We start from the raw sequence: 72,089 nt of genomic DNA, 5'->3' as shown, positions 1-72,089 counted from the left end.
GAGTGAACATTCCGTTTTTTAAATGCTACCAAGGCCTGATTACCGCACAGGACAACTAGACCTGGACCTGGGGTACCTTCCTAAGGGGTCCCAAATTACTTAAAGAATTACATAACATTACAACTATACGAAAAATACATGCATTAATAATGAAAAAAAAATAACCTTTTTGTTGAAAAAGAACTTCCTTAAAGGATAATCTTCATGAGTTCTGCCAGTAGCGAATTTACCATGTCACTATTATGAGGGGGGATTCATGAATGCACTTGAGGAATGATTTACATAGTTCTGTGACGGACAAAGTGGCCTCCAAAATGCATTCCGACCGGGCTATATTTACCATGTTACCATGTTACCGAATTTACCATGTCACTATTATGAGCGGGATTCATGAATGCACATGAGGAATGATTCACATAGTTCTGTGATGGACAAAGTGGCCTCCAAAAATGCATTCCGACCAGGCTATATTTACCATGTTACCATGTTACCGAATTTACCATGTCACTATTATGAGCGGGATTCATGAATGCACATGAGGAATGATTTACATAGTTCTGTGATGGACAAAGTTGCCTCCAAAAATGCATTCCGACCACGCTATATCGAGTCTTTAGAGGGCCTCGAAATTTTTGTGGCTCTAGGGTCTCACTTTTAGTTAGTCGGGCCCTGATTGCTACATATGTTCTAAATAGAGTTACTGGCTATTCGCCAAGAAAGTGCATACTGGGAGAAGGAGTTTAGTTGTATGAAATATTAAAATGTTTAGAACATCTAACCAATTTTTCCTTTATTAAGAAATAACAACAATATTATGATTTTAGTCATGTACTCAGTACTTTAAAAAACGAATCAAAATCTGATTTACGTTATTTTTGGCTTGACTTGATTTTTTGAAAGAAGATAACCGTTCTGAATGAGAATGGTTGTATTCTGAAACATGTGCACATAATATTAACAAAGTTACGGTTTGTTCCGTAAGATTTTGTTCTTTGTATTAATCATTTATTTGCTTATTTTTCATCTATTGTTTGTTTTATGTTTTATGAGGGTTCTAAAATAGTGCCGTACAAAAGTAATATTCTAAATGCAGAAAATTACGACATAAGTATCTAAATGATTTTTCTCACTATTAATTAATAAAAACAATTTTCTCTTAAAATTACTTTGAAACGAAATCATTTGCTTAAATGAACTAACTTGGGTTGCCGAGAAAAGTTCCTTATTATTTAGTACATCACTATCGATAAAAGATGATTTCTTAATATTTTGTTAGAGTCTGTTACAAAGAGCATTTTAATACAAAAAAAGGGGAGCGACACGAAAAAAGAGTTTTTATAAACAAGACTTCTATCCCTCAATTTTCAATTTAAACCTCCCACCTGATTGGAATACAATTTGTTGAGGAGTTACTGCCGCGCATACAATTCGAAGATTATATTTGTTTCTTTTGAAAAATGATATTAAAATATATAGCTTGTGGTTCTTTTCAGTTCCCTACCTCTACTCTGGCGAGTTAGAAATGATTCTAAAGTCAGTCCATTTTAAAGCGATTCGTAGGGTTTCGAAACCACCTGCCGAGGACACTCTTTTCAGGATTTGTGCGGTGTCATTGCCAGATCTTCGATGGTGCATCAGATGGCATGGCTGACGTTGTTGACATGGTCATGACAACGCTGAGGGTAGGAGGGAAAAAAGAAATCCCCCGTCTGCTTACTGTGAGAAACGAATGTCTGAATTCTATTTTTATTTGACGATTGATAAAACGTACAGACTGATGTCCACAAACTTTATAATATACGACTTTAATTTTTAATTTGACACAATATGTATAAGAAGCACTTGTTACTTCGGTCGCTGTCAACTAAACAATTTCCTCAGTTTTGACCATTAACTGATATTAGACTACGGAAAAAAGAAGCACGCCCGTCAAGATATGATGGACGAAAATTGCTTCTACATTTGAACGAGGCAATTGCTATCAATATTTTGATAGTTGAAATTTTAATCCCAACTCCAGTGAATTAACCCTAAACTCCAGTAGATAACGCTCATTGTTGACCACTTTTTTGTTTCTTCATTCCCTTGAAATGACACAGTCTTACCAGTAAAACAGTTAAGTTACCGGATCCAGTTCAGCCTTGTGTCAATAAAGCCTTTCCCTGCATTTTAAACATTACCAAAACACAGTATCAAATTATAATGCCGTGGCACGAGTTTCAATGTTGATGGTGTCAGGAGCGTTACTCGATTATGTATATGAGGATATCCCCTAATTAGCATAATTCACTTAATTGAGTCACATTACTTTCAATTGCTTCTGCACAAGATTTCAGTCATACATAGTATGCTTTGACCAATCAAAATGTTAGTGAAAATATTAAGAGGATACTATTTAAGCAGCATTTTGAAACTTAAAGTATTCCACTACATCTATGGCGATTGTTGAGTGAAACATTACAGAATTGAAAGGAGCTTAATTATTTTTCTCTCTTTCTCTCTTTTTTTATCTCTCTATATTTCGTCTTCATGAACTCTGATGCAAACAGTTTTTCAATTGGCAAGCAGTCTAAACATGTCAATGAAAATTATATTCAATTTTTCTTCCGATTTGACAGAAAGAACTAAAATGAAATTGAGGGTTAAAAATTTTCATAAAAGCACCAAAAATGAGAACATTAATCTAGTAAATGATGCATAAATTATAAAATATTTAATCTTTGACTAAGACAGGAAGACTGAAGAACAAACTATTAAAGAAGTGCCTGTAATGGTTTTAAAAATCTGGACTAAAACGAATTATTTCAATTCATCATCTATTTTTCACACATTTTTTTTTTTAACTTTAGTTTTCTAATAGTCGTTTTTTTTTACATAGAACAGTAAAAAAAACTATCAGAAACAAAGCCTTTTATATGTTTGCTGTTAGTTAAATTATAATTACTTCTTGCAAGGAAACATGATTCTGTTCTTATCTTGCATTTGGAATTGCACTGCCTTTAAAGAACAATATTATATTACTTCCAGAAAACTACTAAAATTGTTCCAAAATATTCAAAAAGAATTAACAAAACTTTTTCATTTCATCCCACTCATTCATATTTTCCAGTTTAAGTACGCTTTCCATGTAATGTTACTATTAAATATATACTGCTCGGTTTAAGATTCCAAATTTTCATTTAATGCATAAAATGACTCCGAGAACACTTTTCGCCACATTTGACCGGCTGTGTACATTTCAAACATTTATGTTACTGACATGTTCCCAGGTGGTCGCTGGAACTTCAAACGCATGCATACATGCTGGTAAAATGCATGAGTACATATTTTCCTTTATCGTGTCCTCTGTTGTTTCCACCTACATTCATCGCTGAATGAAAAGACATCTGTCAGAAAGAGATAAAGGACTTCAGGTGGAGTTGAAGTAAATGAAGGCTGAAATGGAGAAAATATGATGGAAAATGGGAACTGCTTAAATTGTTGCATTTTAGAAATTGACTGCTATAAGGAAATGAATATCGGTTTCAAATGAGATTAAATTTATTAATTTTCTTCACTTTAATGTTTCTTAAAAACTATTTTGAAAATTGTTAATTTTTGCTTTTGTTTTCGTTGGTTTTATTTTATTTATTTATTTATTTATTTATTTTTATTTATTTATTTATTTTTTTTTTTGTGTGTGTGTGTGTGTGTGTGTGTTTTGATAGTATACTTCCCTATTTTTTAAAGAAAAAAGGAAATAATTATAATGATAATAATATTCATAGTAAAAATATTAATAACCTACTCGAAAACTGACGCTGAGAAATTTTTATTGCAGAACTTGAATTCATGAAATCTATTTATCTTAGCTGTACAACTCATGAGCTTAAACGTATTCTTCAGACGTTGGATCATTTCGATCCTAAATTTTAATTATTTTCTGCTATTTTTTTACTTAATTCTTATTAACATACACATGTAGTAGTTGCATTTCAGCCCCCGTACGTCAGCAGCAGGCAACCTAAAATAACTGCCCTCGCTGTACCGCTAGTAAGATCCGGTTCAAAACGATGTTTTCTTACTTTTAAAATGTGTAAAATATCCACACCAAGTTTTATTTGCAAATCCATGGTTACTTTGTGTGGACATTTTTTTCAAGAATAAAAGGTAAAAAGAATCCTTGCTTTTTTTTTTCAAGTAACTTTTGATTAAGAAGTTGAACTGGCAAAAAAAAAAAAAAAAAACATCCACAATATTTATCGAGATTGACTGAAAATGGGCTTGAGATTGACCGATCGACAGGTTGCCTACCACTGCCGCACATCCTTTATTACTTAAAAATTGATTCTCATTCGATTCGAATGAAAAGTTGTGGCTGATTTTCTTCAAGATTTTTTTTTTTTAACACTTTCTGTCTAATCTGATATTCTATTAGACCGTAACGGAACATTATGCGCGGACCAAACCTCTGTTTCAAATAATCATTGTGGCGTGGAAATTTTCTGTGCCCCCGAGTCTAACTATCATCCACGTGACGGCCATAACGAGAAACAAAAGACTTTTGGGGAAAAGAATTGGCCTCGAAACTTCACAATAATCGAGAACTTAGTGGAAGCCCGCTCGTGGCCAACGGATTTGCGTTCTTTCGCGGTAATTGTAAGTTCTGGCAGTGATTTTTTTCCCCTCTTTGTTTTTTCGTTTTAATCCGAGAAGAAATTGCCCAAGAGAAAGATAAGCATGAAGAAAATATGCGATTCTTCCTCCGGCGTTGTTTATTTATTTCTGGCGATTATTGGCGATTGTTGAAAAGCGGTTTCGGCTGTTTCTTGATGGATAATAAACGTTAGGCCTCGAAGCAATTCATTCTGCAGGTATGATACCATGCTTATTCTCTTGCATCTTACGTAACGACTCAACATTGCAAATACGTGTATTGAGGAACTGTGAAACTCCAAACCGAAAGAAAAGTCACTGTACTTTGCCATGACTTAGGACGATGTTTCTTAAATTGTGCTCCGCGAAACTTTGGGGTTCCGTGGAGATCCTTCAAGAGTTCCGCGAAACCTTGAAATTGAAATTACTCTCATTAAAAATCTATGAAAATGAGGTTTGAGAGAAGCTTTAAATGTTGTACTTTTCGAATGAAAATGTCAAAAGGAATTGAGGATTAAATACTCAGTTATTGTCATTATACGACATTCCAATTTCGTCAAAACATGAACGAAACTTTTATTGAAACGATATTTAATGGCAATTTCACCATTTTCATCTATTAATGGAACTCGGTTCTGAACTTTGTGTCAACAAAAATAAATATCACAACAGACGTAAGTCTAAACCTGACATGAGAGTTCAAGTTTCAAGCCTAGTGTTAACTTTTGAAGATAATGAGTGTTATTTTGAAAAAAATTTCATATTTATTGAAAGCAAATAATTTTTAGAATGTTGCACTTAAGCTATACTACCGAAGAAAAGCAAGGGATCCCATGAAAAAAGTAGACACTAAAATGATTCCACTTATAAAAGAAATTAAGAAACGTGAGGCAATAAATTATTTAAGTGGAAAGATACTTGAATCCAAAACGACATGAAGATGAAGTTTTATTAAAAAAAAAAAAAACTGTATACAATGGAATGAATTTTGAATGAAGTATATCGATTGATTATAAACAGTTCATGAATTTAAAAAAAAAGTAAATGCTCATTAAAAATAATAACAAAATCAAGACAACGTAAAACGAGCATTGAAGGAAATTGTGAAGATCATTTTCGAAAACCTTCAAATTGGGAGTCATTTTGATAGCAGGCGCAACTGATTCGTTTAATACTTTTTAACCCCGACACAAAAAGGAAGATGGGTATAAATGTATCTGTGTATCTGTCTGTGGCACCCTAGCGAGGCAAAATGGTATCCTTAAAGGGGGTGCCTCTGGCGCTACAGCGTTTTACCTTTATACGGGTGCCCTCAGTTTTAACAAAGAAATCTACTAAACTTAAATATCAGAACTCCTTTTTTTTTTCAACATCTTCTATTGGAAAACAAATAATAATAGCAAACCCAGCTAAATTCCTGTTTCTAGCAAAATCACTTTATCAAATATAGAACTACGAACAACCTATATTTATGTATTTATGCTTCTATTTTCTTTACAAGTACGTTTTCAAGACAGCTTGCCCAAGGCAACAGCGCTCTTTTGCCTGGCCGTGCAACATATTCTTAACGCAGATGCATTTTTATTGTCCCCTGCTTTGGGTTATTTAAATATAAACCTATATGTTTTTTCATCCTGCGTCCGTTCCTGATATTTAGTTTTTTTTTCCCCCTTCTTTCGCAGTGGAAAAGATGGTGAAACTTTTTATGTGTGAAAGGAGGGAAATATATTTTCCTTGCCTGAGGCTGTGGTTTAAAAAGCCGCACGGAGGTCCGCACATGCAAATGGACATTTTCAACTTATGGCAGGCAACCGAAGGGGTTGAAGGAGGAAATATTGCACTGCAGGGGCAAGTCAAAAGGACATCATGACTGAAAAAGGTGCTCGAAATAGCCACAACATTTCTTTCCGCCATAAAAGACCGTTTTGTAAATTATCGTTGTTCTTTTTTTAAGTGCTTTCGCTATTTTTTTCAGTTTAGCCATATGTCAACTTGTTAGTATCTCTTTTGAGGAAACTATCTTCCGGTTAAGACGTGTGTTCCAAAAAACTTCTTTCTGCTATTGCATTTTTTAAAAGGGTTTTTATTTATTCACTTATTTACTCACACGTATCGTATTTTTTCTTTGTTTAATTGGTCTTTGTAAAATAATTTTTTTTAGCTTGTGGCTCAAAAATTTCAGTCATGCATTTGTAATTGTTTTTGTAGGAGAAAATTATTATTTATTTTTTATTTTCAAAAATAGCAGTTATATAAGGACAAACCCGTAATGTATATAATTTACTAAACAAGAGAAGAATATCAATTATGCTTTTTTTTCATCATATCTTACAACTGCAAGTTTTTTAGAAGCCTTCCCTGCGTATCTGAGTCATTCAAGTGTAAATGTGAAACATAATCAAATATTTAAAAAAAAGGAATCTTTGTCCTTACTTTCTTCAACAAAACTTATGATTTCAACGTTCTCTAATTTTAACAAATATTGATTGCATGTACACCAATGTAACCACTCTATGACCCTAAGAAATGATTCCTTAAAATTAAGGAAGAATTATTTCCTGGTATTTTGAAAAACAACAGCATTTATTTTAAGCATAGCACCACATATTTCGAATTTTCGAGAAGTCACTAGCGTTGCCAGACTTGAACTTCTCTAAGGCGATGATTAAAATAGTCCTTACATGTACTATATACATCACCATATTAGGATTGGCAATGTATATATACAATATGCTTGTGATAAAACCAGAGTTACTTTAGGTGTTGACGTCACTCCCTCCCCACGCCCCTAAAAGAAATCAATGATCTCCGACAAGTATCTAGTGCTAGTAATTGAAAAACAGTGTCTTTGGGAATGTTATATTAGCTGTAAATGAAATTGTAATTGTTTCCCCAGAGGAGTGGAATGCTTGAATGCACGTCAACCGAAAAGATAAATGTTTTAACGATATTATACACCTGACACATAATAGATCCTCGATAAACCCTTGTAAATATATAATTTAAACGAATGAAAACTAGAAATGATTTTTGCTTGTCTATAAGGAGTAAAAGCTGTCAAAGTCAACCATTTTGGAAAAGCCAATTGCGTCTTGATTTTCCTTATCTTATCAAGTTACTCAATCTTACCTCCTTTGACAAACTTTGTTCGTGGTAAATATGAATATGAAGAGAGTTGAGTGTAGTGGGATGGCTGTATTTATACCGAAATAAAATAGTAACAAGGTATTTCAAACTTGTCCATTGTCTAGTAATTAGAATCAAGTAAGACCCTAAAGTTGCTACATCTACTAGACGTGCTTAAAAAAAATCACATTTGACATGAACAGAAACGCGACTGTCCAATTCCTCCTGATTATCCCCTAAGCATAATAAAACCAGAGAAAAGGTGTCTTGAATTTATTCAAATTTCATTGGAGTTTCTATTGTAATTTTTTTCTCATCTTTAGATTGTTTCAAACTATTAAATAAAAGTATTCAAATCAATTTATTTTCTTTTATGGCCAAGGTTTCTTCTTTTTTTTCCATCATTCCATGCATTCTCTACCTTCTAAAAATGCGTGGCATTTTTCGGTAGTAGAAACTCAAAATTCCTCTCACACGTTTGCCTTTTCCAAGCCTTCTCCAACCTCCGGTAAAGAAAAAAAAATGGATTCATTTAACCAATTACAATAACGATGTATCCATTTTCCATGCTGCACATTATCTTCTTCTGAGAAAACAATCACCAGAACATGGCTCGGAGAAACAAACGATCGGAACGTCTTCAGAATCGTTTGCAGCTCTTCCTCCTCCATTGCCGCGGATAAACGTCAAGAACAGGGAAGGCCCGGGGCTAAGAGTTCTTCATTCATCAGGCCGTCATCATGAGCGGCTACCAGTACCTCCTCAAAGCATGACGCCTTCTCTTCCGAAGAGGCCTTCGCCCATCCTGTGTCGTGCCGCGGCACACCCCCGCCGCGCGTGCCGGCGTGAGGCCAGAAACCGGTTGGGCCCGGTTCCTTCCTCAGCCTGTGACGTTGCGAGATCGTGTCACTTTGGGATGCGGGATGATTTTTCTCCTCTTTGAGGAAAATGGGACCGAATTACCTTCCTTGCTGTTAATGAAACTGTAATTCGCAGAACAAAGGTGGCTTCTGATGGTCAAAGTCGAGTGCATAATAATGCCAGTTTTACAAGCAGTGTAACTGGCAGTTAAAAGGTAGTATTTTGAGCAATCACGATTGCTAATTGTTTTCATTTGACTGTCCTTGATGTTTGGCTCCTATTTCAATCCCACCGTCCTCTGCAGGCGCGGCTCCTCTGGTCCTGAGCACGGTCCCCCTGAATCCGCTTCTCCTGGTCGATGGCGTCCATGTCCTACACACACGCATACTCACACACATACACACGTGCGACTTTACACAAACACACACATGTCAATGCACACACACATGCCTACACATAGGGACGAGACGAGGGACAGGCTTGGAGGGACAGGAGCCGCTTCTAGAAACAATAACTCCAATGATTCGGGTTCTGTCGCAACTCGTGATTGCGAAAAACATAATTTGAATTCAAAATTTCCGAATTCAAATTTAATTTACTGATTTTGTGTGCTACCATAGTTTTTTTCCCCTCTCTCTTCAACGCTTGGACTGATAAATTATAAACTAGCATAATAAAGAAAAGAAAATAACCAGCATTTAATCGCACATATTTACAGATTACTTCAGATTCATGTTCCAGGGTTTCAAGGAACCCCTTTTTCAATGTACAGTAGTGAACTTTTGGGTGTCAGGACATCCGAATATCTTTGCATGGAGAAGAGGGAAACCTCGAAACACATGTCTGCAGTTATCTGTAACTTCGTGCGATAAACCGATGGATATTTCCTTTTACTTTTCTGCACAAAAGTTTTTTTATTATTATTATTTCTAACATCCTAAATGTTGGAACATTAATGAAATACTAAACTACTGATGAAAGGAGTCACTAAAATTCATTTAATAACTTTAAATTGAAGTTAGCCCAAAAACTTTACACGCAAGGCATACGTCATCATTCAACTTAAATGATAAGAAGGTTCAGATAAGCTTACCCTTGTCGTCAGCCATTGGGTTCGTACCCCCCCCCCCCCTCTCTCTCAAGCCTCCATTTCTCAGTCTTCTGCCCTTCTCTCCTACCCGGGAAGCACACATGAACTTTAAACATTTCAAAATGGTTGTCACAACGTTAGCTGCAGTTTTACAACGTTTATGAAACGATGAGAGCTACCTGAGGAACTCCCCACTTGGTGTCCAAGGTTATTCTCTGAGTACCTGGGGAAGTTACAATACGTATAAACTTATAGTACAAATCATTACGAAAAATGTATCAAGTAATATAAAAACTACACACTTACCTCAAAATGAAAAAGAATTACCATTTATTGTTTTTCCTTGAACGCATGAAAGGGGGGGGAGAGGCGGGTCATTCGTTGATGATTTTGGGTCTCTTGAAAACATTCATTGGCATTAATGAACTAAAGTCTTTTAAGTTTATGGTGGGAGGGGGAGGAAATTTACGCTAAATTTATATATATATATATATATATATATATATATATATATATATATATATATGTGTGTGTGTGTGTGTGTGTGTGTGTATAAATATGTGAAGAATTCATCATAAGTAGAAAAATAGAACAGAAATATTTATCGGTACAAACATGCGAAGATATTATCATAAAAAGGAAAATAAAAACGAAATGTAACTTCAGTGTAAGTTTTATCATAAGAATCATGGCAATTCAGTATTTCTAAATAATCCGACATTAAACACATATTAAGTTAAGGTCGCTATTTGTTAAGATATGTCAGGATATGTGAAAAGTATCTAGGCATCATATTAAAGCAAATAATGTTTTTTCCCGTTTCAATCATTCATAACTGTACATTTTTAAAACATTATGAGACATTGTTTGCATTAATTCATTTAGGTTTTAAAAAAATTATTAAAGTTCTAGGACTGAAAATACAGAATAAGGATGCGTTGCATTTTGCATAAAACTACCAAGGATGTTGCACAATAGTTTTAGAAGAATTTATAAAAATTGTTCATACTATTAAACAATACATGATACTTCAAAAATCCAAAAATAATACATTTAGTTATTTTATCCGTTACCAAATTTAATAATTATTATTTGTTTTTATCGTAACCATTTGTTTTTACAGTATTTCTTTAAGTTTTGTTTTTAAACAATGATAAAAAATTCAGTACATTCGTGTTTGTCATTGGGTATTTAATTTGCAACATCCTGTGAGCTCATAATATTATGACTCGTAGAATCAAGTAGAGTTAAAAATCATGAGCGATCCTATTTCGTAAGACTTAGTTAAAGTCACAGTTGGGCGATGATAAAGCATGCATTCATTAAAAAAAAAAAAAAAAAAAAAATCTGCCTTGGGCAGGTAAACGGCAGTACTTGCAAAAGGGAGTATTCGATGAATTTGAAAAAAAAAAAAAAAACGCGCTTTGGATTCAATACTAATATTAGGGAAATGTTGGAGTTGGACGTTTTTCGCTCCTTTTTTTTCAGCGGAAACCAAATAAGCAAACTTGTACAATAAATCTAACGTAGAATAGATGAAAAAAATGCAAAAAAAAAAGAAAAAAGAAAAATTTGCGGTTTTAAAAAAGGTAGAATTATAATATGAATTGTATTGTAAAGTGTAAAAATAAAATTACTGAAAAAGATGAAGTTTTCAAAAATGAGTGCACTCGTGCTATCAAATTTTCTTGAAACCTTTTGTTTCAAATATGAGTACCTATCTTTTCAAATAGTGTGCTGAATTATTTCATACTCAAAAATGAGTACACAACTCGGTTAATACTCAATTTTGAAATTATTACATATTCAAAAATGAGCATAAATACCGCAAAAATGAGCACATGTATTTGAGTATTTGGTGAGTATTTGAATGTTTCAAATTTGAATACCACATAGTCGGAGCCATTTTGACTCGTTCAAATATGTTCAAATCGTTTGACATGTTCAAATTTGAGCACTTTTACGTCATTTTTGAAATTGTTGTTTTTAGAGTGAAGCCAGCAGTACTATTAGAAAATTACAAGGAAACTGGGATTCCATACAATTTTCTGGTAAATACATTTTATTCTTAATTAAGGAAGTAAGATTACTTAAGAAGAAGCTCTATCAGTCACTAGAAAATACTATGGAACCCCAGTTTCCCGGAGATTTTCTTACAGTACTGCATTCTTTTTCTTTAGAGTGTGGCTCTTATGTCGTACGTTACTCTATTAAATCATGGTTTTTATTTTCAGTCACGTTAAAGCCACTTTTTTAAATTTGAGGAACTATTAGCTGGTAGTGCGTTTCAAAATTCCCAGGCCTTGTAATTCAGAATGCCCTTCAGCATATCTAAAGCCTCGACGACGGCGTGTTCTTTGTCGTTTCTTTCTTCTTCCGGAGGTGACAGCCACTTAACAGAGAAATCATCTGCAGCTCTTATTTCAAGGAGAGGAGACTCGTGAAAAACGCGGTTAGCCCAGCAAAGCGAAACCTCCTTAATCTCTCCCAGTCCCTGTAATAATCGCAACCGTAACTGGGAGAGCCGATCGGCTCAAAAGAAGACAAACAAAATGAAGTGAAATGGAAGAATTCAACCCGTTCGGTCGTAGGCCCCTAAAAGAGACACTGGACTGGAACAGGACACGTTCCGGGTGCCGCATTCTCGGGGTTGGAAAATTGGAAAACTTGTTGAGCGCTTTGTTCGGGATGAGACGCCTTTTAATTGGCTTTTGCCTCGACGCTAGTACGGCCGCGAGGAAAAGAACTTTACAGACTTCCCCGTCTTCTTTTTTTTTTTTTTCGATTCAGTATTTCTTAGCGGATGGCTCTTCCGTTTTAGCAATGAGGGGTCGATTTCGGGAAGAAGAAAAAGAACTCAAAGACATATATTATTCCTTCACACTACATTCAGTTCCATGCTAGAAAATGTTATTTTTTTTATTTTTTTTAACTTATATTTATATTTATTTATTTGTGTATTTATTTGTATATTTATTTATTTATGTATTTATTTATATATTTATTTATTTACTTCTTTATTTGTATTTATTTAGTCATTTATTTATTTTACTTATTTATTCATTTATTTATTTATTTGCACGTGCGTCCATCATATAAATTTATAAATTGGACCTGAAATAAGCGACTGGTCTCTATGCAAGCTATAATTCACATAACAAAGGAGCATTTCTTTAAGAGAGCGTTTTCATTATATGAATGAAATTAAAAATGAAAATAAATAAATGTTTTTCAAATTGATTTTTTTTTTAAATGTTGTTCAATCAACAACGATATAGAAGAATAATGTGAGAGACATCGCTGCTTCTAAATTATTTATATTACGTCAGAGTTATGTTTCCTCATATCGTATAATTTCTCCATTTTCATTAAAAAATAGACCTCTGTGGAGACGTAAACAATTTTAATGTTCGCAAACTCAGCCGAATATGCTGCCCCAATACCAAAATATGAATTTCCCTAATAAATCAAGGCAATGAATTAATGGAGAAATGCAATTGTTTAGTGAACCCAATAGTCTTTTTTGAAATAAACTAACTTTTTGTTCAGTAAATTCACTATTCTATTTTAATATTAACTAGCTCTGTGCTCAGAGAATCCACTTTTCTATTTTATCCAAGTTTGACCTTACGCTTTGCAATAAAAAATTTTAATAGCGTACACTTAATCCTATCAGAAAACCACAAAGAAACTTTTGTACGTTAAACATTCATAAATTTAAGACAAAAACAGAACTCTATGCAGGACCTCACATCTTCCTTCATCTGCTTTCCCTTCATGTTACTTCACAACTCATGCCAAAAAGCAATATGAACACCGTGGCATCTAGAAATTGTCTGTGTCATCTATAATGCTCTAAATTTGTACATTTTTATGTGAAATGCTCTCCTATTTTTGAAATAAACTTACGTAAATTTGCACTATTGTATTATTGTATCATTTGGCTTAGTATAGATAAGAATATCTCCTCTGGTTTTCCAAGAAAGCGTGCAGTGCTTAGTATAAATAGTCCTAATTGCCGTATCTCTGGCTATGCTTTAATATAGAAGTAAATAAAAATGAAAATAAAGAGCATCCCACGATTACGCTAAAGATAATTGCCAACTTAAAGATTTTATTCCTATCATTCTAAGTTTCTTTTTTCTTCTTTTTGAACAGACTGAGTAGTCGGACATCCTATTGCTGTTTAACATAATATTAATAATCAAAAACTATTTTTAGTTTTTAGTTCATAATGCTACAAAAGCGTGATTATTTTTCGAAACAACAATTTTATTTTTGAATGAGCTTGCATAAAATTGGAGCAGTTGTAACTTTATTTGTTTGGATTAGAAAAACATAAAAATAACGATTTGAAACGAAATGTAAATTAACGATAAATGCAGCTAAACATGCAATTTTTGGCTTGAAAAATATTTTACCTCGCTCTTATAAAGATTAAAAATAAAATTTATCCCTTTACTCTCAGTCATCCAATCACTCTCCTCTATTTCACTTCTTCCAAGATAACAAGCATACCACCCACGCCCTTACATATATCATACCACTGATGTTAATGACGGAATCCTTTTTTTAAAAAAATCTTGCGAAGATTAAAAATAAAGCAATCAAACATATAAATCCAAGAATGAAAAAAAAAAAAAAAAAAAACCTGAAAGCGTCTCATCTAAAGGCGTATGACCCAACACGCGTGTGATTTCTAATAGTTTTTTTTCTTCATACAGTATATCTATATATTATCTATATATGTATAGAAAAAGAGGGAGAAATATCACGTACTGTAGACCAAAAAAAAAATTAACAATCATTCGTCCAATCACGCTTTTCTGTTTCGCTTCTTGTTCCAAGAAAACGATTCACCACCTACGTGCCTACAAATATCAGACCACTAACGTTAACGATCGAAGCATCTAAAAAATTATTCCTGCACGAATAAAAATAAACAAACAAACACATTATGCAAAGAAAAGAATAAGAAGAAGAAAAAAAAAAAGCTGGAAGCGTCTCATCTAAAGGCGTGTGATTTCTAATAGTGTTTTTTCTTCATATAGTATATCTATATATTATCTATATATATAAAAAGAGAGAGAAATACCACCTATTGTAAACTAAAATAAAATTTAACACTCAGTCATCCAATCACACTCCTCTGCTTCGTTTCTTGTTCCAAGAAAACGATTCACCACCCACGCACCTACAAATATCATACCACTAACGTTAACGGTCGAATCCGCTAAAAAATTATTCCTGTAGGAATAAAAATAAGCAAACAAACACATAATGCAAGAATAATAATAAGAAGAAAAAAAATTTTTGAATTCTGATATTTTTAATTCAAATTATGTTTTTCGCAATCACGAGTTGAGACAGAACCCTACTCATTGGAATTATTGTTTCTAGAAACAGCTCCTGTCCCCCCAAACCTGCCCCTTCTCCTGGGCGGTACCGGGTGTATAATTGCTTGTGTGTGCGTAGACCTGTGCATGCACGTAGGCGTGTGTGTCTGTGTGTGTGTAGGCGCGCGTGCATGTATAGGCTTGTGTGTGCATAGACTTGTGTATGCACGTAGGCGCGCGTGTATGTATGTGTGTGTGTGTGTGTGTGTGTGTGTGTGTGTGTGTGTGTGTGTGTGTGTGTGTGCGTAGGACATGGACGCCACCGACCAGGAGAAGAGGATTTCGGGGGACATTGCTTAGGACCGGAGAACCGCGTCTGCAAAGGCGGTGGGCTGGAGTGCTGCAGAGGGAGGAGGGGGGGGAGGAGGGGAAATAAAATCAGCGTAACGCCAAGGACAGTCGCATAAGATCTATAAGCACTCGTGATTGCTCAAAAAAAGCGTCTCATCTAAAGGTGCGTGTTTTCTAATAGTTTTTTTTCCCATACAGTATATCTATATATTATCTATATATTTAAAAAGAGAGAGAAATACCACCTGTAGACCAAAATAAAATTTAACAATCAGTCACCCAATCACGCTCCTCTGTTTCGAATCTTATTCCCAAAAAACCAAACATACTACCCACGTCCTTACAAAGATCATACCACTAACGTTGACGGTCGACTCCTCTAAAAAAATATTCCTGTAGGAATAAAAATAAGCAAACAAACACACAATGCAAGAAAAAGAATAAGAAGAAGGAAAAAAAAGCTAGAAGCGTCTCATCCAAAGGCGTGTGACCCAACACGCGTGTGATTTTCCGAACAGGTTTCTTTTTTATCCAACTGTTCATCCGCCACCGCGCGAGCGAGCTACTTGTAGATCGCACAGCAGAAAGTACGGAGGTTTTTTGCTTCGTCGGATCTTCTGAGCAGTGGCCGGTTCTTTCTCTTAGATCGACCGGCAGATCGCTCACTGCCCGGCTCTTGGTTCGATTAGCGGCGTTATTGGGATGAGACTATTGTAGTGTGAATTATTTCAAGCCAGAATCATGATTGGTAGCAAAAAATTTAACTTATGATCGTTTTGGAAAGTTGTCCATGGACTACCAATATGAAAGGTAAGATGATAATTTGATTACTTTAATGGGTGGGCCAGTTTTCTTTTGTTTTATTTCGCTGAACGCTAATTAAAATAGGCATTTGGGTGTATTCATCTGCATAACATTGCTAGTTCTCCAAAGGGTTTTTTTTTTTTTTAGAAATTGGTTTTCAGAAATTAATACTTATCCATAGTTTTGCCGGTAAAGTTGTGACGTTTTGCGTTACTTTTTAACCATTATTGGAAATATATGTCCACCAAGTTCAAGCTCTTGGCATTTGAGACTCCATTATAATGTGAATTATTTCAAGCCAGAATCATGATTGATAAAATAAAACTATTGACTTATGATCACTTTGGAAAGTTTCTGTAAACTACCTACAATAGAGGTAAGATGAACGTCAAAATTTATGTTATTTGTACCATTAGGTTTTAAACATCGAAACTTTTTTTTTCCTGTTTGTTAGTGGATCAAAGTTATCCCACAATATGGGATAAGTAAACAACACATACTACTTCTTGAACTTTATTAGTTAGAATTTAATATAAATGAGGGAAGTTCTGGAGACGTTGATAGACATTTTTGAGAGCTTCAATATGTAATAAGTAACAGCAAATCTAACTTCTTTAACTTGATTAGATAGAATTCAACTTAAATGAGGGATGTTTTAAAGAAGTTGAGAGAAAATTTAGAGCGCTTCAACTTGTGATGGGTAACAGCATATCTTACTTCTTGATCTTGACTAGTTAGAATTCGGTGCAAATAAGGAAAGCTTTGAAGACGTAGACAGAAGTTTTAAGAGTGGTTCGGGTTTCAATTTTTTTTAATTTTTCAATACTTTGTAACAGTTGCGGAATCAATAAATAATTTATTATGTAGTAGCTTAATCAATATAATAGATGTGTGAGCAAACAGATACCATTCTCTATTTTATATTTATGTGCATGACTATCGCGCACAACGATTTTTTTCTTTTTTTTTTTTTTTTTACTTTTGCAAACCCTAATTTTTTGACCAGTGTGGTTATTTGATTGCCGTCGTTTTATGTTTTTTATGTGCGTGTATGATCTTTTATTATGGTATGTTAGATTCCCACCATAATAAAAGATCTGCAAACAACGTGTAAATAATAGTAAAATTTTTATATTTCAACGCTGTTTAGTGAAATTTCGTTACGAATAATTTGAGTTTTAAAGATTCCGATAAAAGTTTAAAAACACTTCGCATTTCGGATAGTTTAATTTCCCATACTTAATAAATCTGCGTTAGAACTAGTTGTTGATACACTGTTTTTCTATCATTATTGCTATATTTTTACTTTCGAGAAATAAGTTAGTCAAAATTTGTTTCTTAAATGCTTTAAAACACAGGTATATTCTCTAAACACTTAAATTTTTTGCTATGTAACTGAAATATAAAAAGAGAAAATGGTGTAATTCGGGAGATTCAACATTATTTTAATTTACTCTGGTACAAGTTAATAATATAGTTTAATACATGAAGAGGCTTGCACAGGGGGTGGGAGAAGGGACACCTGTTGGCCAGGGCGCAAGCCTAAAGGGGGCCCGAGATTTTAAAATGAGCGATAAGATATATATATAGGGACGTAGGGGTAAACAATATAGAGGGGCTCGTAAAAGTCATTTGTGACTGGCCACAAAATTTCTGTGCGCGCCCCTGGATACATGGTAATAATGGTGAAAATAAGGCGAGAGTTAAACGAAATAACTAATAATAACTCAGAAAATTTACTTTTAACCTCTAGTTGTCCAATAAATCACCAAATCACTATGCTATACTGTCTTTCAGTACCTCTTGAGAAATCACTTCCTATTATGAATTCAATTCGAGTGAAAAATTAACATATTTGAAACTACTTAGACATTTGCTTAAAATTCATTTGCATTAAGGGCAATTAGTAATTGAGTGTTTTAATTGGAGGTTTTTTCCAAAGCCTCTTAATAAATATAAATTGTTAATTAACAATATGTTTTTAATTATTATAAAAAAAATAGTATTTTCAAATTCTGTGCCTTAACATAAAAATTGAGCACCGTAGAGGACAAAAATCAATTTGATTTTCAAAAATAACATTTTTGAGAGATTTTATTATTATTTTTTTTAATATCAACATTCAGTTAAACATTCTAAAAAAAAGTTCAAAATTTAAAAAATTATACACCTGTCCTAATTACATCTTCCATTTCCTCCTTGGAAAGTTATTCTTATTTTAATGGAATTAATCATTATTATGGTCTTTACTGCTTCATTACTCCGAAATGAATTTATCTCTTCAAAAAAAAAAAAAAAAAATGTCAGAGTATTTTCAGATCTTGAAAAAAAAAAAGAAAACCTCGAACAATACCCCTATTTACTAAGCAAGTTATTTGTAGGTTAGACACAGCAGAAACTAGTTTTCATAGAAGTTGTTAAAATTTAATATATATTTCTGCTACGATCTCTAAACTTTTCAAGCATAATCTTTTGTCTGAAATGCAGCTGTCTGAAATACAGCTGATTTTTTCTTCCGTTTCTTAAGACAGGTGTATACCTGCTCATACATCAGACCGAAGCATTTATAATTCTTCAAAAATCAATATCTAAATACGACGCGCGTTATGACACATGATTAACTGTAAGATTGACAGGAAAGGCATGACACTCCACCCTCCACCGACAACGTATTTGTAAATGAAATAAATACATAATTATATTGCAAAACAGCTTTATATAGCCATTTAGTTCCGTTACAGCGTATCCTCAATTATCGGAGCTCTTTTAACCGGAACCACGTTTAAACGACGTCGATTGTCTTGAAATTCATTCATTCATTTATTTATTTGGTTAGTAGATAGTATCACTTAATGGTCACCGGAGGCAACCACCCCCTCCTCAAACACTGAATCATCCGTGCATTTCTATTGGTCCTGATTTTTTTCTTCATTAACTCACCCATAAATTTTTGGAACAATAATAATTCTAGTTCTAAAATACTATTAAAGCGATCGAATCTAACAGCAAAGTTGACAAACAATTGATTCAATGTTTAATGGACTGTTTTTTTGGTTTAATGGTTATTGAATTTTAGAACATTGAATTGCAAATTTGGGAATAAATTACTTTTCAGCAAAATCATTTATGGTTCAGTTCTTTCTTACAAGTGCATTTCTAAATACTGAATTGCAAATTTTTGAATAAATTACTTTTTAGTAAAAAGTTAAGTCTGAAATAATCAAAATGCAATTGATTTTCTTAATTATGAGAACAGTGGAGATAATTATTGCTCATAACCAGTTATTTTTATACGTTGCACGCTATTAAGATCCGCGTAGACGAAAAAAAAAAAAGATAGTTTCGCCAGAAACCTTTATTCGTGCTTTAGAATGTCTTAGAGGAAGTCATAACTATCTATGTCAAAACAATTAGCAGAATAATTTAGCACTAGTGTCTTGTGATAGCTTCAATTTGTTTAGGGCCATAACATCTCAACTATAAATAAGGTCGAATATAATGTTTACTTAACTTTATAAAAATATAAATATACTAGTAGTACTCGCACGGCTTTGCCCGTAATAGAAAAATTAAAAGGTCTTTTGGTTCGCCTGTATATTTACAAATAATGTATGGTGAATTTGCTCGCCATTTGGCTTGTGCCCATGTTACGGTTCCACGTAATTTACTCGTCCATCTTATGATATTTTTGTTCTTAAAATTGGAATAGAAAAATAACCACATCGAATTTTCAAAAAATCGCTTCGAGGTGTACACCCCCCTGCGGCAAACTAACTTTTTGCCAAATTTCATGAAAATCGGCAGAAAGGTCTAGGCGCTATGCGCGTCACAGACATCCAGACATCCTCCGGACAGAGAGACTTTCAGCTTTATTATTAGTAAAGATTAATAATATACGAGTATATAAAATCACGAACGTATTAATAATATATGAGTATATAAAAACATGAATATGTATATGAATTATATGTTTTTGTAAAAAAATATGAATATATATTTTTTTTAATACATATCATAATTCAAACAAAATATTTTCAATAGTATATGAAATAATTCGCTATGTTTGCTATAGAAACTCATAAGTGATTCATATCAATGCTTTTTCAAACATAATTACTGACAACTTTCATAAAGTTAGAAAAAAAATTAAGAAAGAAAAAAAAAACAATTTAGCAAGAAACATCAGACTTAGAATTTTAAAAAACTTTCCTCTTGTAAGGGAATCGTATGAATTTAATATTACCGATTTTGTTGACAGCATTTTCTTTTTTAATGTTTTGCATGCTTCACGAAAAGGTAATTTTCTTCAGAATTGAAAATATTTACCGTGAGTGACAATTATATTCCCAAAAAATTCGAAGCGTACTTTCACATACCCTTTGCAATAACAGCCTCTCAATTCCAAACTCTTTCCTTGCAAAAATATCAACAAAGAAAACACCTCATTGAAAATATTTTTTCATCTTTTTCCACCTAACGCAGAATCCCCTTAAGTACTGTAAATGTCACTCCTAAAAACAGAAAATAATTTCCTCCTTTTCCATCCGCCTTATTTTGAACACTCGATTACAAGGTATATCATAGACTGGCGTAATTTTTTATCTCTTGTTATGGCAAATAAACACAGTTAAAGGGGGAGGAAAGCAGAAAAGGAATATTAAACATAACGCTGAGGGGGGAAAGCGCCGGCGGGTATCCCCCAATGCACAAGGCCGTATGCTAATGAGGTGTGTGTTAAAGCAAGCTGTACGAAACGCAACGCTAATGGATGTTAAGGCCGAGTAGGACTTTATCACCTTACTTTTTAAGGGGGTTAACGCAAAGTTAACTTTAATCAACAAAGATCATTTTAAAATAGGAAATATTTTCAGGAGGGAAGTTTTAAAATGTATTTTTGCATCATAATAATAATTAATTAATCTTGAAAATGCACAAGATGATTGAAAAAATTTTTAATTTTGAAAAAAAATGAATTATTAAATCAAGTTGTGACACTTTGAAACATGAGCATTATTTTTTTTAAATAAAGATATCCTCCAATCACAATCGAATTTTATGCATGAAAGTGATCATAATATCTTTGAAATTAGGGGGTAAAATTGTTCGAAATTACTATGTATTTGTTTCAAAAATAATCCTACAAAACGGTCCGAATGAGTTCAATAAAAGGAAATTTCAATCCTCTAAATATAAAAGTGTTTTACAATTTACCTGTGTGTTAATTTTGCTAAAGGAGAAAAATATTTTTCTGTTACGTTATTATTGACCACAAATCGCTAAATGCGACAAAGAAAAAAAGTAAATTGACCAGTAAATTGCGTGAAAGTTCTGTTTTAAGAACTTTTGAATCATTGAAAAGGCAAAGTAGCATAACAAAGAAAGTGACCAGTATATTTTTATATCTTTTCATATTTAAAAAAACAACAGTTTGCGATCATAAGCAGAGACTGACAAAAATGTTAAGTCTTTGAAGCCAGGAAAAAATTTTAAGCTAGAGACAAGTAATTTGTTTTAGTTTAAAAGAAAATTGAGAATGACATAGCTTATGAAAGATTCTTGTCCTGATAGAATTAGCCACCAAGGTATTTTTTCAGTCGCCTGTAGGTGTTGTCTTCAGTCGTGATCTAGCGCGTAGGACTTGTCGAACCCTGGTCATAAGTAATTATGAGTATTATATAAATTCCTTCGACGGCAAAAGAATTTTTCGTAAATAATTATAGATGAAACACGATAAATTATATCTTTCACAATTTGATTTGACTTTTACGAAAAAAAGAACTTTTCGTTAATAATTATTGATAAAATACGATTTATTACATCTTTCCAAATTTCTACGATTTTGAGGAATCAAAACTTCGTCCACATTTTTCAACACTGGAACTGATGTCTCATTAGCATTTTAATCGCCGAGTTTAGATATTTTTCCAATTCCATCATTCTATGTCAAGAACCTTCTGATGACACAAGCCTAATGACCATCATTCAAGGCAATATATATTCCTCCATTTCCCATTTCCTGCCCATTCAAGAATTTCCATCGAGGAAAATCGGGCGTTTCCCCGATATTCCCCACGAATATTTATACACGACCCCCGTGTAGCTAGACCCCGTTTCAACCCTCATTTGAATTGCAAATGAGTGATACAAACACACACACACAAACATGCACTCCTCGGTAAACTTAACCTTCTTCTTTCGCACCGTAACCCCTTCTCACCTCTGTGCTTCTGATGATATATTCGGGGAAAGCTTGTCTCTGCTGAGGATTAATAAAAAGGAGAGAAAAAATGTTGCCAAAAATCTGCATAAATTGTCGTTGGAGGAGTACGACAGAAGCTGGAGAAGCGTTTTAACTTTAAAAAAAAAATTGGTTTTTATTGTTTGTTATTGTGACGGCTATTAGTTTCGTTCGCATGGGTATAAATATGAAATGATGTGGCATTGTGTTTATTTTATCCTTCCGTTTCTTCTTTGGTTACTAGTTTCCTTAGTTTTTTATTTTAAAATAGGTAATTGTCTCTGGGGTTGGAAATAACGTAGAATAAACGGTTATTTCCGTTCATAAATGTTTTCATTGTGATTATGGATTGTGTTCTTCATTTCCTTCCGTTCATGTTATATTTTTTTCCTTGCTGATAACAGCTTATTTTTTTCGCAAGTTCTGAACATTAGAAATGTAATAGAATTTTAGTTTTTTTAATTTAAATTAAAAAGTAATAAGAAAGTACATAAAAGTAAAGTAAGTTCTGAATTCCCGCACTAGATTTGCGTTTTTGATTTTTCATATAAAAAAAGCAATGAGTTTAAATTTGTAGAATTTTATCCTATGTTAAATAGTTTTAGAAAATATATAGCAACGATTATTTTTCTCTCAGAACATACAAAATGTAACCTTACAAAAGGAATTTATAATTTAAAAAAAACGAGACAGCAAAATTTCCACTATATGTTGTTTTTTCACCCATAAACAAGACAAAATGAAAAGAAAAAGATATGATAAATAAAATTTTATTTGGAAACCAGTTTACTTGTCCTGAGACTATTCTACTATATCGACCTTGTAAAAAAATAATAGTAATAAAAATAATCAAAAACTATATTGTTTTGATACCAGCTACCCAAAGATAAAGATTCTAAGGATCAGCGTAAAATTAATTATTCTGCGCAGATATTTTATTTCGTTCTTTAGATTTTAATGTCAATTAGCGAATTAAATTACCTAGTCGTAAGCACTGGAGAAAACTTTTCACAAGAAGCTATCATTGAGGGTGTTATTCTCTTTCTATAATACGTACCCAACCTAACTGAATGAATAAATTTACGAAAAGATTAATCCTAAAACAACAACAACAGCGCGCAAACGACCTTTTATTTTGAAGGAACTGGTGAAGCGGTCTTCTCATTCAATTTGCGGTCCCTCCCTACAAAATTCTAAATCAAAAACTCCCATTCTCGCTGAAAAGGAGAACGAGCTAACAAAACGTTAACGCTCGAAACGACGCACTCGTTAATTCCAATCGTTACGAGGGAATTTCTCGGGTTCTTCGTTCGCAGACCGAAATAACGGCCAGCTTCCTAAATCTCGTACGACGGAAAATGTGTGATAGAAGATAACTGCAAGAGTAAGAGATGATTAGCTGGCACAGGGACACTCTGATGGCCAGTGTGGAATATGAAGTCCCTAACACAACGAGTTAGTGAGTGATGGAAAGTGGCGTAGAGTCTTCAGATCAGGGGGATCGGCTACCAAGTGCTTGGTACCAAGTCTTTATTATTCTTTTTTTCTGATTTCTTGGGAAGAAAATGAACTATGAACTGTTTTCTGGTTATTGTTGTACTGACTATAAATTTTAAGTAAAGCATAGTGAGCAACACAAGTTTTACAAAGAAAGCTTAATGTAGATGTCTTGAACACAGAAGAGTCAAAGAGAACGTAATCCAGTTATTTAAATTTACGACGGAAAATATGTGATAGAAGATATCTGCAAGAGAGTAAGGGATGATTAGCTGGCACAGGGACACTCTGGTGGCCAGTGTGGAATATGGAGTCCATGTTACGAGCAGCGAGTTAGTGAATGATGGAAAATGGCGTAGAGTCTTCAAAAGAGAGTCGGCTACCAAATGCTTGATACCTAGTCTGTATTTATTTTTTTCTTGAGAGGAATATCACCTGTGAATCGTTATCTGGTTACTGTTGTATTGACTATAAATTTTAAATAAAGCATGGTGAGCAACACAATTTTTACAAGAAAAGCTTAATGGAGATGTCTTGAACACAGAAGAGTCAACGGGAACATGATCCAGTTCTTTAAATTTATTACTCCCGTACGACGGAAAATATGTGATAGAAGGTAACCGCAAGAGTAAGAGATGATTAGCTGGCACAGGGACACTTTTAAGATCATTGTGGAATACATGAGTCCCTGTTAACAGCAGCGAGTTAGTGAGCAATGAAAAGTGGTGTAATCATCAAACCGGGGGGGGGGGGGGGTCGGCTAGAAAGTACTTCATACCACGAAAATTTTTCTTTATTCTAATTTCTTGAGAAGAAGAGGACCTATGAAGCTTAATCCGATGTTACCCGATGTTGTTGTTTAAATTTAAGTTTCACGATTAAACTCGATAATCCTAGTTTTGTAATTAAAATGCCATATGCTACAGTGAGTATAAGATTCAAAGTTGCCTGAGATTTTTCTTTAAATTATGCCTCAATATTGACGAAAAGTCTAAAATGACCTTTGATTTTAGAACCTAACAAAAAGTAAGGTTCACTGTAGTGTGAAATAATAAACCTCAACAAATTCCTCAAGATATTAATGCCTGAGTGATGTATTGGCAGAAATGATGTATTTCTAGGAGCACCAGCATATAGCCATAATTGCCTCTGTGGCTAGGCCGAATTTAGCTCCGTACCGCCCCTAGGAAGGTTGGAAATCTGCCTCCCCTTCCCTCTAAAAGAAGCAAAAATTCAAAAACACACAGAGAAGAGTTTCCGAAATTTTAACTGTCAAGCTCAAAAAGAACAAAGTTTCACATTCAATTGCGCCCCGATGGAAGGTCGCAGCGATCTCCCAAAAAATTCCATTTTCGGCAAATTTTGCTGACGATTCGGAAAATTTGGAGATAATTTTGCAACACATTCTTTTTTTTTTACATTATAAAAAGTTTTTTAATGATGCCTAACGTTCCTCTTCATTAGATGTTATATACGTACGTATGATTTGGGTGTAATCTCGTGTTTTATAATTCGATAAAATTAGAATTTTGCTCCTCCCAAAAAATTTAGATCGATGCATCTCTGTTTATATTCTTTAATTTTGTACATCATTCTTGACTCAAGTACTGCTCTTGGGCAGGTTATCAAGCGATTAAATAAGACCACTTTAAATAATATTTACAATATATATATTTATTTATAGTTGAGACAGTGAGAAGCAAAGGGATGTAAGTGGACATTTTCAAGTTTTGAGTAAAACGCGTTTAAAGATAACATCCTAGGTAGGCTTTCATTGTAATTTTTTTTTCTAAATCATGCTGTATAGCAGCAACTACCAGGGCTACTAGTATCCTCTCTTGCCCCAAGCCAGAGGAGAGGTTCATTTACCATTTGTACTGGTTATCTTCAAATTAATTTTGCCACTCACATCCCTTTGCTTCTCACTGCCTCAATTATCAAATTATAGAGCATGGTTATTATTTTTTTATGCTCCTAGAATTTTATAAAACATGTTCTCTTTCAGTCTTCGAAGTTTTAAAACATTTCCTGAAATGACAACGCAGATGAGTTACTGAAAAATGATATACACATGAGTTAGACCTATAAGGGAAAATATAATGATAGGAAATGGGGAGATAAAGAGTAATCCAGATTTGTCTCGAATGCTAAGCATGTTAGTATGTTTCACATAAGACAGCATCTTTGTTTTTAGAATGAATTAACTAACTTCTTTGTTGTTTCATTATTTGTTATCGTTTGCTCAAAAATACATTTTGATTTTAGAAGAATAAAACAGAAAAAAAAACTGTTACATTCCGAATTAATTCTATTACATTTTTATTATTTTAAAGTTACGTATTAATGCTCCTTTGATCAAAAATGTTTCTTGAAATCGAAACTCTAACTTAGTTATTTAATACCTATATCGCTGAATCTTTGATGAGCGCTGAACTTTAATGTCTTGTGTGTTAACCATTTTATCAGTTGTTATCTTTATTTATAACATCATTATCCTGTTTCTTTTTTTTTTCTTCATCTAAGAATCGACGATTTGAATAATTTCCTCTGTTATTACGTCATTTACTTGTGTTGTTACCACTCCTCACTGTTCGATGGTATTTCATTTTAAATTGTTACTGGATTGCTTTGCAAAGAGTTCCAAGTTTCCGCTTTTGAAAATTGCCCATTTGAAAAAAAAATATCACGTTTAAAAAATTTTGAAGACTCTTCTCTTTGTTCTTCGGTTTTTCTTTAGCATGTTTCCTTTATTTAAAATCATTAAGCCTTTTTCGCTCGTCATTCATTTTCATTTGCCTCCGAGACTTAATACTAACTGAAAACAATTTTTAAATAATCATAATGTAAAAAAGGAAATGAACGTCAATCTTTCAAAAAACCAGTACTGAATAAATTTTAATAAAGCACTAAAAATCTTATTCTAACTGCAATCTTGTTGCGACGTATGGTAAACGCAAGACACTTTCTGAAATCGACACCCACTTTGATCTTCACTTACTATCTTACGCTGATCAATTAGCATGATTTGAAAAACATAATTTTTATGAGATGTGTAATCATTATTAAATGACAAGAAAAAAATGTCTCTGTGAAATATGAAAGAATGCTAATATTTTACTTTCAAGAATAAAAAATTCATTTAAAAAACGTGTGGTTAAAGCATAATTTGCCGTCCCTGAAAATTTTGCCGCCCGAGGCAGCTGTCTACTCTGCCTATTGGGAAATTGGGCCCTGTTCTGGGGACAAAATTTTAAAGGGGGGTTGGGGTCATAACAGTTCCCACTAGATATTACCACATTTGAAATGGCAATATTTTTTACATTAAAATGCTTTGGGAGGGGCTACCCACATCCGTAATCTAAGTTAATTTGGCATTCACAGGACAAATATGTTAAATGCATTGGTTGAAAATTTCTACATTTCATCCCTAAGCTAATATAGAAAGACAGCTGTGTAAAGTACAAAAATTAGGCAAAAGTTTGGAGCAAAAAAGTAAAAATACTTCGTATTGATTTGTTAAAATGTGAGGAATCATCATATGCCTGCAAAATACAAGAAAGACAACTTTGTAAAATACAAAAACTAAGCGAAGTTAGGAACATTAAAACTAAAAATATTTGTTATTGATTCGTTGTATATTTTTTAAACCACAGAATAAAACTGATTATTAGCGTGGGTGTAATTTTTGTTTGGTCCCCGAGATTTGTAGTGGTGGCGGGTGGAGACAAAAGGGTTAATTACTCGGTTAACAGCTCGTGAAATCGTCCAGTCAATCTGTTCTTCTTCCCCGCTTTTCGCCAATTAATGGAACGGCTTCACAATGCCTTCTTCTCTTTTGAAAACGTCCGGACAGACATTTTCGAGCGCTACTGAATTTTGCGGGGTGCAAAATTTTATTATTATTCCGTTGTATAATGTTATTCGCGAAACAATGACGGGATGGACGGTTGAATTAATGGATACAGGGGCCCAATGCCGGAGTGTTGAAATTGTCATTTGTTATCTGATGAATTTCCCCAGCACAGAAAAATCGCTCCAGATAGCTTTATTTTCTGCCTTGTGTGGCCATAAATTGAAGGAAAATGTTTCCCTAAACGCTTTCAAAGTTTTCAAGCCGTGGTATTTAGGAAAGATATTCGTACTCGCTGGGAAATGCTATTAATTTTCCTTAGGCTACAGGATGATAATGACTGGGATTAACGTCACATTTCTTGTTTTAATTTTGCATTTTGCTGGCAAAACGAGAGATTACTACCTAGCGATTGTTAATAACCACATCATTTGACGAAACTAAATACGGTAGCAATAGAAGCCCCTCTTGGATATACAAATAGAACGCTCAGTTCCTGGTCTTGATTATACCTAGAATTTTGAATGAGGTTTTAATTTGACCCATTAGGATATTTTGTAATTTCCTTTTTATCATATGAGTACGAAAGTTGTATCTCAATGTCGTTTAATATAGAAATTCTAATACATGTATCTCAGAGCCAGAAGGACGTAAATCACATTATGATATTTTACAGCTAAGGATGGGACGCACGATCTTTTAACCCTGGTAAATACATGTAAAGGATTATTTTTTTAAAAGAATTACGTTCACATGGCTTCTGGCTCTAAGGTACAGCTAAAATTTCGTGTAAATTTAGGGAAGAAAACAAGGTTCAAATTGACATTTTTATTTGATTAAAATGAGTTTTTTTTTTTGTGTGTGTGTGTGTGTGTGAAAGTTTGTTTTACGTTTGTTAAGACTTTTTTTTTTCGCCCTCACATAATTTTTTTAGGACATCAAATCTTCTACGTCTATAGAGCACCAAGGTCTGTGTCCTGATGCTGGACATGAAAATATAAATGTATTTATACTGAATTACTCGTTAAATAACCTGACAGTAACAACTTCAATTCGCATAATAAATTACGTACACTTAATTTGTATTTGCTTATGCTTCCTCTTTATTAAAATTTCAGCAAAAAATGCTTGAGATATCGAAGTGAAGAATAATTACGAAGACAATGATGTGTCAATTTCTTGATGCATTTTTAAGGAAACATAGGCATGCAAAATGAAAACTTCTATCCTATAACATTAAAAATCTTTTGGATAAACTTAAATTAAAAAGTCACTATTCATTGGAACAACACGCTAATTTTAACTTAGGCAGTTACATCTCTTAAGCATTGTTTCATAATAAGTTATCTTCTCTTTAACTCTGCACTGTCATTCAAAATTATTATTTATCATGTTTAATGTTTTCACGAAGGAAACATTTCATGAAAAAGTAATGTCTAGTTTTTTTATTTCTTAAACACTCAAATCGTTTATCACCAGTTTCACCGGCAGTTCAAATATCCCCCCCCCCCCTGTTAATATATCAAAAGGTATGATTGAAACTGAAAAAACGGGGGAAGGTGGTTTTCATGTCGGCGAAACTGGGGAGACATCAGTTAATAATACGAGTAACACAACAGAGCAAAGAAGAAGAAAAAATGAGCAGAATGTCTTTAGTTGATACAGAAATAGTCCCTCTATGTGCAAAGCTTAGTCAAGTATAAGCATTTATCGCTTTCGAAGATTTAAACACAAGTTAAGTAACAAGAATTAAGCAAAATTTAGCACAAGTTAAGGGTGCCTTTAAAGTGGATAGTTAGATCACTTGTAATGAGTTCAAACCGATAGTTTACCTGACTTTTCATTGAGTAACCGACACAAAAAAAAAAAGAGTGAAAAGAAAAAAAAAGGGGGGTGGGGAGAGGGTTTTTTGTGCGTGGTGGGGGTCAGAAAGTGCAGTTCGTTTCCTCGGTTTCCTGAAGGTCATCAAACAATTGTTCGTTTTAACACTATTTCTATGAGGGAATTCTGTACGGAGTAAAATTATATCGGTTCTTTGAAAATTGTCATTTTTGGAAATATAATGGCTAATTATAATACATCTTCATATACACTCTATAACAAAAAAAAAATCGACGCACCAAGAAGGAGTTGTCCGATTGTGACGAAAATTGGTGGATAGAGAGACAATGTACAGAATAGTTTATGATTAAATCTAAAAACAATTGAATAATTTATGTCAGAGTTACAGTAACAAGTTCAATAAGGTGTTGCCCCGCCTCTAGTTTGGATACGAGCAGAAGCACGGCGTTGCATAGACCGATAAAACTCCGAATGGTTTCCTGGTGTATTTCCTGCAAAATTCGCTCCAATTGTCGAACGAGATCATCAACATTCCGTGCCAGATGCAATCGCCTTCCCATCATATCCCAGACATGCTCGATGGGAGAGAGATCTGGCGATCTGGCAGACCAAGGAAGTGTTTGACAAGCTTGCAGACAGTTCATAGCAGCACGTGCCGTACGTGATCTGGCATTATCCTGCTGAAAAACCAGCCGAGGATACGGCAAAAAGAAAGGTACCAAAACAGGTCTTAGGATGTCGTACCGCTTCGCAGTAAGTGTTCCTCTAATTGCGACTAAAGGGGCTACCTAAGGAAATGGCACCCCAGACCATAACGTCATACTGGGCATTGGTGTTTGGGTTGAACGTTTGATGGTTGAAGAGGGCGCTGTTACAGCTTATTGGACAATCACTCTGTCCTCACGATCTGTTGTGGCCCTAGGTCGACCGCCACCATCCTGATACTAAACGCTGCCATTTTCCACCCGTTATTGCGAGCATCTTAGAATCGCCGCATCGCTTCGACTCAAATGACGAGCGATTCTTCGACTTGTTCAACCGGCCTCTTTCAATCCAGACCTCTCATAAACTCTGACAGTTTTTCGTAATGTGCACGAACTCTGCGGCGGAGCATTTTTTAAGTTGTCAAAAGTTAATCTGAGTCGCAATCAAACCAAAAATTTTAACAACCGTTGAAGAACTGCGTCTTATATACATCAGGTGGATGCGCAGTTCTGATGCGCAGGAGATCAAAGTATTCATTCATTGGACACCAAATTTTAATCATTTGCATATATGGTTAAAGCACTCATGCATGCGAAATTTCAAAGCAATCGGATGACTGGTTCTTAGTGCGTTGATTTTTTTGTTATAGAGTGTAACTGGTAAAATCAACTTTACCGAAGCTCAACTTTGGAATTGTAACACTTTCGCAAATTTGTGCTCTAAAAAAATTGATTTTTTTTTTCATTTATTGCCACCTACTCTATCCAATGGATCCATACCAGTTCGCCAGCATTATATCCGGTTACGATTCTTGTTTCAGCAGAAATGTCTACCAAAGGATCAAGTTCATCTTTTCTCTTTTAAACATTGATTATCATAAATTACTAGGAGTTTCAGGAAATAAGTCCTAGTAGACAATGCTAAAATGCTTACTCTTTATTTATTTACTTTGATGCGATAAAAACTGTTTTCAAGAAAAAAAATCTTTAACCTTACATTTTATTTTCCTTTTCATTGCAGCTGAAGCCGAATTGCTGCAGGACACTCTGACATGCGGCTCCTGTCAAAAGGTGTTCGTCCTGTCCGAGATTGTCAAGTTCATCCAGCACAAGGTGCACAGCTGCAACAAGGAGAACTTCATCCTGTTGGAGGATGGAAGCAACAAGCCGCCGGACTTCGACAGCGACCGGGACGATCCCATACCAGGGGGGCCCCAGATGCTGTCCAAGGCTCCGAGCATCTCGGCCCCTATTTGCAACAGGAAGGGCCTACACCACCAGCACCTCCACCTACACAGAAATCGGAACAGGCTCGAAAAGATAAGATGCGACGGAGTGGTGATGCCTCAAGAGAACAACGTGGCTACAGATTATGTTTTGAAGAAGAACAGCGACGATGGCAAGAAACTCGCCAAGGAGGAGCCCGTGGTGAAGGAGGAATTGAAGGACTTGACTTTGAGGACTTCTCAAAAAGTTATGGTCAACGCTTACACGAATACCATAATTACAGGTGAGGAATTTAATCATTTCTGTCTCGTTTGGGAGCTCAAATATTTTCCGAAAATGACGTAGTCAGAAAAAATGTTTTCGATGTGGTTAAATTTGGAAGGCAATATGGTTACTTTTATCCTTCTTCTATAATTTCGCACCAAAAAAAGGACAGTTGCATCCATCTGGTGGAAACTGGGCGTCCAAATGATCCGTGCCATTGACATCCGTGCCTTAATAGTGGCAAATGAAAGACTGGATGCCGTATCAGGGGATCGCACTACGCCTGCTAAAGGCTAAATAGCCTAAAACGCAGCCCCCATTAGATGAAAAAAAAATCCTTCTTCTGCGGTCAAAAAAGGAAAATCACAGAGTTTCGGGGTGGGATTGTGTTTCCCAAATACGTCCGCAAAACACATGTAACTAAATGCAAATTCAATAAATTTAAGGCCATTTTGGACATCGACATTAGAAATGCCATACGTATGACTTGAAGTTACTCGTTGTTGTTTAGGCATGGCACCGTTTCTAGAAATTTGATGCTTAAAAACATGCAGGACCATAATCAACCACCCTAAACCACATTATAATTGAATTCATAAGTTATTTACATAGGTTATTGATGTTTTATTTCTGTTTGTGGTTGCGTGAATCACATTCATTCAATGCGAAATTTAAACCAACCACTTTAATAGATATTTCGAAACATAGCTGATCCATTTCAAACCTAAGACTACATAATGATGCAATCCTGAAACAAAAGTAAACTTTTTTTTTTTAAATCAGAAACATTTTTTTTTTTAATTGTTCATTTCAAAAATAGCAACAATTCATTGTGTCTATTTAAAATATTTGCAGATATTTTCGGTTAAGAATGATCCCGATTAAAACAAGACTTAAAAATACATTCCAAAATAAACATTTTTTTCTAGTTATAAAAAGCTCTCATTTATCTTTCTTTCAACGTATTTAATTTTCGGCATTACATCTGCTTTAAAACATTAGTAAAAATGATTAAGAAAACATATACTTACTATATCCATTATGAATTAAAAGCCAATTATGCTTCGTAGTACTTACAACTTTATGCTATCCTCTCTTATACGTTTATAAGTTTTCATACTGTAATAACTAACTCTCATCTGTTTGTTCAGCTAGCGTAGATCAAGAATTAAGAGGTAAACATCTCTTAAGCCTTTTTAATTAATAGCAGAACTTTTAGCTTTAACAGTTCTGATTTTCCGTTCAATTCCTAAAAAAATGCAGGGCATTTTTTTTTTCTTTTCGAAATTTAGTTAAAATTACTTTATCAAAGGAACGTAAAATACTTTTATGTCAATTTTAACAATGATTTTTTAGGATAAAGTTGAATACTAAATTAAAAAATTCAGTATAGCTTTCAATAGGCTTGGTTTCTCGAAAGCGACACAATACAAAAAGTTGGAGACATTATTATCTTTACAAAATGAACTGTTTTCAAATTTAAAGACAGATGAGAGACTGAAACTAACAAGGCTGTCAATAAAATTACTAGGGCATCTAATAGTATAATGAACATTACCAAGCTGGATAAAGCACAGCTTAGAAGCTCGAAAAGTAGTTATATTTATAGTAACAATTTATGTATGTACTGTGAATAAAGCGTCCTTATTTCTGATACTTTTTTATGTAAGAAGTTTGAAAATTTTGCAATTCCCTAGAAAATCAGATATTATTTTAATAAATGAGAATTTAAATATTTTCAAACTGTATTCCATTAACCGCTTTTTTTTCCTCTTCATTTCTTCCTCCTCTTTTTTTTTTTTCTTTTTTTCTTGAATAAAAGTTTTCCACTATTTCCGCCATTTGCTGGTTTTAAAGTAGTTAACAATTCAAAAACCATGTTTTCATCAAAAACGTTTTGCATGAAAGTGCTCTCTCTGCACGATGCAGTTCATATTGAAAGAACCGGGACAGTTGCAGATTTAAATGAGAATGTTTTAATTTAAAGAAATTATTTAATCACAAAACATAATGTGTAATAAAATAACTATATTTTTTATGATTAAATGCAAATTAACTTGAAAAGGAAAAAAAATAGAGACAACTTATATCACTTCTGAATTCATAGTTAAGAAATGAGAAAAAAAAATTTGTCTCTGTTCCTTCTAGAAAGTTTTTTTGAGTTATACACTTTTCAATTTCCCGCTGGAAAAATATAACACCAAACATTCGACCAAAGAATACGAAGTGTCTTGTTCAATTATGTCTTCTCCGAATATCTTAATTATTCAGAGAATTTTTATATTAGAGGACAATCATATACAAAGCGAAATAAGTAAAATTATTCTTTAAATATAAATATCCCGTTCGTAATTTGTCAAAAGGCATTCTTTTTCAGCCAAGATTTTCCTCTCTGACATTTTTTAGAAGATGCACAGACCTTTCCCATTCGCTTTACGAATTTTTAATGGCTCTTGAGGCTTTGTAAAATAGCGTAAAAATTTCCGTTTTCTCCTCATTCTTACGAAAGAAAGAACCAGAACAGTAAATTTCTCGCATAATTTATCGCATTCATAATTTTTCTTAATTGGTTTCATGCGATTGCTATCTTAAAGATGCGAAACAAAAAGATACCGTTAAAATATTTATAAATTAAAAGCTCAGTTAGAAAATAAAAATAATCCAGCTAGCGTAATTAATTGCAATAGAAAAAATACTTGTGACATAAAATATCTGTCCATGCTTTCATTTATAGTTAATTTTATAATATAATTCCCATGTTGCGTTTTCAAATTGGTTTTTTTTTTTCGGAATTATTAGATTATTTTATTGGAACAAAATATTTTTATGTAAAAATGTGTCCTGAATAAAATCATCCTTTTCTTTTCTTTCTTTTTTCCTTTTCCTGTAAATTTGGACTTAGTATGCGATGAAACAGTTAAATTTAATTGTTAAAAAGCACAATGCCTGTAAAAATATATGGCGGGTCACTAAGTAGCACTTTTGAATTTAAATAATTGACATTTCAGGTAGCTGATGCACAATTCCTCTACCTTTAACTGCCCCACACGTATTTGAGTAGTATTACAGTACATATTGGTATACATTTGAAGAAAAACTTATAAAGAATTGCGTAATTACATGAAGTAAAGACATACTAATTTTGAAAACCGTTTAAGTAAATTACTAACCCAGTTTAAAGATATCTTGCCCCTTAAGGTAATTTTGAACCATGTCAAAAATATGATTTATAGTTAATGTTCTCAATAATAGTAGTGCAATTTTGAACCTTAAAACTAAGATTTCTAAATGTTTAAAAACTGTTCTCAGTTTTATAAAAGCAAGTATTCCAGGTTTTGGTTTTCTGCTATTCTTTATCATCTCTCCCTATCTCGGTTAAAACTTCACAACGAAACCATATTTTACTCATAAAAAATAAATTGTTGACTACTTTGAAAATGGTTGTAAATATTACCATCATTAATTACGCGTATTATTTCAAAGAATTTAAGAGAAAAAAAAATTCTTACCAAAATTTTTCAATGTTCAGGCTTGGTCAGTGCGTTTAAAGAATTTTTAAAATGTAGTTTTAACAAAGCACGACAACACAAAACAAATGCAAAACTGAAAATAAATTAATAAAGAATTAACTGAAGCAAAAGTTTAAAAAAAAAACTTTAAAATGAAAAATAAATAATTATATATAAGTTATTTTTAATTTCAGATTTTTTGTCTGCTACTTTAACATATTAGGTTATTAAACTCCGTTTTCTCAATTTTGAGCCAAATTTCTCAAAGCGAAGCACTGAAAACCATTCTTTCTTGAAGTGGTCAATTGCGACTGATTTTTAAGTGGGTACTCGTAACACATCAACTCTCTTGTTTCCAAATCGTTCCCAAAGGAAGGAAATAGGGGGCTTGGGGCACTGCACGGGGGAAATGTTCTGGGAGCACGTAATGGGAGCCATAAATATTAGTGTCACCTTATTTTAGGGTTCCTGACACAGAAAGAGCGAATCGCTTAATGTTGCAATGAAGGATCACAAGATCTATGCACTTGGATGGGAGAATCACTTTGAATTAAACAAGGGAAAGAAGTTGTATTTTTTGGCTGAAAAATAAGCCGTTTGGCGACTTGAAGCATTAACTTTTTTGAAATGAAATTCTTGAAATTGCTGATAAAATATTTCTTTCTTTTTTTTTGTTTCGTAAAAACAAAATGTTGTTGCTCTTGTTGCTATTATTAATAATATTATTGCTGTCGTTGTTCATATTTTATTTGAATAAATACGGTTCCCACTTTTATTTAAAAAATAAGAAAAATGTTTCACGTATCGTGTATAAAAAAATCTAATTATGAATGATAAAAAAAATATTTTAGTTGTTTTTCATAGCGAAATGATTGTATGAGAAAATTACTATTTTCTTTTTTTATGCCACTTTTGTTTTGAAATACCGTCATGAAAATCGTTTGCCGTCTTTGGAAGAAATATTTTCAATGTGACAAATGACAAATTATTATTTTTTATATTGTTGATATTTTAATTCCCGCTAATTAGAGAAGAAATTATTGAATTGTCAAAAGTTTTAATATTACCTACTGAAATTTTGTAAACAACCACTATACTACTGGCTGACAACTGGCCGTGTTAGTGACCCTGCCGAAACCAAATATTTTAATTTTTATACACGTGATAAGCATTTTTATTTGCGTTTTCAACTGTGTAAAACTTAGGTTTGTTTGCTTTCATCAATTGTTTTAATTGCAACAGAGTTACGGAAATAAAATGCAAGATTTTTTCCCATTTATCTTAATTATAAATTCGAATTGATCCAACTTTCTCGTTCAAACTTAGAACACTGTAGACACAAAAAGTAAAATATTTTTCTTAGTTTTTAAATGAAAATGTAGTATTTACTAAAATAAAATATGAACAACGACAGTAATACAATTAATAACAATAACAAAAATAATAATTTAATAATAATGAAAATAACAACCACAACAACAACAATAATAATAATAACAATAATAATAATAATTATTATTATTATTATTATTATTATTATTGTAAAAAAGCAGTCGAAAAACTTTGCACAATGGAATGAGTAAAACGACACAACGTGTATAAAGTACAAATAAAGAATTCAAAAAGATGTTTAACTATATTTTAATACTTTATTTGTACTTTTTATACACGTTGTGTCGTTTTACTCAATAATTATTATTGTTTCAGGAAATTTAATAATGAAAGGAAAATCGTTTTATGATATGTTTTGTGTTACATGTTAATAATGAATTTTTTTTTATTGACATTACGACGATTTAATTAACGAAATTCTTGACAAAAATTCAGTTACATAAAAAGATTCATTCTTTGAAAATTTGCTTAAAGAACATTACTTTCTAAGATAAACCCAAAACTTGAGAGCGTGAAACACATCTAGTTTTCAAAAATGCTCTAAAAATAAAACCCGGAAAATGCAGTTAACATTAACGCAAGCAAAAAAGATAAGGAGAAGAATTTTCAAAAATGTACAAACAATATCTTTATAATTTGACAGTAACATACACGGAACATTTAAGGCAATTGTCAGTCTCGCCAGCATCCTCCTTTTCTCGTCTGTAGCAACCCCCAGTGACAAACGTTTGAGTAAAACCGATGGCAAAAATCTCCATTCTTGGGAACACCCTGACACAGAGGAAAGGAATGGACGATCTCATATAAAGCTACTGTTAGAAAAGAGCGATATACGACTCCTTTTCCTTATTTCGTCGCATTTTCGTTATTACCACGAAATAGCTTGTCGCAAGGAAATACGAATGGTCGACTGCACTTACTTTTAATTCGTTCCGGATAAAAATAATGGATCCAATGTCTTTAAAGGGAATGGTCTTCGAGAAGTTATTATGGGCTCTACTTTTGTAACCTAATGTGTAAGAAAGTCAAGTCAAGAATGTCCCGGCGTTTTGTAACGATCAACTATTTTGATGGCAAAAATACGTTTCCAATAACGAACAAGATTAATTATGAATTGAACAAAACTCGTTGGCATGAAGGAAATATAATTGAAAAGTTCTTTCTCCTGATAGTATTTTATATAGATAATGGCAGAAACATATTTCAGTTATTCCATTGTTTATATTTAATTGAAATTTAAAATTTTTATGCTATCTTAATCAAATCAGAAAATTGAATGAACGAAAAACAAAGCAATGTGATAGGAAGATTGAAAAAAAAAATAGTAGATCAAACTAATAACTATTATCAGGAGTTGAAAGATAACCAAAATATCTTGATGATAAATTATATGCGCTCTCTCTGACAACTATTACATTATGATCAACATTATGGTCGATCATATGAAGGCTAAAAGTTACATTACAATTGAGCTTATGGCGACCATAGCTGATACTAAGGCAGACCAAATGGTGATCAGTCCACAATGTGGTCGACTTTAAAATATATAAATTAATAAAGAAATGAAAGCTGATCATCTTTTAAAATAAAGCAAGATTTCTTTGTCTATCCCTCTCTCTCTCTCTTTTCTTTTATTTTTATTTTTATTTTATTTTTTGAAAAGCTCATACTTCAGTCTGATTTTGAAAGCCAGATTCTTCCTTTCCAGAAATATTATTGAAATAAGAATAATGTAGTTCAAAAACAAACAATAAAATACCTTTTTACCGAACAGTATTGCTATTAGCACCAATTAATTTTCTTTACAACTACACTATTCTAGTGTCTCCCAAATACCTCGATGTTCCTTTGGTTCTTCTCCCCTGCTCCTTGTATTTACAATCAGTCATCAAATTTATATCGTTCGCTTCAAAATTCTTAGATTTAGAGAGCAAAAGGATATTGATACCTTGAAAATCTTTGCATACTCTTACGTTTATCTAAACTTTTTCATAATTTATATGTATTTTGGACTTTTGCACATCGATAGGTAAATACGTTAAATAGAGTAAACATAAAATACGTTGACTGACAACGAATTTTATTCATTTAATATTCTTTTTTCGCTGAATTAAATATGTGAGGATTTCTCTATACACTAGTAGAAAATCTATAATTTTTGCATGTACTCCTTAAATAAGTATTATAATAGTCACACAATTAATAAAAAAAACCTTTTTCATATTTTTTTCCTTCCTTCAAAAGATGACAAAAAAAATACATTATGAATTAAAAATCCGTTTACTTTGATGAATGCTTTGAGAGATACATAACAAAACAATGTAGAAAAATCAAACCCGGAGAGCATACGAAAAACAGAAAAAGAACTTAGTGAATCACGATTTAAAGAAAAGAAGAAAAGAAAAGGCGTGATTTACTTGCAAGAGGCCACATTTGACAACTTTCACCTTTAACCTTATATGACCCGGGTAATAAATATTTCAAACGCGACACATGCGGTCACATATGTCCTTTTTGAATACGGAGGGAATTTCAGGGGTAAGAACGATTTTCCAAAGTGATAAAGATAACCAAAACTTATGGAGAAAACACAACATATGAAGGTGATGCAAATTCCTTAAAGCTGCAAAAGAAAAAAAAAACTTAGAACATTTTTCAAAGAAAAATTTATTACTTAATTTATTTTTGTAGCTTTTATATAGCTGAGAATAGTTTGAATTAAAAATAATTAATAAAAAAGAAATTTTAATGAGTTTTTTTTTTTTTAATCTTTTTTGCAATTTCGCACTGCTTTTATTACTTTCAAATCATATTACTTTCTCGACTGGGTTTGAACCATCAACCTTCAACAAATGAATTGTTAAACGATATTATGTGAACAAATCTTGAAAATAGTTGGTGAAACGCTTTTTTCTGTCGTTTTTAGTTTTTTTTTTTTTTTTTCACTTCGGCTTAGATTCATAGCCATGCGATCAAATACTTAATAACAGTATATCTTAATAACAATAAACCTTAATAACATCATTTATCTTAATAACATCATTAACAACGTCATTTTACCAACCTCAAAGTCTTAATATTTTCACATTCTTGTTAACATGGAACTCATAACTTCAAACAGCGGAAAAAAAATTAAAGCTTTTTTCCCCTCAAAAGTAAATCTTTTATGTTTTTGTCCTTATTTAAGTTGCTTATTCCAAGATTTTCCCCAAGCATTTTTCATATCGCGATGATTTCTCGGAATTTATTGGTTTTGGAATTTAATTGTGATCATTATTTCTGTATAGTTGCTTTTTATTGTCTTTCGAAACATTGTCAGCTTATTCTGAAGTTTCAAAAAATTTCCAAGATAACATAAGACAACAGAATAATATTGCTCTACATGTCCGTTGAACCGAATTGTACAAATTCGTTGCAAAAATTAGTTTTGAGGGTAAAAAAAATTGACCGCGATGGGTCCAATTTAAATTCCCGATTATATTCTTCTTCACAACGCATGCGCATGCATAGCCCTAAAAAAGTAGCAATTGGACACAATCAGAATTCAATTCTGGGGGATAGAATTAACCTAATTCTTTTCATTCTCATCGTTATCTGCAGAAGACAAATATTTGTGTATAAATGAATATTTCATACCCACATTCGTAAGCTATCTGACCTGCATCGTCAAAAAACGTGAATCAATAAGTAAATGAATGCACAATAAATAGTTAATTAGCACTGAACGTGTCTTAGAAAATTTCGCATTTGTTTTCAGAACTAAAATAATTTACTCATCATTTGGGAAATTAATTATTAATTACATAACGTCTCTTTTCGAAGTTTAAACGAGTGTAAGAATTTGATGTTATCTGGCAACGCGACTTCGATGGCATCTTCTCCTTTTTATTTCGCCGAACGTTCTAAAGCTAGTTCTTTCATAATTCGATTAAAATCGTTGCAGTGTAGAGTTTTCGATGGTCTCGCATTAAGTGAAGTGCCTTCTTTCCCATTACTAATTAATTCATCTAACGAAGAAATCTTCCTTTTGATACTGTTCGACAAAGAAACAAAAATACTCCGCCATCTTCTTTAAATCGATTACGATGAAAATCTGACTCTCATTCAGTGGATGCCACCAGTTGCAAGTAGAGTTCTACGAAAACCAACAACACAAGTGAAGGGGCGTTGCTGGTAGAAGTTGCGCCGGGACTTAATCATTTTATCATTAGAGAAGGTTCTGTTTTCTTTTCCTTTTGTCATACTTTTGCCGACGCAATGCTCGCGAGCTAATAACAAGCAGCAAAATCTTTTAGGAAGTACTCTGTAGTGGGGGCTCAATTTCGTCCGGGTGTGTTTCCCGGCGCCTTGTGTTGCTGTAATCCTCTTAAAAGTTACCTCTTGTAATGTCTTTCTGAAAAACAAGTCACATTTTCCGAGTTTCGCCCTTTTCCTTAATTATTTTAATGATGTTTCTGTGCGAGGCTCCTTGTAGTAACAAACAAGTTTAGTGCTATTGCCGCTGCTGTCATTACAATAGCATTACCGGTGTTTTAATCACACCACCTTGCTTTAATACGATCTTTTCAGTTCACGCGAACGTGCGAATAAGGCGAAAATCTTTTGATCCGTATTCTTATAATTATTGTAAGTACGAAGGATATATTTTGCAGAAACACGAATTTAAACAGATTAAAGTCCTACCATGCAAGTTTTATGAGTAGGCTGATAAAAATGCCTCAGTTGTTGTTATCGAGAGATCTTTAAAAGTCCCTTTTTTTCCACTTCGGTTGAAATTTTCCACTGTTTGAAATGGTTCCATTTCACCGGGGATTTCGAATTCCTACTTAGAACTGCACTAAATGGAATATTTATTCTTCTTCTACAAATCAAAATTTGGTCCGCGTGATAACAAATGCTAATCCACGTTTAAAGAGAATGAAGAATAAAATGATTTGACCTCTGTTTGCTTTTATTACTTCTTAGGAATAAAGATCAATTTTTGTAGAGTGGAAGCCGTAGACAGAGGCATTAGCATTTCTTGGTGTGCATTACGAAAAAATTTAAAAACTGTCTTTCAAAAAATATTACACATTCGAGATACATTCCAAAAAAAAAAAAAAACATACATGATCATTCTCAAACTCATGTTAGAACTAAGAAGAGTTTAGTCTAAAATTGATTTTTGAAAAATAAATAATAAATACCACCTAATGTTACTTTTTTCAATAAATTTAAAAGCTTAAATGTACAATTACTTTTTATTTTCAAATCGTGATATATTTTGGGACACTCCGTACTTCGATACCTTACTCCCAACGTTTAATGTTTAGCACTGTTCGGATTGATAAAGAAATCATTCTTTTCATCAGGGCAAAAAGGTTTGGAGTTTTCCTGTTCAATGACGAAATGCAATAATTCATAATTCAAAAACTACCTACTCATTTTCGGGACAGTGCGTATGCCCGTTAGTATTTTCTTAACTTAAAGAATTTATTATTTATGTATTTATTTATTTATTTATCTATTTTGCGGAACGATATCCAATGCAATCAAATTCTCCCTGTACTGCACCGCTATCGATATAAAACTGTTGAAATCAGTTCTAATACCGAGTTCTTAACATCGATACTTCAAAATCTGAAATACCCATACACATAGATTAAGTTAGCTTAATGTCAGTACTGCTCAGGTATTCCTCACTATATCTTTGTTTTTTGATCCAAGTAATTTCAAAATATGATGTTATCGTTGGATTTGCCAAATTTTTTTTTAGTTTTGCTGTCACAAAATCGATAACAAATTTAACAACTAACATCTTCACATTGAATATTAGTATTAGACATTTTAATACCACTGAATGCAATTAATGACTAATATTTTGACTCAGGTTTTCAATAAGTATAAATGCATTTTTAAGAAAAAAATTTTGCTTTAAAATTTTTAAAAATAAATACAACGCAGTTGCTAACACGAAATAAGTTCAAGTCTATTATTACTACTATAACAATTGGTCTTAAATTTTTTCGTCGCTGTATATTCAGCTATAAAACTCTTTGAAGAATATTAAACAACTTCAACATAAATATTTCTGGATTTATATTACTTTTGTTGCAACTTGTAAGAAGTTTGACAAAAGCATCTCGGGACTAATGCCTGGAATCCCTAAAATTACTTTGTTTTATACCATCCACAAAAATCTGTTTTTCCTCCAGTTCCCAAGTATTTAAAGGTTTACAGTCAGCATTCAAAATACACAAGGAAACAGATCCTCCTAAGGTTTCTTTCTGAAACAACAGACGAATTCAACAGTCCCGGATCCGTTTTCAAAGGGAAAAGAAAAGAATATCTTATAGCGATCACGATAGTCGGAGGATATATATAAAATCTGTTGAAAATTGTTTTCGCAGTCGTAAATCTTTTTTGGGGTGAAGAATTTTAACATATGTTCCGTTTGAAAGCCTCACCGTCGAACTTGTCAAACAGATCTCGAAGGGGGGAAGGCGAAACAAAGTGTACATAAAATCTATTTCGCGCTTTTCCCACTGAGTCTGTAGATCAATGAGAGAATTCTCCGTTTCAGTTCTCAATTACTTTCACAAATATCTACTTAAATACAAATACATCGTTATTTTTTCGCTGATTTTACAGTTCGTTTAACTAAAAAGATTTGCACACTTTTTAAAAATAATGACTTATAGTTTATATAATGAAATAAAGTGCATCTTGGACTTGGAATGCAAATACGTACATGGTTTGAAAGTTGAAGCAAAAGCGAATTCAGACTATCGTTTTATGAAGGGCAACAAAAAATGAGGTAGGAATATGAAGTTTTTTCTCCCTTGTGTAAAAAGAAACAAAGGCCTATTTTTTTAATTTTTATTTATTTGTTTTTCAAAAAAAAAAATTTAACCACAACATGCTGAGTTACAATTGTCAATACTTGAAAGTGATGGGCTTAAATTAGTGAAATAATGTGTTCCAAAACTTTCTTTATTGAAACAGATGAACTGTAAAATAACCTTTATCTAAAAAATGAGACAGGTGCTTTTATATCGGGGGTGGAGGGGGGAAGTTACACATTTAGTATCTTACGTTCAAAGAAATACTGGTCAATGACTATTAAATTTGTAAAACAAGTAATTGCTTCCACTACCCTATAAGTTTGAATATTAGCAACATAAAAGGCAATAACTTGTAATTAAAATTTTTACACTTGCATTGGAGCATATGCATTGTAATGCAATATTTCTGAGAATTAGGGCTTTAATAATGTTAAATGCTACTTTTATGATTTATCGATGCATCCACACACAACGATTCATTAAATTAGATAAGTTATGAAGTAATTATTTTCTTTAAAGGAGTGTATCGTATCAAAGTCAAGTTTATAACCATTAATGGAAGTAATGCCCGTCATTTAAGTAAGAAAAAAGTAATTTTTAACTAAACCATATCTGAAAGTATCAATTGCTGAAGCGCACAATATGAAAACTATGCAAATTCACCCCCGGTCATTGGTGCTGTTAAAATGTTAAAAATGTAGTATGTTACTTTTCATGATTTATTTGTGTTTTATTTTGTCATTACTTTTGTTATGAAAATTAAATCTATGAAAGCTGAAGTGAGGAAAATAGAATTAATATTATGTGCCATAGCATCAAAGTTTTTACCATTTCTCACGAATTCGTGTTGAACAACAAAAAGCTAAAACTAAGTGGAAAAAGTTAAAAAACGAACAGCTCAATTTCTTTTCACATCAAACATCAAAAAGAGAAGAAAATCATAATCTATCCTTCAGTGCATAAGTCAGTGGGACATCAAATCTATGTTTCTTTTTTCTGCTTTTTCTTTTGCATTTATTTTTTAAAAGTACAAAGGGAAGTGAAGAGACGGGGGAGTTTTTAAAGGGATCACCCAGGAAAAAAACTTTTAAAGCCAGCTCCCCTCTGTGTTTTAATTTTAAATTCCTGAAAGTTCCGCTTTCGATAACTTGACCGGAAGTTTCTGCAAGGCCACCTTAAAGAATCGATTTCAAAACATCCCTCCCAACTGTTCACCGTTTATTCATTTTGTCCTCCCCTGTTCTCCCCTCCTCCGTTTCGGAACACATAAAATGACCCCCTGCTTCTCGTTAAAGAAAATCTTCAAAATGTTTGACGCGCATTATCTCTATCTCAGTACAGGGACATGACAAAAAAAAAAATTATTCCTTGCCTTTAGATGTAAAGTGTCATTGTTGAAGGAGTGCGGATTTTAAGTCTGAAGAGATATCTCTCAAAACTAGTATAGAACTAAACATTAAAACAAGTACTTTTTAAATCACTGTAATACTTCGAGCCCTCTTGAAACCATTTTTGTTATTGAAGAAATAAAATCGTAATAATAGGTGGAAAATAGAGTGGTTGCTTAAGTATTATATATATATATATATATATATATATAACATATATATATATATATATATATATATATATATATATATATATATATAATAAACTTGAAATCCCTTCGAGATTCAGGACATTTTTCGCAAGAAAAATTCATTTCCCCCTAAACTTGATGAACAGAAAATAAAATTAAATATGAAAACTTATTTTTGTGAGAACGTGGTAAAATATTTTTTAAGTATATTTTGAAGATTTTTCTTATTAGATTAGTAGATTTAAAGTAGTATTGTTTTTGAGTATTAAGAAATAATTTAAGAGAAAAGGAATAGCCACGTATTTCAAGTTCTTATACTATACATATGCATTTGTACTTGAATGCTCAAAACAATATCCCCTTGAGTTTTTTTTCGTTTTGGCATAAGCTAAAATACTTTCACTGCATTATTATATGCATTTTATTAGCACTACCCTTTTATAACGTGTTTTAAAGCTGACATCGTGGTTTTCGAACTTTGAAAACGCTAAGTTCGCTTTCGCTTTTTAAATGAAATTGACATCATAATCATTTACCTACATGGTTTTATGAAAATATCAATTCCCAATCCAATAAAATGAGTTTGATATAAAACAATTTCCCCTGAAAAGCCAGAAGAAAAGTAGTGGACATAGACTGTGATTGTTTAAACAGAAGCTGGTTCATACGCTACGAAAACGAAGCATCATCTTTAAATTAAATTCCTTTCCAACAGTATATCATTTTCTCTTATTGAATATAAACAGAAAAGTCAAACAATTTTCAGCAGGTCCGCTTAGAGCCACTGCCCGTAGCTACACATGAATTTTACTAAACACCTCAATGTTCTTCTTTATCCTTTTGTTTATTATTATTATTATTATTATTATTACTGTTATTGTTGTTATTTTTGTTGTTGTTATTGTTGTATTGTTACTATATTATTGTTATTATTATTAGCATTATGAGAGAGTGTTCTCTTTTCCAAATGGGCAAAAAAAATGTAGTTACTATATAAGAAGAGAAATAAAATGTCTCGCATTAAGAAAGCATTGAAATTCTGAATTAATTTTAACATTATTATGCATTATTATATTTCCCTGTAATTTAAACAAAATAATGCACAAATTTAAAAAACATCATACGGGAAAGAAATCGAGCACGAGTCATAAATGATTAATATAAGCAAATCTTGATAAATCATAAGTCTAATAATAATCTCACTACCAGTGCTTGTTTCAAAAATGTTTAACTGATATGAATACAAGCAAAACGAAGTATTTAAGCTAAAAAAATATCGTCTGAAGAAGTTACTTTCTATTTATCTATTTATTTCTGAAGATAAACTGGAAAGCAAACAGTTCAAATTGTTCTTAATTATTAATCTCAAGTCTGCTGAAAAAATGTATTAGTTCTTAAAAGTTATATATATATATATATATATATATATATATATATATATATATATATATATATATATATATTATGTATCTTCTAAATGAAAATTGCTGACTAGAAATGTGACTTTAACACTTAACGAACCATATGGAATACGTTTTGAAATACTTGCTCAATAAAAATACATGTCTGTCTCAAAATCGCCGTTCAGGCAACTTTAAGGAAGTGGAAGGGTTTTATTCTCAAGCACAAAAGGAATCTCTAATTCTAATTCACCCCCAAACTCTTCACATCATGTTTTGACTCTTTTATCCCTTCTATTTTGTCATGATATTTTTACTTTCGTTCATTGTACTTATCAAAAATGCTTTAGAAGTCTTTTCCAATATGTTTCATCGTATTTATTTATTTATTCATTTGCAAACTCTGAGTAAGCATATATATTTATTTTGAGCACTTTGCTTTAATTGCTTTTTTCCCCATTTGACTAATTTCTTTGTTCTGGTTTTGTCCATCAACAAAACTTAGCCTTAAATTTGTATTTTGAGAAAAATTAAATGATTTTCATAAATATACAGCAGTGAGATGCTTTGATCTTTTCGTAAATTAAAAATCATAATTTAGATTTCCGAATTCCAAATTCAGAGCTATTTTAAGTGAAACATTCTAAGTTAAATTATGAAACACTAAACCACTTTACTCATACACCATATAGGAATAATTTACTATACAAAACTTAAACGTGACAGAACGTTTATAAGTGGAAAAGGTTTAATAAATTCAGTTTTATTAATTTAACATAATTTTTCCAATAAAAAGTAATACGCTTACCTATGTTTAGAAGCAGCTGACGAAAAAATCAACGTACATTTGATTCTCTATTTAACAACTTTCAAGAGACCGCAAAAAAATAGTCCGTAAGCAGAATGCATCCTTCAATTGAATGCTTATAAAACTACAGTAGAATATCTAGGATCGTGGAAAGTCGTCTTTAAATATAGAAAGTCGTTAAAGAGAGAACCCACATTATTTATATTACTAATTACAAAAAAAAAAAAAGCACATGCATACGTTTTGGGATTACAACTAACTCCTTTATCAACGCATTTAGTTGTGAGTCTCGATGTAAGTAATCACTTCGGCTTACTTCGTATTAATAGCTCTTTATGCATCATTTACAGTTTCTTGAAAATTTAAACCACACGTATGAAGGATCTTTTACGATTTTTGCTCTTTCCAGGGGGGATGAGGGACAAGGGGTATATACTAAATTTTTCAGGAAGTTCCCTTCATTAGCTCTTAGGAGTAAACCAGCGCGATAAAAAAAATTCCCGCTTCACTTGAACAATTTCTTTGAAGAGGAAATTTCCCATAAAACCAAAACGCATGTCTAATTTTCACAGCAATTTTCTGCCTTTAACTTCGTTGAAACTATTATGCGTAAAAGCAATCCAGCGGAGTCGGAGAGAAAAATCACCGAATCCAACTCTTGGAGTTTTAAATCTTCGACTCCAGACTCCGACTCCTTTTCCCCAAAATCACCCAGACTCAGACTCCGCATCCCTGCGTAAAAGGGCATTTTTCTGTAATGGATAATATTCACTTTTGCTCTCCTGTTTTATTTTAATTTATTCATTTATTTTTGTAGCTTTTGGAATAAAATAATGAAAAAATATTGCTGATATTCACCCAGATTTAATATAATAAAATAAAGAAGTACCATTATTTGCACCCCAGTCCACTCCCTCGCACGAGACGAGGTTCTTGGCGTTTTCGCGTCTATTACTCGCTCCCTTATCCTTAACCACCATCATCCACTTCCCATCAAGTCGGGAGTTTTTCAACAACAGAAGCGTCCATTTAACAAGTGTTTAAAATTTCAATGATGTATCGATCTCCGAAAAAAGGAAAAGAACCAAGGCTACTTTCGAGTAGTCTAAGAGGGAAGAAGCGGGGTGGGAACATGAAATACGAAATAAATAAAGTTAAACAAAAATGGACACAAAAGTTTTCCAGTTTTGTCCAGTTCCACCGTTTTCCTTCGTAAAAAAAGACAGCTGTGGCATTTGTAACGGGCGCTCCAATTTTAAACATCATTTCTAGCTTTATTTCTCTGCTGAGCTATTTCATTCTTTTATTTATTTTTTTTTAAAGTGAAAGCTCTTCAGTATACTGCTCGCAGAGGCTTTAAGTTCCTAATGCGAGTTGAAAATGTGTCATCGATGTTCGGTGGGGGAGATTTAGTCTCCAGAGTGGAGTGTTTACAGCATTGTCGAGAAAAAAATTGAAGTAAGAGAATGAATTATTAGGCACATTCGGTGTTTTCTTCACTGCCTTTAATCATTGAATTATATTTCTATCAAAAAGGGGGAATAAAAGAAATAGAAAAAAGATATTTTTTAATGCAATTTAAAATTTAATCATCGTTCAGTTTTAGTCTAACTGCCTATTGTCTTTGAAGACCGTGCTAATTTGATACGATAAAAATAAGTATGCAGTACATATGACTTACATTTTAATACTGTAAGTAAACTTGAAAAATTATTGTTTGACATAAAACTTCATTTGTTGTTAAATATAATAAGAACATTTTTAGTTGACGTAAGTAAATGAGTAACTTAAAGAAGTTAAAATAAATTGACTTCGCAAAAAAAACAAAACACCCAAGTATATTTCTCAGAATTTCAGAAGTAAATAACATTTACAAAACTTTTCTTTCTTTTTGTTTCAGTATTTTTGAAGGTATAAAATGAAATGTGAGCAGAAAAGAAACGAAAGATGGTGACAGAATAGTTTACACGGTGCACAATTAGAGACGAAAATTAAGCACCATGATGATGGCAATAAAATTAAACTAATTGTTATCAGCTTTTTTCTCACTTTCAATGCAGATTTCGCTCTTGAGTAAAACCGTTAATTTAGTTCAGTTACAAATAATTCGGAATATTTGCGTGCGTAGCATTTAATTGCATTAGGAACATCTTGAAACTCAACGTACGAAAAATATTTGAAAATATTGTGAATTCCTGCTTTTCCAAATTCAATTAATAGCTGTTACAGAAGGGATATGATTAAGTATGAAGCGAGAAGAGCAGTGAGGGGTTTTGGATGATGCCCCCTCTCCTCCCCGGCTGCACTAGTATATTGTTCAACTATTGGCTGAACCAATAGTAGAACAATACAATAAATTAGTTATACTCTTTTTTTATGAAACAAAACGCCAAAAAACTAATTTTAAATAATTTTCAGTAAGTTACCACCCTATAGCCAGGACTAAAGCAGAGATAAATGAAATACACAGCCAGATCAGTCATTCTAGCCGAGGACTACAGTTTCGTGCTTATTAGCACTCATCAGCCTGGCTTAGGAAGTAACTGAGCTGGAGGTGGAAAAACCTCTTAAGGAAGTCAAAAGTGACAACTCTTGACTTGAACTGGCTGTGTATTTCATGTAATTTTAAATAAGTTAATAAGTTATAGTTTTGATGTAAACAACAGCAGATTAGCGTTTCTTAATGTCTAGAGGTTATAAAATGTCAAAATAAAATTGTTTAACATGTTAAATTTTCGAAGTGTTCATTTCCAAAAGAATAACTGCAAAAGGAAGATCATTTTCAATTTCTTATAGGAAGGTAAGACATTCCAGTTCATTGAAATTTATTTGAAGGAAAGCAAAATAAAAAAAAAAAAATTATAAGAAAAATTCTTATTAAACGTAGCCTTCAAAGGAAAAGTCTTTCCTTTTTTCTGAATTGTACCTGTGCCATAGTTGTCTCATGCAAAAAAAAAAAAAAAAAAAATCCACTCCCCTGTCCTCTCCCAGCTATCTGCGCGCGCACACACACACACACACACTTTTAACGTAAGTTTCCTGAAAACGTGATCTAAAATGTTTCCAAAAAGCCTTTTCAGATGTAAATCACTAATGCTCATTGATTGTGAAATTGACCCAATTTTATGAATATAAAGAGAAATTTCAAAAAATTTCACGCTTGAACTTTTATCATTGTTCATAAATTACGATGAATGCAATCCTTTCATAAAAAAAACACACACACACACACACAAGAAAATCCTATTTACGTATGTGTCTCTTTCTGCTGATGCTATTATTTATTGATTTATGTATTTTTATTTATTCAATTTGTTTCTTTAATAAGTTAAAATAATATGTTTGTCTATGATCATACTTCCATTTAAAAACTAAAAAGGAAATGATTTTATCAGCGCTCAATGAAAATAATACGATCTGTTTTTAATGTTCAATTACATTAAAATGTAAAAAAATAAAAACAATTTATGCCAGTTAAATATGCTTTTTAAGAAAACAATCTTTTGGAATTTTACTTCGTAATGAATTTGTAACGTTGAATGCTCTTGCGATTATATAGATGTAGTTCAATAATTACGAACTCGCATCTTTCTATAAATTAAACCCCGCGAGCTAATCATCTTAGTATAAAACCAAATCTTATGTCATAATATGTGTCCATTTCGGAATCAAAGCAAGCCTAATCATTCATTTATTTATTTCTTGCATTGGCAAAAATCCTTTAAATTTCGTATAATCTTTACTAATAATAAAGCTGAAAGTCTCTCTGTCCGGATCTCTGTCTGTCTGGATCTGTCTCTGTCCGGATCTCTGTCTGTCAAGATCTCTGTGACGCGCATAGTGCCTAGACCGTTCGGTCGATTTTCATGAAATTTGGCACAAAGTTAGTTTGTAGTATGGGGGTGTGCACCTCGAAGCGATTTTTCGAAAATTCGATGTTGTTCTTTATCTATTCCATTTTTAAGAACAAAATTATCATAAGATGGACGAGTAAATTACGAAATTATCATAACGTGGAACTGTAACATGGGCACAAGCCAATTGGCAAGAAAATTCACCATACATTATTTGTAAATATACAGGCGAACCAAAAAACCTTTTAATTTTCTATCACGGGCAAAGCCGTGCGGGTACCACTAGTTATTACATAAGATAGTTAGCTTGTTAATAAAATGCAGAAAGATCCTGAATGACATAGAATCTCCCACAACACTCAAATAAACCACTTTCGTGCGATAACATTCCAGGAAAGAATATTTAATTGGTGAAAGTATGACGAAGGTCTCGCAAGAGTTTTGCATTGTTTCATCCCATCATGAATATCTTAGGCAACCTCACTCAATCACATGATTCATGTTGCCTAATTGACTTTTTTCGTTTGCTGTATCATTCTATTTGTTGCAATAACAATGTAAAAACATTTGAGTAATAGGAGAGGAATCAATAAATTCCTTTTTGCCTGCTGGTGGCGTGATTGTAAGGCGTTGGATTTCTTCCTTCTTCGCCTTGAACCCGGGTTCGGACCTAAGGGGGCCAGGTGGTGGATTTTCGAGAAGCAGAAAATCATCAGGGGCCCATGTGGTATGATTATGCGGCATGTAAAAGATCCCTATGAGTATTCGTTTGGCTTTGAATTCCCTCGGCGAAATCAAAAATTCCTAGTGCAGTTTCGTATATAACGGAGCGTGAAAAACGTCGAAGAGAGTCAAAATGTGTGAGAATCAACCAAAAGATTTTGTGATCGAATTGCCAACCACAAAAATCATCTTTCGTTCAGAAAACTGGTTTATATCTTGATTACAACGGGCTTCAGAGTCGATTTTTGTTTTTGTTCCGTGTGCAGTATATTCCAATATTTTGATGATCAAATACTGAAGAGACCAAAGAATGAACGGGTAATATTACTGTAGATTTTATGCACCAGTAATAAGTGTTGCGTGATCCGCAATGTGTCAAGCATAAATTTACTTTTAGTCTTGAAATGTAGCCCGATTTAGAGAATATTGTGATCAAAATGTGAGAAATATGAGGATGAGATACATATATATTCAATCATTCTACTATTCTTGGAGAGAGCAAACGAATTTTAGCTTAAATTGGACAATAAAGTAACAAACTGATAGTAAACGGCATTATTATTATTATATTATTATTATTATTATTATTGTTATTATTATTATAAAAAATATTATTATTACCATTGTTACTGTTACTATTATTAATATCATCACCATCATTATTTAATAATGTTTTATTATTCTTTATTACAATTATTATTAGTACTAATTATTATTTCTACTATGATTTTCCTTTTCATCACCATCATCATCATTATTTATTAATATTTTATCATAATTTATCACTTATTATGGTTATTTTTTACTATTATTATTATTTCTAATATCAAAGTTTCTTTTTATTACTATTATTGTTGCTATTGTAATTTTTCTACTTCTTTTTCCGATCTAAAAACCAGTTTTCATAATAGAAAAGTCTCTATTAAAGAAGTTCAAGTTGCTTCCTGAATTTAATTATTTTTTTATACAATTTTAAATGGCTTAATGTATTTACTTTGCTTTAATTACTGTCACAAATAAGAAGTGTTAGACTGTATTTAAAAACAGTACAACACCTGTTCCCCACAGAAAACTTGAACAATTTTATATCGAGTCCAACTAAGTACAATTTTCGTTAAAAACTTCGATTCGCTCTCTCGAAATTTGAAGGGAAAAAAAGCTCTATGAATAGGCAGATTTTTTTCGCTTAACTTGTTGCCACCATGCTTTCGGTAACGTCACGAATTCAATAATCCCATAAAAATCTGGGTTACATTAGAAGAAAGTATGCTACTGGAATTGGAGAAAACGTCTGGCCTTCAATCATCCGCTATCGATTCCATTTGATGTGCGAATGGATTACATCACATTACGCAAATCAGAATTTTTAAAGATTTAAGAAAGAGCGGTGGCAGCTCATTTCCCACTTTTATTCTCTGACTTTTTTTGAAACTAGTGCACGGAAAAGAGGCTTAATTCAAAGGAAAGACTAGTTTTAAACTTAAAGCGAAAATAGAATTATGTTCGCTACGAATAAACTTGAGTGAACGATGGAGAAAATATCGAATGAGGAAAATTTTGAAATGTTTTAATTTTTACTATAAGATTTTCTCCGTAAAAAAACAAAAGAAAAACAATGATAAATAACTCACTAAAAAAGAAAAGAAAACTAGTAAAATATAAGAAAAATAGTAAAAAAGGCAATAGTAATAGTACAAATCGCAACAATAACAAAAATAATAATAAAAAAAAGAATAATGATAATAAGCAGCAGTAGAAAATAAAATAATAATAATAGTAATAGCAATAATAAGTAACAGTAGGACATAAACAATAATAATAATAGTAATAGTAATAATAAGCAACAGTAGAAAATAAACAATAATAATAATAATAATAATAATAATAATAATAATAATAATAATAGTAATAAATAATAATAATAATAATAATAAATAATAATAATAATAATAATAATAATAATAATAATAATAATAATAATAATAATAATAATAATAAATAAGTAAATAAACAAAAAGAAATCTTAAAAAAAACAGAACTAAAGTATACCGTAAAACCAAGTGAAAATCAGTGCAAGTTATAAATTCTTCAGAGAAGAAATACTTAAAACCTCTTCGACAGTAATCTAATAATATGTAATTACCTACTGGGAGGAAAACTGAATTTCTTGTATAAACTATTCGCAAGTAATAATTTTTTACTGTATGAACCCACCAACAAATCATGAGAGTGATATTCAGATTAATACCAATTTTAGTGAAGCAAAAACAAAACCTGCTTTCGCGAGTGAGGAAGAAACATCAATAAGGCAACGCTTTTTCCCCAGCGAAATCACGTTTCGCTAGTTACCACATCTAACTTTGCCAAATGAGATATATTACCTTCAAGAGTCGCAGAGTGTTGTAATGAATCTCAGCTTTCCAAGAAAGACTGCATCTGTAATTCATCGAGAGAAAAGAGATTCTCTCTCAATAAATTGTTGCAGTTTTTTCGTTTTACTATTATTTACTATTCTTATTTTCTATTTGTTTTGAAGGAAGATGTATATCTTATCTGCTTCTAGGAAGAAATGAAATGGCACTAATTAAGAGTTGAACCAAAATTAATTAGAAATCTGCAAACTGTCGAATCTGAGGAAAGAAGTATCCAGGAAAGGGAAAAAGAGAAATGCTGGATGTTCTCTTGGTAGAGAAAAGAATAATTAGCCCTTTTTGAGTTAAAAAGAGCAAAAGAGACAATAGACTGCATCAAATTGCAAAATATATCAATTAACTTTTCGGTTTTGCTTTGTTGTACATAAATTAAAATTAACTCTGACTAAACAGGAATAGAATAATTTTTATACTAAATCAAAACAGCTAAAATTACAAGTAGTAATTTTGTTACGAGCTTTAAAGTTGCATCGTAAGATTATCCATTCAATTTTATTTCTTTGGTAGTTAATGCTATTACTCCTGAATGAAATACATAGTTTAAAAAAATTCCGAAAGCAAAGAGCAAGTAAACAGAAAGATTTTAATCATAATGCTGTATATCATGAACAAAAATCAAGTTTTTTAATGTTTTGCAGTAGGAGTTTACACAATATTTCTCAATACAAAATCCCAACATTTTAAACTAATACTAGATGAAAATATTAATTAAAATAGTTCACTAAAAGCGGTTTGTTTCTTTTTTTGAAGTTTTACATTCTTTCTCAAGCCACGTCAGTAATTTCGATAAGGGCATGATATATTTTGATTTAAAACGATATAACTAACAGTGTGGAAATTATATAAAATGTCTTTCTATTAAAAATAAAACTTCAGCCAAGCATAAGATATCAACATTTCACTCACGAAGAAAGTAAATAATTTTACAATTTATTTTGGTTGTGTATAGTTTCAAACTAATTGTTTCTTAATTTGATAATCCTGCCATTGATTACCCACTCCAAAAATTTGCCACAATTATTTTAGGAAGTTTTGAAAAAAAAAGAGTTACATCATTTATGAATGAAGGCTACAGAAATTAATTAATATTTTGACGACAGAATTAAGCAAAGAACAAAATATTCATTTTACATGGTACAGAAAAATCATGCTCATTTTATTGCATTTTTTCACATGCTATTTTGTTGATACTGTAAACACTGAATATAATACGATTGGAGGCAGACATTTTTTTTTGGAAGCTTATGGAAATGCAGCAGTTAATTTTCCATCTGTTTGGATACTACAATAACATTCCAAAAACAAATCGCTTGTGAATAAACTTGAATTATTCATGTATTAGCAAAAGCAAATTAGAAACAGCCTTTAATCCAACAATCAAAAGAATTAAGAAGCCTTAAAAAATCGGAATAAGTTCTTTTCTCCGGAACACGCTCATTTAATATTTGGTTTCATTGTACAAAACTCTCTTAGTTCGTTAAAGTGTATCAACAAATCGTCGCTCAAAAGCTCCCAACGCAAACTGTCCAAAAATTAAACGAACAAGACAATGATTGAAATAATTTTCCGTGTCTGGCTTTTTTTTATCTCTCACTTTTATTATCATTATTTACCTGTTATTCTTAGGCGTATCATACCCTCAGAAAAGTTAATTATGTATACAAGCAATCGCGACAGAAAAATTGCTCGACCAGCCTTTTGCGCCGAACAAATCAAGTGGCAAAACGTTACGTTGTATCGAAGAAAGTCTTATTTTCTGAGGATTTGCTTGAAAAATAATTAAGTGCATCGAATTTTTATTAATTAACGTTCAATCGTGTTTTATCATAAGCCAAACGAGAAAACTTAATTAGCTGAGGAAAAGCTTTTGGGTGAAATTCATTAAATAAGCGAAATTAGTTTCGCCGGTATTGTTAGCATAAGAGAGTAAGGAAATTAGAGGGCTGGAGGGGGAGGAGAGACGGGAAAGAAAAAAATGTCTGATTTAATCTTGGCAGCAATCCTTTGGCAATTATCGGAGTAAAGCCCTTTAATCTTGGAAGCTTTTAAAACGATTCTGACTGCTCATTTTGTCGACATTGTTTGCTGCTGAGTATTATTTCAGAGATTTAAAAATCAAAATGTTAAATTGACATTTCTGTTATTTATCTGCCTGTGTACGAATGTTTCATATTCAAATTAGTTCCCAAGAAAAGCAATTCGCAGTATCCTGTTTGCGTGATCAAATATATCTTTAATTTCACCTTCTTTATCTTACACGTTGACACAGGAATTAATCGCTCATTTAACTTTTGAGGAAATTTCTAAATTAAATTTGATTTTGTAAATAAAATCTTGCGCATGCCTTTTTATCAACTTTGGCAGAAGTGGAAATTTGTTTTAGACTAATTCAATGTATTTGAGATTTCCTACACGCTGTCACTTAAATTTGAATGTGGGATAGATTAATTTGCCTGATATTGTTGCTTTGCGATTTTCAATTATTTTTGGTATGAAGCGACAGTTATGCTCACCAGAATTAAGTATAGATTTCGTCTATTCTTGTTGGTGTCGTCTAGTCTGCCATTTTTCTTGAAAGTTTTGCACATTTCAAACGTTTGAATAAATTTTAAGCTAAGTTTAAGTTAATAAAAAATATTCCAAAAGAAACAAAACTTGAACTCGTTTTGAATTAAATTAATCTTCCACAGTGTGTTTTTGAATCCATTTAGAGAATGTTTCATTCTGGATAACAATCATTTTCCATTTTTCTGATTTCAAAGAACGTTAAATACAAACATAAATTATCTGAGTCTATAAGAATGGAAGAATTTGTTGATTGTAAGAAAAGGACGAAAAACGGATCACAAATGCACGTTTTCGTAGTACAGAATGTTTTGAAGTGCTTAAAAGCCTTAAACTTTACTTCAGTATGAAATAAATTAACTTATTTCAATCAGCTGAGAATTCAAATGCAAAATAATGGTTCTTTTTTAACCGGAATGAACAATACGAAACACATGTATTTTTTCTCTATTTAACAAGGAACAATCTTATAGAAAATATTCCAAACAGTGGCAAACTTCTTCTATAATAATAATAATTTAATGGAACTAAATATTTTTAAAAGAAAATTGGTATGATTCTTATTAAACGTAAAATTTCCAATACTTTATATGCGTTGTATGGTTAAGTTCCTTAAACATTTCACTAAAGGAAAACATATTAATTAATCTTACGAATTTGTATCGGTGGTGAACTTGTTTATTATTTTCTTTTCTAAACATAAATTATTTGATTAAAATAATCAATAGCAGAATCTCTCGTCAAGAGAACGAACGCTTTTTTTTTTCTAACATGCTCTTTTCATGCTGAGCAATTTGTTAATATTGCTACCAAATCACGATGAAATTAATAAAATGTGGCAACATTCAAAATTGTTCAGTAACTTTGATTAAAAACATAATTTAATTAATTTTGTGCATTTAACAAAATGAAATGTTTACAATGATTTTTTTTGAAATTTTAAGAGGTTTAGTTATTTTATAAAAGTGTATACTCATGCAAGGTGAGGTGAACTGATTTTTCCCAGTTGCTATGAGTAGAACTACATAAAGTGAGTACTTTTGTAGCCCAATATTGTAAAATCAAGCCTTCGCACTTATAAAGTTATAAAATTGCTGTTTAAGAATATTGATACATTTTATAATAATTTTCTGTTTCTTAACAGAAAGGCTTAACAGAAAAAAATTAAATACAGTCAACTCTCGATAACCCGTAGTCCTACGGGACCGGCTAAGAGTTATTTGTAATTCGAGTTATGGGAAGTTTCCAAGACAGTCTCAAAAGTTTGGGAACCAATGAAAACTTTGAGATAAAGAATATTCAAGTTATAAGCTTCGAGTTATCGAGATCCAAGTGTATATAGCATTTAACATTATAGCACAAATAATAAATTATCCACGGAATTCTTTCTTTATTTACACTTTGTTTTCGTTTATGGATTTATATTGGTTTTATAAACAACTGGATTCATAATTGCAAAACTTAAAAATACTGCTTAATGGAGACTAATAAACGAAAGTTATTGGAATTATTTTCCCACAAAGTAACTGTTTCCAAAATCCAGTATCCTTGAGGGTCAACGAACGGCGTCGTCAACATGCATTATTCCCCCAAACTGACTCAAAGAGGATGATAAAAAGAGTCAGAGGGAAATCAAAAGCAAAACAGTGTCAAACAGGGAGGGGGTTCCCAAGTCCGACCGAAGAAAAGGTGTTCTTGGCGCCCATTGTTAACCCTTCATTCACAGATCGCTGGACACCTTTTGATGTCCGTTCTGGACATCTTCCTGCCTTTTTGCGGCCTCCGTCCGGCCGGAATCGCGCGAATATAATAATCTGTCGGTCATTTGTCCGGCTTCGGTTGACATGTAGGCCATTCCCAGCCGGCACGCACCCTTTACTACGCTACTCGTGATGCTTTTAGAAGCCATAACAAAGGATTAGTGGGATATTTGAGCAAAACGACCAGAAAATCCCATCGGACGTTTGTTTGGGAGAGAGATTGTAAAAAGAAGCGATGGTTAGTTCTCCTAAGTTTCAGAAACCTCTCAAGTAGTTATGCCTTGAACTTTGAACACCGGAGCACTAATCGTCCTCACGTACTAACACCTGACTTCTTACACTAATTATTCTCCGTCTAAAAAAGGGGCAATGAATTTAATTTTCCGAATCGTCCGCAAAAGCAATGAAAGTAAGAAAAAAATATATGAAAACCCTTTTGCATATATTTTTTTCTTACTAATCTATGGCACTAGCGCAACTAGAAAATACCTTCTGTTGGGAGCTTTTTGATTCTATCAGTCATTACATGTATACAACTACTGTATTAGAATTAGCCATGTTGTTAAAATCAAGAGCTCTGTGTGAGTTGACCCTCTCAACCCCATTTCCTTGCTGCGCCACTGGTGTACGGAAAATGTCAAGATACTGTTGTAAGTAACCATCTAAAAGATTGGAATTTCTAAAGCAACTGCATATTAAATAAATACAGCATTACTTATTCTTATTTAATTACTTTTAGTTATGTCTAGAAAGTATATATAAAATCCATAACTAATAGTTAATGCGTTAAAAATCATCTCAGAGCGCTTATATCTATAGAGCGCTTATATTACCTATATCTATATATTTTTGATTCAAATAATAGATTTTTCATCGGTTAATATAAATGAATCAATCATTTTTATTACTGGACATTAATTTTATTTTGAGAGGAATGGATTTCAAAACAGGACTATATTATGAATGAACTGCCAAATGTATTCGTTTTAAGGCTCTCATCCTCATTATTTGTAGAGTAACCAAATATTCTAAATGATTCATTAAGAATTAAATTTACAGGTTTGAGAAGTTAATAAATGATTATGATTTAAGCTAAAATTTCGAAAAAGGGCCCATTTTTAACCTTATGCTTTCTCTATCAAACGAATAATAAATTCCGCGGTGGTAATTTGTCTCTCATCTCTAATAGATTCTAATGAATATAAATTTTTACAACAAAATTGTGTATTCAAAGTATTTTTGCGCAGCTGGTATTAAAAACTACTCTAACATGTCATTACACTTTCCCTCGCATACAGCTACCATAAAATATTGAGAAATATAACAACCGTATTCGGTATTTGCTTTTCCAACATAAGAGAAAACCAGTGAAAAATAATACGTTATTAAATTGAGCGTAAAATACTTTGTCTATATTAATGAAAATAAGTATCTGTAAATCAGTGTGTGTTCAGAGCAATTAAAAGCAGCTGCTGCGAAAATTCAGGACCATTAATTTACCCTGAATGTCATTAGATCAAACTATTTAATTATACTTGTCTTTTTGATAATGGCTAACCATTTGTTTTATGAAGCAATTTAGGAATTAATCAGCGAAATAAAATGACGCAAAATTGACTTTCTCGAAAATGCCAACTTTTTTTTAGCCGATGCCCTTTCTGATGCTGTAATCTTTTAAAGCGTATCACACATAATTACCCTATATTATTTAGAATAATACTATTGGAGTTTCCAAAACTAGTATGTTATGGTTGTGGATAATCCGAAACTTTCTTCTGTGGCCTTCTTATAAATTCTGGTTTATGCGTATAATAGCATCTACTAGGTTTTGCTAGTCGCAAAAGCAGAATAAAGTGAGAAAATTGAAAATCCTTTGGAAAGCCTTGCTTATTCGGAAAATCAATTGTAAGTATTTTATTTGTTAAAAAAAACAAACTGGCAGAAGATAAAGATTTGAAATGAATGACATTTCTCCGGTTGTCTATTAACAAATTATTCGTACTTTGCTAAATAATATAGGGCAATTATGTGTTTTATCCGCACTGATCCACTTTAAAAGATTATAGTTTCAGAAAGGGCATCGGCTAAAAAAGAATTGGCATTTTCGAGAAAGTCAATTTCGCATCATTTTATTTCACAGATTAATTCCAAAATTTCTTCATAAAACAAATGGTTAGCGATGAAATGAAGCACATGGAGTCAATGAAACAAGTGAATCCGATTGTTTATTAATAATGCTACACTGTTAAAAATTTCCCGGAAAATTTACGGTAATTGTTACCGGCATCCATGTTGCCAGTAACTATTACCGTAAAAAATCAAATGTTACTGTAAAATTTTACGGTTTCCTCAGTAGGCCACAGCAACCAATTAGCGCTGGGATCGCTTATTTCTCCGGTATAAATTACTGTAGAAATCAGCGATGCGTTAAGTCAGTCATTTTACAGTAACAATTACCAGAAAATCTTCCTGAATTTTTAACAGTGTATCGCTAACCAATCACATGAAAGGCAAAGAATTTTATTTGGTTTTGTACAGAAAATATCATTAACCCTATTTTTTGCGAAGTAAAATAATCCTAAATTTTATTACTGTAGTTTACTGTTGTAAACAGCTCTTACAGACGTGGAAACAAATGGAGCTAAAAATTTTTCAGTTTGCTGTGCAACATTTTCATAAACACAAATGTTAGAATTAGCAAGACACAATTAATCAAATTAATTTTTCCAAGCATTGATGGATGTTACTACGTAGTTGAAGTTACTATGCAAAAGTGCTATCTGATATTTCTACTACTTTATGGGTTATAATTAGTAAATTGTTGATAAGATAGGTTATAAGCATTTGGAAATTTCTGCTAGGTACGCTACAAAAAATGAGAAAATTATAATAAGTTTTAATAGACTCAAAAAATATTGTTTTGTTTAATTTGGGGTGAAGAGTATTTTTTCAAAAAGAGCACACACATAACGTTTTAATGAAACATATAGCAGCTTTTTCCTTACTATTAGATAAATGGCACATTATTAGCATTGTGTTCATTGAAATTACGGCGCAATATGTAGTTTAAGTAGATCGAATGAGCGAATTGAAGCGTCTAGAAGCGAAGTGTGTAAGAGCAAAGTGCCGAAAATTAAAATTTGGATACATCTAGTACAAATGGTACGAGAAAATCATCTGTTTTGTTGCAAGAGATGATAATGGTAGCCCTCGTAGGTACTCCTATATACAGCATGGGTCAGAAAAACTTTTTAATGTAAGCATGCTTATGATTTAACTTAGCACGCGTTTTACGCAAAACTTTAACAAGTCCACTTACATCCCTGTGCTTTTCACTGCCTCAATTTGACAAGTACCTTATAACCGCGAAATAATTATGGAAGTTATCTTCGCAAAATAATTTGACGATAACATCTCTCTTCCGAATATCGACGTTTTTGATGTCAGAAATTTTATTATTCATGACAGGTCATTCTGCAGAAAAAGCAGTTCTTACCACATAGCCCGCAGTTTTTTGTTTATTTTATTTCATTATTTTTTTTTTTTAATTTCTCACCACATAGCCAGAGATTCAATTCCATTCCAATCAATTTCTTTTTAGTTTTTCATTCGATTGTGGCGAATTTCGAATTGTTTTTGTTTACCATATTCGCCTCGTAAATATATCTGCCGCAACCTTTTTTTCCTGTTTCATTTGTCATGCGTGATAAGATAACAACTGCTGGTAAACACGTTTTTCTTGTATCGCACATTCGTCAATTTCCATTTAACAAAGAAGCATAATCATATGCGTTATTGAACGCCAAATACCGTTTATTACGCTTTTTTTCTCGCTTCAGCAACACGTTGCGTGTCCAGCATCTGGCGACTTATCTTTGTTTTTCAGATGCAAGTGTCAAACGGCCGAATCATTAATCTATGGGAATAAGAGGTGCATTGGCGTCCTTCTGTCCGTCCGACTTTCAGCTTCCCACCTATCCATCAAGGGGGCCATCTATCAATGGAATTGAGGGGGACGCGTGCCCTACATCCATGCGAGAGTGGGGCCATGCAAAAAAGGGACACCTTGTCTCACCTTCAGCTTCATGCATCATTAGAATGGGGGTTGCCGGGGCTTTGGGTGTCTGGCTCGTCACCCACAAGGCGATGTTTTTAAAGATGGTCCTTGGCCACGATGGACGTTTGTCAAATCTCGTTTTTGAAAGTTGTAGATCAACAATCATATTCCGTTTCATCCGTTTCGCTATGAGTTGTACAAATTAATTAAAGAATCGTGGGTGAACATTCAAGTTACACAGCACTTTTTTTCCTCATCAGATTTTCAAAAAGTAGAAAAACTAACTGTTTTCTTAACATATCTAAACATTAGAAAAATGAATTTTTTCTGAATTTTATTTTTACGGAATTTTTCTCAAAGTCACATCAGCGGAAAAACAGTTTTGCAATTGGATAGTTTAACGATTTATCTCTAAATAACTATAGTTAAATATTTCTGACTTTAGAAGTTCACAAATAGTTATTACAGCAAACAACTGTTTAACTCAATGTTCCAAAATCATATTTTGCTCAATCCATTTGCACTGATGCAAGATTTTTACTCATAATTTTAACTTTATTTCAGGAGTTTTAGCTTTCAATCGTGATATATTCGAATATAAGGAACCATTATGTATCATAATATGAAGCATCAACTTTCTAAAAAAAATTTGTACTTGAAAAACAATGATTAGTATGAGTTGCGGGTGGGTCACGTCTGCAACACGTACAAATCATAAGCGTTTAAGTACAAGAAAACTTTTTAGAAAGTTTGTTCTTCATATAAGGGGAGGGTGATCCGAAGCGAGAAGGTTTTGGAAGAACGCTCGTAAATTGTAGTTTTTGGATTTTTACGGTTTATTTCCTAGCGAGGTTCTAAAACTTTAAAATAAAAAGTGATTTTTGTAATATGTCAAACCCAATACTTATTTATTATCAAATTTGACAAACATTTAAAAAACCCGCTTTGCCCTACCAGGGAGCCTAAAGCGGGTAAGCTTAAGTAGTTGTGATTTGGTACATTTGCCAATCAAATAAGAAATTAAAAATGATAAAAATAGTTGATTAGCTACCTGCCATTATAAAAGAAAATGTAAAGCAGTTGTACTTATCCAATTTAAAGTCAGCACATTTGTTTGTAAAACAAAGAAATAACTGACTAAATTAATAGTCAAATTAATTGCCATTCTAAAAAACGACTTTTTGAAGTCATGCTTATCTTATTGAAATAGAAAATCTAAGTCAGCACATGAGTCAAGAAATTATAAATAAGTATATGATCAAATCCTATACCCGCTTTGCCCAATCCGCGTTGCCCGAAGGCTCGTTTTTTATTTCAAAAGTTATAACCTTAAATTAAAAAAAAGAAACAAACGAAATGAGTATCGTAGTTTGGATGGTGTCAGAATAACACAATATTATTGACAATTAAAAAAATACGCGTTTTATATATATATATACGCTTTAACTATCGATTTTGAATTTTTGAACTCCCCCTAATAGTAGTACGGTTCTTCCGGAAATGCTACGCGCTTGGTCTAGCGCAGTGACAATTTGTTGTCCGGTAATAATTGTCTTCCAATACTTCGCAGCTGTTAAAAGTAGGAAAGGCGAACCGCACCGGATATATGTAAACTAAACATGTCCGCGGACGGACGAATGAAAAGACTTTTGATGGATCTGTCCACAATATGTAACGAACAGATGGACGATACGATTTACATGAAGCAATGTTGAGGGTTTTTGAGTGGGAGGAAAATCCGCTTGAAGAAGAGGATATGGATTCAAAGAAATAAATAATTTGGATTTCAATACTGCAAATGGTGTCGCTTGCATAACAAAAAAAAAAAAAAAAACACAGTTATAAAGCGGCTATTTCATTTGCTTGCTAATATTTGCGTAAATAATAATTTATTAAAAATAGTAGAATCTCGCTGGGAATTGTTTGACATTGTTTATTTTATTAATAATAATTCCTTTAACGGGGACAAATTAAAAAAAAAATCTATCAAGTAGTTTAGAATTTAGAAAGTTTTTGCACTGATTTCCCATCTATTTAATAAGTAAAATAACAACATAAATATTTGAAAAAAATAAATTCAAATTTAATTTTTTAATGAGATTCTTTTAAACTGCTATAACTTAAAGTCATCTTGATTAATTTTCAATTTTTTTTCAAAAACCTATGCACTAATATCTAAGCTTTAATTTTTATTCAGCGATTGAAAAAATATTAGTTCAATAAAAAAGTAGAAAATATTTAAAGAAAAAAGATACTTAAAAAAAATCTTTTTTTTTTTTTTGCAGTAAACAATTTTTTTTAATTCGCCGAATAAAAATTTAAGTAACTGTTTGAAAACTGTTTGAAAAAGATATGCTTTAAATTTCATTACCATATCTCTGTTAGTTCTTGACTTATAAGAGTTTTAATGCAACAAATCGGGAAAAATTGCATCATAGAGAAAAACGCGTTTAAAGATTTCAAGTTAAATATCATATTATCTAGTTGCATGCAACAAAAATAATTGTATCTTTCGTTCTAATTAAGATAGAAACAAGATTCAAACGTCTTTTAAACAGAAAAAGAAATAAAAAGTTTCTTAAATGTAAATACCAATTGCAAAATTTAACGATTTTTGTGTCGCGGACCCCCTTAAGGAACAGTCCTTACGTGCACAAATAATTAATGCTCGAATGTGAACAAAAGAAAAATCTTCTTTGTACTTGTGAGTTCAAAAGCTTATGTTTCTAATTTTAAAAGTCATCATGTACATTGGACAATCATCGCAAGATGGAAAACATACGCAACACTACATTTTCTTCCCTATCTGATTCTCTGAAATCTGTACAAGAGATTGAATACCTTATGGCATTGAAGTTATATTTGTGAATAACTAACTTTGGTTTGAAAAATAAGTGACCTTTGAAGGAGGGGGTTTACCCTTAGAGTATTTCTTGCTTTACACACAAGTTTTTTTATGCGGGGTGAGAGGGGTAGAATGGAGTACTGCGATACAATAGCCTTTTTCTCGCTTGATGTACAGTACATGCATGCAATGGTAATGATAAATTTATGCTAAAGAATATTTATTTTGTGAATGTGTTACGTCATGTCAGCGCTATTTTCTGGAAGCTAAAAGTTTGAATTGGCTGGAGTACGGGGCTAAATTTAGGATTATTTAATTTCATTCTAGGTGTGATTGTTAATTATAAGTTTTATTTTGCTTCTTTGCATGTGTGTTACTATATGATTTAAACAGATCAGTCGCTATTTTTGACACATTTTATGAATAAATAATAGGAGCATAAAAATATTTTTGAGAAAGAGTTAAATAAATGTTAAATATAGTGATCTTAATAAGCGCTAACTATAGACATAAAATTATTTTAAACTTCGTATAGTGACATTTATTACCGTGTAAATTTTATATTGGTAAATATAAATTTCAACTGTCGCATATGTGGATTACTTATTGCATTTAACAAAATAATTGAAATAGCCAATTTTCAAACAATAAACAAAACTTTTTGTTAAATCATTTAAGGACATTACAAAGCTTACTAGAAAGTTTTTCCACTTCATCTTGTCTCTTTCTCAAGTTTTGAACTAGATTATAAAAAGCTGAAAAAATCCTTAAAAGTCAGACTACACTAACAATGGTGCATCGCTTGAAAACTTTAAGCAGATTTTTTTAAATGAAGCAATTGAGAATATTTTTTAAAGTACACAAAAGCCTAAGTGAATAAAAAGTCGGGGGGAAGAAGCACTGTGCAATTTTTGCTCCTAAACTCGTTTTACGATCAAATACAGAGCTTACTCGATTTGACAGTGATTGATGCACACAGCGCGTTCTATGGAATATTTTAATTTCCTGTGCGACCTTTAGAGTATTTCTTACTGGACACACAAGTTCCCTTTCCCCTCCAATTTCTTGGTGTGCCCGCATTTTTACTCAAACTCTTCGTAAAAGAGGGTGGACTCTTTATTTCAAAATAGACTGATGCTTTCAGTTTTTTACTATCCCGTTCAATTGCCGGGTACTCTTGTATAATGTTTGGCTCTAAATAGATTAAATATATTTTTAATGTTGGAAATCTAAATTTGCACGGTTCAACAATTATTTAGCTTGGTAAAATAAAGAGCAAAATTAACGGTCGCCACCACCACATGGCGATAAAATAAAAAAATAAAATAGCAATTAAAAAGTCAGCTTTCAATCACTACTCGAACGCCATTTCAAAAATAAAGCGATGACCTTCTTTTATACAAAAGGTGTTAAGTGATTGATTGATATTAACTGAATTTATCAAACATAAGGGACCCCTCTCATTGCGTTTCCCTCACTTTATTTTGGGCACTAAGGTAACTTTATCACCATTCAATTGACATACTGTTAGAAGAAATGTGTGATGTTACACTTTTTATTTCCCCCTCTTCATGTTGCAAAACTCACAATTTCGCAAATCCCCCTGCTCCCTCGAGGCATGACATCATTTAAATACGATTCCTTAGAACTCACTAATATAGCCTTAATTTTAGTTATTATTTTCTAAAAGTATTAAAAATTTTGGTTTAATAAGACATGATTAAAGTCAATTACTGTTTTGCTATCCATTTATAACTGGAACTAATTTGTTTTTATCTCTCTTTCTCCCACAGAGCCAAGTACTTACACATGCAGCACGTGCAAGCAGACATTCACATCAGCATGGGTGTTGGTCCAGCATGCACAAAGTATGCACGGGATGAAAATATACCTCGTAACGCCCTACCATGGAAGTCGAAGTTCCTCCACGCCTTCCACAATGGTGATGCCACCTACAGGACCGCCACCATCTCTCATCAACCGCAACACTAGCGGATTGGGAATACCGCTGCCCCCCGTGTTGCCACCGTGTTCTATGAATGGTCCAACCCATCATCATCATCATGGCGTCCTGCCTCAGCAAGCGCTTTCCCTGGAGAATCATCCCGCCCTTCAATTGCTTCGGATGCCCCTTGGTGAAAGACAATTTCCGCCCACCTCACTTGGTGCGCCGAATTTGTTTGCCAGACCTAGTCAAGACTTTCGAGTCGATATGCTGGCTACCTCTTCATCCACAAGCAACAACAACAACAACAGCACGGAACTGAGTCAATTCCCGAGACTTAATCATCACCCAAAACAACAGCACCTCCCACCTCAGAACAATACTTCTCTACCTGGACTGGGTATAGGAAGCTTCGAATCTCACAATCCGTTCATCGAAAGAGGACCTCTCGGGTTGGATTCGCACCCCAGGCCACCTCCCATGAGCTTAGGCTTTGAGCCGCAAACGGATTTCTATTCTCAGCGACTGAGGCAACTGGCGGGAGCCACCAGCCCGACAACTGTGGTAGCCTCACCTCGTAAACTGACCCCACCTTTTACTCATCCTCCCATGTCTTCCTCTTCTCAGCCTTCCACTCCGACTTCCACACCTCAGCCAGTGCTCAATCTTCACACAGGTGGCAATGTCACACCGGCTCCCACACATCAGCACAACAATAATCAAGCTCATCGTGGATCTTCAGCTTCTTCAACCAGTAGTAAAAACGGTGGTGCCACTGATCCAGCCGATGGCTCTCCTAAGTTGCTCAAATCATGGTCTTGTGAATTTTGTGGAAAATCTTTTCGATTCCAAAGCAATCTAATCGTACACAGGCGCTCTCACACAGGCGAAAAACCTTATAAATGTCCTATCTGTAGGCATTGCTGTAGTCAAGCAAGCAAACTTAAACGACATATGAAAACGCATCAAAGCAGCAACGGTAAATCTACTCCCGGTTCAGAAAATAACAGTTTGGAATCACCAAGGTCAACCCCAGACTCGACGTCCGAAGCTGGAAAAGAAAGAAATCGAGAGAGGCGAAGAAGCATTGATGAAGACGAAGATGCTTCTGATGGCCAAACTGCTGATAATGAAGAAGAAGAAGAAGACTTAGACGATGAAGAGGAAGAAGAAGATGATGAAGAAGATTTAGAGGATCTGGATGATAGCAATGAAGTTATGATGGCCGAAGATTTAAGCACCAGAGGCCATACGAATTCCACGCCAAACCGTGGATCTCCAAATTCAGATCAAACTGATACACCAAAACCCACCTCTGATGATGTGATAGTAAACAACGATAATAACAGTAGCAACACAATAAGTGTTAGTAATGGAGAAAATGGGAGCAATGACAATGGGGAGAAAGAAAATTCAAAACCTGAGCCTAGGCACTCATTACTCAGTGAAGTGATGGATAAGATAGGGTTAAGTAATATCCAACAGTACAATGAAGCTTATCAGAAGGCTTTAGAGGAAAGTTCATTGAAAATTTCTTCGAAAGATGAAACAGAAACACCAAGTCGTGACCGAACTCCGATGACAGCGAATGGTCCTGAAAGGCTCAACAGTAGGGAAGAAGGCAATAACACCAACACAAACAATCACGGAAGCAGTAAAAAGTCCCTTGCTCTCCAGCAATCAATGGAATTCGGCCACGGGTTTTTCGGTGCCTTTGCCTATCATCATCACCAGCATCACAACACATTTGATGTGGCTAAACGGCTGAAATTGGACATAAATGATCATATTCGCGGAAGCAATGATCGGGAATCTTTATATGCAGGACTATGGTTACCATCAGTGCATGGTGGCAATCACGGTCACCGGGATTACTTCGACTCAACCGAAGTATCCCGCCACAAAAAATCTTCCTCCTTCGAAAGTGCCTTGAAATCTGTTACCCCTACCAACATGAGCATCAGGTCGTTGAGCCCTCGTCCCAGCACAAGCGGCAACGGAGGCAACTCAGTGTCAAACCTCATAAACTCTTCTTCCAAAAACGGTAACTTGAACAAAGAACAACGCCGGAACGACACATGTGAGTATTGTGGCAAAGTGTTCAAGAACTGCAGCAACTTGACTGTGCATCGACGATCTCATACCGGTGAGAAACCGTACAAATGCGAGCTGTGCAGCTACGCTTGTGCGCAGAGCTCAAAACTAACAAGGCATATGAAAACACACGGACGTTTGGGGAAGGACGTGTATCGGTGCCGATTTTGCAACATGCCTTTTTCGGTACCTAGTACTTTAGAGAAACATATGAGGAAATGTGTGGTGAACCAAAATGCATCTGGCGTGTCATACACGGACACTCAATCCAGCTTGCCCTACACGGACACACCTTCCGCTTTATCGTATGACACTCCACCCGCACTGACATACACTGACACGCAATCGGGTGTGAATTACACGGACACAACATCCGACGTGTCTTACACGGAGACGGCGGATTGCAGAGACTCAGACTCAAAAGATCTGACATGAAACAGGATGTCATCTCAAGACCCAACTTGGAAAATTTTAAACTGATAATATAAATATATACATATATAAATATAAATATAAATATTATTTTTCAATTTCCGTACGATGTGAAACTTTTTTTCCTCCTAAGGCCATGGGTCTTTTCTTTTCGTCTTCTCGAGGACGAGATCGAATCGAATAATTTGCGGTGAAACGTACGATATTGTGTGTGCATATTCTTGTGTGTCGGTTTTAAACCTGTGGTCACACACTATCCTATGAATATTTGTAAAAAAGAACGAAGATACGAGCCTTCCCTCTCTGTTGTTACATTCATCAAGTGTTACATTTTTTCTATTGTGTGTGTCTGGAGCTCAGCTTTTAAAGTAACGAGTTTTAAGTTGTATCCGAATTTGACTAAGAGTTAGATATAGTCATAGCCAGTTACTGAAAAGTGGTTTTGCATTTTGATATAAAATGGAACGATTAGATTGTTAAATTAAGGCAAATACATTACATAAGCTTCCCCTTTCTTCTTCTTCTTTTTTTTTTTTTCAATTTTTGTTATTCTGTCTTTTTATTATTATTATTATTATTGTTTAAAAAGTTTTTTTTTATGTAACCTCAAAAATCTTTTTGTCAAAACCGATTATCAAATGGATTTTGACAATTTTAAATGCTCACTACTACATGGAATTCAAATATTTTTTAGTTTTTTCGTAATCGTTTTTTGCATTTTTGACCCAGCTCATTCCGGTGAAATTTACATGAAATACATTATATTTTGCGGAAAATATAGTTATTGTTTGCAATGTTTAAAACCTTATTATAGTTTAACTTTTTATGACAATCATAAATACTTTCCACTGAATTAAAGTTTTATTTATTAATTATATTTTCAATGCTTCATACTGACACTTATTTACACTTTTTCAAACCAATTACCTTATTTTTTTTAATTTGCTAAAAGTTTTTCTCCCCCTTTTTTTCCTTTTTTAGACTGTCTTTAATATATTGATCCACAAATACGCATTTAAGTGTTATTTGTCATCATTGAAACTCAAAAACCTTAAGTGTGAACCAAGCATTTCATTAAAAATTTATAAATATTGTGATTAATTTTTAATACTTTAGATGTATCCGTTACTGTTATGGTATTTAAAAGTGACAAAAGTATTTGTAGAAAATTTTCTCACGAAAGAGTATTATTTGATTTTTATATATGACATGTTTGTTACGTTAGAAAACTTCCGTGGAATTGGAAACAAAGTTGTCTTTCAGATCTACCACCACTCCATTTGCTACAGGTGTATAATGAAAACAACGGCGGAAAAATCTCTACTTTTTTAAGGAATGCTTTATACATTTTCAAATACTCATACTGAGATTTTTTGCCTAAAATATTGTATAATAACTATGTGAATATTGTGGCAATAACACTGGTGATTCTATATTGTAAAACTTGACTGAATAATATACAATTTATTTGGGTGTAAGTATTAACCCATAAACCGCAAATACCTCTGCTAAGCTAATTCCTACTAGCGAACGAGATCTCGGGAAAAAACTGAGCATTTAATGTAATTAAGGCTAATGATTTCACTTTATACTTTATTACAAACCGTTACATAAGTAGTGTTATAAAAATATTGTTTACTAACAAAAATTTATTTATACTGCGTTCACGGAAAAGATGAACCAAATGTAAATGAAGAAAAACGCCATTTGGCGACGTCAACCACTTTTTGGCGTGGATAGCAAAAATTTGCCGTCAAGCAGACAGTAAATATTGGTTTACTTTTTTGTTGCAGAGAAAAGCCTCAAAAATAGCAAACCTACTGGTTACCCATTTGTTTATTTTTGGTCTATCTTTTCCTTGAACCAAGCATAGTTCCCCGTCTTCTCCCAGTAGTCTCCTAACAGATTTAGTGTCTTGTTCAAGAATATTTTATATAATTTTTCTTCTTTCCACTTTAGTTTAGCTGTAATTGAATTTTACCTTAATTATCATGGAGCCAAAGCAAAAAAGCTCCCCCCCCCCCAGTTTTACGCAGTTGCATAGC

At 32.8% G+C, this 72,089-nt stretch overlaps 1 protein-coding gene across 1 annotated transcript; it reads left to right on the top strand.

The window, feature by feature from the left end:
• The first annotated feature begins 23,832 nt into the window (after nt 1-23,832).
• On the top strand, nt 23,833-70,047 carry LOC129222935 (B-cell lymphoma/leukemia 11A-like). The gene is made up of 5 exons (XM_054857496.1): nt 23,833-23,900; nt 29,268-29,317; nt 31,356-31,844; nt 67,367-69,872; nt 70,017-70,047. Exons 1-5 carry the CDS (start codon nt 23,833-23,835, stop codon nt 70,045-70,047), a joined length of 3,144 nt encoding a protein of 1,047 aa, XP_054713471.1.
• Nucleotides 70,048-72,089: the final 2,042 nt, after the last annotated feature.

Source organism: Uloborus diversus, chromosome 5 (genome assembly GCF_026930045.1).
Source record: "Uloborus diversus isolate 005 chromosome 5, Udiv.v.3.1, whole genome shotgun sequence".
NCBI lineage: Eukaryota > Metazoa > Arthropoda > Arachnida > Araneae > Uloboridae > Uloborus > Uloborus diversus.
This window is presented reverse-complemented; position numbering and strand designations above follow the sequence as displayed.

Bases quoted from the DNA above. Each gene is read 5' to 3' on its own strand.
- LOC129222935 (XM_054857496.1), top strand. From the start codon at position 23,833: ATGATTAGCTGGCACAGGGACACTCTGATGGCCAGTGTGGAATATGAA. The intron at 29,318-31,355 runs GTATGATTGAAA...TTTTCATTGCAG, and splicing joins CCCTGTTAATATATCAAAAG to CTGAAGCCGAATTGCTGCAG. The intron at 31,845-67,366 runs GTGAGGAATTTA...TTTCTCCCACAG, and splicing joins CACGAATACCATAATTACAG to AGCCAAGTACTTACACATGC.